Source organism: Chelon labrosus (genome assembly GCF_963514085.1).
Source record: "Chelon labrosus genome assembly, chromosome: 8".
In the NCBI taxonomy this organism is placed as follows: domain Eukaryota; kingdom Metazoa; phylum Chordata; class Actinopteri; order Mugiliformes; family Mugilidae; genus Chelon; species Chelon labrosus.
In genome coordinates, this window is record NC_140358.1 from 6,006,928 (window position 1) to 6,079,016 (window position 72,089).

A 72,089-nucleotide genomic window follows, 5' to 3' on the forward strand; every position below is an offset into this window, starting at 1 on the left:
AGGCAGATGAGGTGTAATTGTTGTTGGTCCTCTGCAGTTTCCTAAACTGTAATTTTGAAGCAGGGTGTCGAGGTGGTTAGCACTGATGCCTCACAGTAAGAAGGTCACCGGTTCGAATCCATGGGCCTTTCTGTGTTCTCTCTGTGTCTGCGTGGTTCTCCCCGGGTACTCCGGCTTCCTCCCACCATCAAAAGACATGCTCATTAGGTTAATTGGTGATTCTAAATTGACTAAAGCAGACCCCCACGACCCTTAACAGGAATAACCGGGTATAGAAAATGAATGAATGAATGAATTTTGAAGCATGCACAACAGTGCAATTGAATTGAAGTTGAGCAACCCTTGGAAAATAGAGAAACTTGTTTGTTGTTTTGTTTTGTTTTGTTTTGTTTGTTTTGGGGGGTTTTGTGTTTTTCTTTTATTTGATTAAGTTACTATTTACAGGTCATATATTTTGTACTTCCACTTAAATGTTGCTCTATCATCTTATAAATGTCTGATTTGCAAGGAAGGGCAATTGACTGTTATACAATAATTTAGCTGCCCTGGATGTTTCCTTTGATGTGGAAGCACTCTAATTTCTGTATATCATTTTGAAAACTCCATAAAGATATTGTTGGGGAAAAAAAAAAAGAATGTGAGAATCTGTAAAACCTAATAAAACCTGTCTGATCAGGTTTAATAAGATCGGGAAGATAAACCTCCAGTCTCCTAGCAAGGAGTATGGATAGCAAATTACAGTCAACCCCAACCCCAGGTTTATTGGCCGATATGATGAGCAGCAGTCTGAGGGTTTCTGAGGGCCCTTCTTTAAAATAAGCGATATATTGACCAATGAAGTGTTGCCGGTAATGTGCCATGTTCAAAAGACTCTGTATACATCCTGGTGAGTGGCTCCACCACCAGCCTGGACATTTTCTTATAAAATTCTGGGCAGAATCCATCAGGACCTTTAATCATTTCATTTTGATGAGGAGGATGTCTGAGTCCAAGAAATAAAAAAAAGAAAAAAGAAAAAAGAAAAAAAAAAGATGTTATTTAGAAATCATCGTGTCATGCAATTTCTTCCTCCATGATGAGATATAAAATCCAGGAAATAAAATAACCTGTCAATCAGAGCAATGTTTGTCTTAAACAGCAAGACTACTGTAGACTATTTAGTTTTCAGCTTAAAAGTTCACACCTTAAGAAATAGAAAAGAAACATTTTAGGTTTTTATTGCCATTCACTTCTTGTTTTTTCTAATTTGCTTTGTTTTAGAAAACCACTGTGAACATGAAACAGAAGCTAGGTGTCGTTTCATGTGCTCAGACTGGAAAGATAATTTCCACTGTGGTAGTACAGTGACATACCAGCAGAAAAATAGACCAATCAGATTGACCAATATTTGGTCCCTCCCACTTGATGCGATTACATTAAGGTTGAACCCCCTACAACATCCTCTTATTTTAACGCAGTCAAACAGAGATCAATCAGAAGATGCTGATCATATTGTATTTACTGCTGATGCTCAGAGTGGGCCGTAAGTATAGAAAGTCAGCTTCTTTCCATATTATGTATATTTTACATGTCATTTCTTGCAGATATCTTTCAGACCATGGCATATATACATCTGATTGTCACTGCTCTGTTTAATCTTTAGGATGCACAGATGATCTGACCTTTGTAACACAAACAGTTGATGTTGGAGATGATGTGACTCTGATCTGTCCCCGACAGACATCTATGTATCAAGAAACCTTACATTGGATCAGGCTTGTTTCAGGAAACTGGCCTGAATTCTTGGGAGGAACATACAACTTTGATCATGATGATGTTAATAAGACTCCTCACATTACAGCAAAACAAGAGCCTGGAACCTTTATTCTGCATATTAGTCAAACTAAGCTCAGTGATACTGGAGTTTACTACTGTATAAAAGTAGATTCTCTTCACATGACATTTCTGAATGGAACCTTTCTGAGAATTAAAGGTATGTGAATTTGTGTTCTCGTGTATATAATTCACATTTAAATTTATGTTATTTTCACTACTGTCAGTAAGACATTATTTATTCTTTATATTTTGTAGGACCAGAACCAGATATCACTGCCGTCATTCAAGTGTCTCCATCTGATCCAGTTCATCCAGGAGACTCAGTGACTCTGCAGTGTTCAGTCCTCTCTGACTCTGAGAACAAAACATGTCCAGAAGATCACAGTGTGTACTGGTTCAGAGCCAAATCAGATGAATCTCATCCCAGTTTAATTTACGCTCATCAAAACAGTGGTGATGAATGTGAGAGGAGTCCTGAGACTCACTCACAGAAATGTGTCTACAGCTTCTCTAAGGACATCAGCTCCTCTGATGCTGGGACTTACTACTGTGCTGTGGCCACGTGTGGACAGGTCATTTTTGGAAATGGAAAAAAAATGGACAACAAAGGTAACTGTAACTGAATATTTTAGTGTCTGATACAGTCTGTTAATATAACGTAAAAACACATGTGTTCCTAATGTATAGACTTACATAATGTAATTAATTATCACTACTTGGTGCTTTTATTTTTTCAGTACTCAACACGTGGGATGTACAGAAGGCCAATATACTTATCTTTCTGTTATGTGCTGCTTTGGCTACAAGTCTGATTGTTATAGCCTTCCTCATTTATACCATCAAGAAGAAAAATTGTGACGGTAATCAATCTGATCAATCTATCAAACAGTATTTTATAAAAGCCTAAAATAGATTTTCACTTAAATGTCTCTGTTGTTTTGCAAACAGATGCTCCGGTGAAAAGTCAGAAGGTAAGGTGTACAAATGAGAAAAGATAGAAAATATCATTGGAATTTTTTTAATAGTTCTCCCTCCATAAATATAAATATTACCTGAAATCTCATAACATTGTTACATTATTTTCTTATCTATCGTCAGAGAGATGAAGATACATTAGTTTATTCTGCACCAAACATCAAAACGAGGAAAGCTGGCAAAGAAGAGAGAAAGAACGCACAAAGAACAGAGGAAGGGATCATCTACTCTGATGTCAGAGCTTAAACAGTCTTTTTTTATTTTTGTATGCATGTAGAAAATATAAAACTTAAGCAGTACCCATGTGTGATTAGAATCACTAATGTAGCAGTTGAATGTGTATTCTGTTCAGTCTTTTCAGAGTTGTTGAATGACAAGGAAGTTTGTCGTTCTGATGCAAAAGTACCAGCATATTTTAAATTCTTACTTCATTTTTGTTGTTTTTTCATTTTTAACTTTTTCACAGAAATGTCCTACATGTATCAGCACAGTGTAACATTACTCCGCAAAATGCATTGTGTATGTGTTGCTTCTTAAAAATACAAAGTAAAACTATGTACAAAACCTATAATAACATTTCATATAAAAATAAAACACATTCAATATTTCTGATGCATCATTTCCTTTTCTTTGTTTTTAAAGCTGCACAAATATTGATTCATGTTTCCCACATTCATTTTGATAATATAGTAAAATAGTTCAGTCAGTGCTGAAGTTCACAGTAGAAACAACCACATACTCATTGTATGCTTGCAATTCAATAATTTCTCCCACATTTGATTAAATGTGATTAAAAAATACAACAGCAAAGTGAATTTGTTTGAAAGAAAATCAACAGCTTACAATTATTGACAAAATAAAAGTGCAAATCTGATCAGTAACTCGTGGACTTGATAGTTTCACAGTGACTGCAAATGTCTCGAAATTAACTTGTTGTTTAAATATTTGATTTAATAATTGAACATGTCTGTAATCAATAATCCAGGCGGAACTAGTGTACCACCAACCACAGAGCACACGTCAGTACAAAATAGGACTACATTTGCTATAGATAAACTGTGTGCTTATTTGCATCATATAAAGTGATTTTATTATTGTGGTAGATCTTATAAAACAGATGCCATAAAACCTTGAAGATTAATGTGAATTATAATAGAATAGAATAGAATAGAATAGAAGAGAATGCCTTTATTGTCATTGTACAAGTACAACAAAATTAAGGTGTATATAGTAAATAACAGACACATTACAGACAGTGGGTTAATGAGAATATTTGTATGGTTTTTCAGAGAGTGGCATGGGGTAGTGGGGTACTCCAGTGACAGAACCTTCAACTGAAAAGAAAAGCTTGTCATGTTTCAAAAATAAAAGAGGGTTTGTAAAACAGCAGCACACCCAGTGAGAGAGAAGAACTGAAAGTGTGTGGGGGTAGGTGGATTGCACTGTTGCTGTGCATCTTGGTGCCACAGGAGCAGCCACGACCTCCCAACTAGTAAGTGCACAATGAACAGTTTGTATTTTCCATTGCCATCACAATTTCTCTCTCTCTGTATGCACGCTATGAGATGAGGAACCAGGCAAACTGAGTAAATGTATAAAGGAGAGCTCTAGGCCAGCGTCAGTGGACCGTCTGCCTAGATTTGCCCCACACAATCTGAACAAGTTCAGACTCAGTTTCCAGTGACAGTTGATGTACACTGTTGCCATCCTATTGTAATGCAATACATCTATTCATCAGCTGCAAAGCAAAGTGTTTCACAGCACATTCAGTACCATGGACAGCTCCAGGCAGCTGTTGAGAAGAACACTGTTACGTGTGCCAAACTCTCCAAAAAGGAAGAAGTGGGTTCTTCCAATCAGCCAGATTCTCCAAATGTCCTTGTATGAAAGAGTCACAGGGAGATGACCACACAACATTAAGACATCATGTCCAGCAACTGCATCACAGTAAGTAGTTCACCCTGCCACACACCACAGAACAGCAGAGTTTAGTGCCTCCAGCCTGGGTGAGGACAGCTTTGCTCTCATAGCAGTGGAGTACATGTCCACTTGTACACTCAAACTGATAATCTCCCAAGAGTCCATGATGATCAGGTCATGAGCTAAAACAGCTTCTTGTTCCACTACTTATGTAATGGCTCTAATTCCATTTACACATGTTTTGATGAAGGACTTGAGATGGAAATCTAAATAGCCCTACTAGGAATGTTTAGCACCTTGTCTCTTTATTGTTTCCTACTGCATCACGCTTTCAGAACTATTGACATTTGGATTTGTCATAGCATGAAACAAAGCCAGAGTCTGAAGTATGTTCTCCTGATCTCACCGCACACTGTAGAGGCCTTTTGCATGTCTGTCATAAGAACAACAAGCTAAACCACATTCACCAGCTACACAGACAAGAGCTGTGGTGACCTGTTTCTCTGCCCTTTGACTGAAGCTGTTTACTCAGAACAGACCTAACTATGAGCTTAGGCTGGATTTAAAGAGAGAGCTCATTTTATTTATTGATTTATTCACCCTTAATTTGGAAAGACTGTCAGTCAGCCACTGGACTAAATGATAACTGTTCACATATTACTACTACTACTACTACGACCACTACTACTACTACTACTAATAATAATAATAATAATAATAATAATAATATAGTGCTGTATACTTGCCTTTTTAAAACAGATAAAACCGTGGTGCATGACCAGCTTTCTGAGCTTAAAGCAGAGACTGAGACAGGAAGTACAGGCCCTTTGTATTCATGCCCCTGTTTGAAAGGCCAACCACAGCAATGTCAACCAGTTGTATTTATGTATGTCTTTCTATGTTTAACACAAAGAAAACCTGTACATACAAAGAAGGACACACAGTAGAAGAAACTATTTTTTGTCAGTGTCTTGGTTTAAATAACATTTTATCATTGCTCATACTCTTCTGTGTGTTTAATTATGTGTGTGTGTGTGTATCAGTGCAAGACCAGGGACACTACAGACCTATATCCCTTTGCTCATGATCAATAATGATCAAATAAATTGAACCTAACGAAAATCACAAACAAAGATGCTCCAGTCTGACAAATACTGTTGCCATTTTAATCCTTTGAGTTGTTTTTTCTTAGTTTAACCAGAAGGTTAGCGGTTCAGTCCCTGGTACATGAATTAAATGAATGAAGTCATTTACACTGCAGACCCTCATGTCTTTGCTCATGCTTAATAATAAAGTGACCCTGATGAAAACCACAAACCAAATTGTTCCAGTCTCACAACTACTGATACAGTTTTGACCCTTAGGGTTATTGTCTCTTTGTTTTTCCATTGATCTACTCTCTACCTGTCAGACTTTGTGGTGCCTCCTCATAACCAGTTCCAGCGTTCAACTCTCAGCTGCATTATTTTGCCCTTTTTCCACATTCACAGGACTTAATTATCTCACAACGGTTCATGTGAAGCAGTTGAACCTTTGATCAGGTCGAGGTCAGGGTGTGTTTTTGTGATACTGTGACACTGGTTCTCTGTGGAGAGTGTAGAGGATGAGCTCATAACCACAGCCACCTCCCAGACTCTATATGCTGTGCTCTTCCTGCTGATGTGAGTGATGTTCAGAGTGGGTGGGTCATCACTGATGATGTGGAGCTTCTGAATTGGTTGATTCACACAACACTAAAATGGCTCCGTTCTTTTAACATTGTGGTAAATGGTTGGATACATCAAACACAGTACTTAAATTCACATGTTACTGAGTGACACATTGTTGTGGTATTTGTTGTTACAAATATATTAACACCTATTTCATATGATGCATTTAAATGTAATGCTTAATGGTATGAGGCAAAGCCTTTAAAGCTGGACAAGAAAATAATATAGCGAGCTGTGTTTTGATTCAAAATGAAGCTCTATATCTGTGAGAAATTCACTTTAAGTTTTGATATTCATGGTAATCTCTGAGTTTGTAAATATATGTTTACACATACACAGAATAAGTTATAAAGCTTGGCAGTAGATTGACTCTGGACCTTTCTGCAGTGTGTTGTCTATATCTGTCTGTGGGCTTGGACTTAGAAAATGAATAACTGGAACGTCATTATGCTCAGAGTGGGACGTAAGTATAAGTAGAAAGCTCAGACTTATTCCACATGCTGTATGTAGTGTTAACTAGATGAGTGTTGTCTTGGAGTTTACAATATGTCACATACAAATCTGTTCCTCTTTATATACATCACATCTGGATAGTCTATAGGAAGTCTAGCCTCACTGCCAACATACAGTTGCCATATACATTGCAATATACAATTGCCAGTGAGGGGCAAATACAACTGCATCCTGTGAGGATCCTTAGGCAAGATAATAATGGATCAGGCTTACCTCAGGAACATGAGAGCTACACTGGCTCGGATGTCACCTGGGTCAACAAGGTCCGTGTCAGGTGCTAGGGAACCAGGGCAACCTGATGAGAAATGAGCAACCCCAGAGAGAAGGGATACATGCAGCGAATGTGGGACAAATGGTTACTTCGAAAACCCACAATTAAGGCTAACAACGAAACAGCTGTTAGCCCAGAGTTCTAACAACAGCAATCGAAAAGGTACAAAAACAACACTATGGCAAGGGGGAGCCAGGACGACAGGTCAGCGGGGGAATGCCACCATCACCACCACAATCAGAGATTGGGTACCAAGCCCCTACAAATACCAACAGCCTCAATACAAGAGCTGCTGACCTGAGAAGGAAGATCATTCTATAATAAATTCTATAATTAGAGAAAACCTGTGATGAGACATTAACTACACATTTCTTTTCTCCATGTTTAAGTCATGCAAATGATAAATTCAAGTGGAATCTGGGTATCTGCTGCAATTTAACTTTTACAATGATTTGTGCAAAAGAGAAAGAGGTATGCAGTGGTTAAAACTCCAGCAACACCTGTAATATATGGAGAACCGTTACAGCTTGTGGCCTTTATCAAAAAATGCTTTTTAAATAGGCGTATAGTAAGGAGTCAAATAAAGAGAAAGAAAGAAATAAGTCAAATTAATTACTAATCTTACATGGCCACATGTACATATGAGTCAATGGGGCTACAGCAAAGGTGGGTTGAGCATATGGTCATGAAGCTAGAGTCAGCTATTGTGCAAAGTTGACCAAGAAAATAAAATGTTAAACACAGAAGAGTAGCACCCCATCTGACCTATCATTACAATGAGATATGTCCTAAAACTATATAAGTAGCAGTTAACTTATTGCATTTTAAAACATATAAAACAGGAGTGAAAGACCAGCTTCATGAGATTAAAGTAGAGACTGAGACAGGAAGTACAGCCCCTTTGTATTCACTCCCCTGTATGAAAGGCCAACCACAGCTTAAGTTTCCATGAAAAAGTTTTGTTTTTCTGAGTCTTTCTGTGTTTCAGGTGTAATTGTTCTGTACACACAAAACAAGGCATAAGATACAAAGGCATCACTAACATCTCTTTATGTGTCAACACACCAGTATCAGCTGAAGTATTTATTCATTAAGATAATGTTTGTGAATGAAGTGACACACAAGGTCAGCTCAGAAATCAGATGAGCTTTATTTGCCATGTCTACACATGTACACACAAATACTCTCTGCCTTTACCAACGAGGAGCAGTGGGGCTCCATCCAAGGTGCTCAGGGAGCAGTTTGGGGTTTTTATATGAGCAACATGCTCAGCCATGGGCATAGACAGTGTTGTCCAAGTTCACACTAAACAAGAAGTACAGATTAAAGTGAACTAGTTCAAGCTGACAGCTGATATTTCTTTTTCTTTGTTAAATGAGCAGCTTCGAGTTATTCCTGTTCAACAGAATCTCTGACTGACCTGCCCATCTATCCCTTGCCTGTGATATTTTTTTCCACCAGGATCTGTACTCCTTTTTTGAATAACTATTGACTGTATATACTAGGAAATGAGTCAAATGTTTGTGTGAATCAGCTGCTTATGCGGGGCTGGAGGCAGCTTCTCTTCTAGCTGCACCAGCCATGCTATATGCTGGAAATCGCGTATCAGCTGACAGCTGTTGTAAAGCTTTTTTTTTCTTTTTTTTGGGTGGTGAACGTCGTTATTTCCCTCCAGATTGAGGGAAACTCATGTCTATGCTCACAGTTAAAAAAAAAATTGCGTTTAGATCACAGTTCACAAAAATATGAACGTCGTTCATACACAACACTGGGCATAGAGAGGGTCAAACCAGTGACCTCATAGTCGGATGCTTCTTTAACCACCACTGAAGGTAACTGTGTTATTGTTCCTTTAGTTTTATAGTAAACATCACCATGACCAAGTTTTGTTTTAAGTTATTAAAAACAATGTTTTTGACCAATTTTTATCTTTGTTTCTTCTTGTTATCATTACAGAAACCAACATGTGGTCACAGACGGTCATTTCAGCTATTTTTCCTCTGTGTGCTGTCCTGGTTATAAGTCTGATTGTTGCAGCTTTCTTCATCTTCAACAAATATAATTTTTGCAGCGGTAATAGTAGTTACATATTGTATTCTAGTCTTAACATAATAACAAATGAAGCCTTCTATTACTGATATCTGTGTATTTTCTGCTTCATAGGTCCTACTGCAGTTGTTGTACAAAGAAATAGTGGTGCAAAGAAAACTCTGCAGGTAAGGATTTTATCTGTAGATTAACCTACAAGTTATGAACCTTGTTTAACTTGTAATTTATGTAATGTGTTTCCTAAGAGAGGTGAAGACACATTGGTTTATTCTGCTGTCGTCTTCACCATGATGAACGGGGACCAAGGTGGAAGAAGGAACGCAAAAGCAGCAGAAGGAGAGAGAGGATGTACATGGCTCTGCAGGCTTTTAGTCTGGATTAGTGAGGTCTGTTTATTTTAGCATCCAGTTGATATTTGTTTGGAGCGTATGTGTTTGTCACATTGAACCACTGGTAATACTGTCTATTATCATTTTATTTATGTCATTCTTCTTCTTCGGAGAAATACTAAAATGAAGTTTCACTTATAATCTGTAGTTCTTACAAATATATTATTGTGAGTTGCAACTGTTTCTGTTTTATTACTTTGTTCTATCAACCAATGTAAATAAATAAAACACACTTTCTCTCAACATGTGGAATAAATGAATCACAATTAATATTTAAAACACTGAGTTCATCAAGTTAAAATCCTCAGTTTCACAGATGTGTTGAAATAGTTCATCTTGCAGAAATACAATTTGTCAACAAACTGAAAAGCTGATGCTCTCCATCAGGACAGAAAACACTGTATTTTCAGTCACAACTATGGGATGGCAGCTGGCTATAAGAAGCTCTGTGTGAACATCCAAGCTGAAAGATGGCGGGCCGGCTCTGCTCTGACTATAAAGAGAGGTGTTACCCAGTGTGGGAATCTGCTCTGACAATAGAGTACACACACTCTGAGCTCTCTCTCCTCCTCTTCACTCTTGTCACTCGTTTTGTGGAGACGCCCAGTGCTTCATCTTTGCTTCACCATCCTGCAGTAATACAGAATAAAAAAATGTCAGTGTTATTGAACATTTAGACCTTATATCTACAGCATCTTCAAATGACTGAATCATGGTGATTGCTGTATCTGTGCAACAATAACATTTGCCTTAGTCTGAATATGACACTTGTAAGTCATCAGTGGTATAAAAATACACTTGTGATATCATTTAAAAACAGCATCAGCAGTATGCAGGAAAGACCAATAACAAGTATATAATAAAATCTGGTCTTGTTCATTTCATTTATTATTTTAGGCCCTGTGTAATACTCCTATAGTGGCATACTGTATAGGCCTTGATTGCTTAGCAGTGACTTTACAATGAGCTACAACATCCATTTATTTCATTTCTAAGATATTTACCAGAACCATGATTGATCGATCCACAGTTGACTGGTCATGTTGAAGATCATTGGAGGTTCTCACTTCTCCTTACAAATGAATAAAACACGTTCTCAGTGTGTGAATGTACAGGGAATATGGTAACAGCTTTCATAGCAGTGAGATCTTATCGTCCTCTCTTTTAGGATTAAAGTGGTGCACTGCTGTGGTGAGCTTAATGTAGCCCCACTGCTGTAATGAGACCCACTGATTTGCTCTGCTATAGCACTGAGATGTCAGGAGTGACATGATTTGTTCAGGGACATCTTTGGAGTTTGCAGTGAAATACAATATGATTTAATTAGACATTAAGTATACATCAGAACATTTAATGCAGAACATTTAGTCTGCAGCTATAGTTTAACTGCATTAGAGTATTTTGTCAAGTTTAGTTGAAGCAAGTATATAATCTTAGTAAATAGAAACAAATGGGCTTTTGACGACCACATATCCAACCATCTAATGAAAAATATCAAGTTGAATATGATATCATTGGTATACAGCAAATATGTTGCACAATAAAAAAGATGGTCTTCAGTAAATTAAGAAATCAAAAAAAAAAAAAAAAAAAAACAATGAACTAGTCCAATCCTCAAGTAAACTAAATGGCAAGTCATCACATAAGTGTCTGAGAATTTTCAAGAGGATGGAGAACAGACTTAGTGGGTTACAAAATGGTTTTAAATGTTTTACCAGTGAAAGTAGACTTGGCTAGATAGATAGATAGATAGATAGATAGATAGATAGATAGATAGATAGATAGATAGATAGATAGGAAATTCACTTCGTAGCTGCTCCATATCACACACATTCATTCATTCATTCATTCATTCATTCATCTTCTGCAACCCCTTATTCCTGTGAAGCGGTCCAGCTGTCATCGGGCGAAAGGCGGGGTACACCCTGGACAGGACCTTCTTGCTATGAGACATCAGTGCTAACCACCTCTCCACTGTGCCTCCCCCATATCACACACATTCAAATAAAATAATACTTAAAATATAAGATCAAAGATAAAAATACAAGAATAAAATGAATGAATTGGCTATCTTTTCCCTTCTCAGAAGGGTGGTGCCACGAGGTGATCCAATTATTTAATGATAAATAATTAATTTTCATTCGTTCAACTTCTGTAACCGCTTGTTCCTGTTACCTTAACAGGAATGAATGAATAATTAATTTTGATAATTCGGGATGACGAATTGAACAACTTTTTTTGCGGGAAACCGACTGCCCGCTGCGCTCCCAGCCAGAGGGGAGGACACACTCGTTGTGACGGAGCGTGACGTGTGGTTGGTGTTTAAGCAGCTGGACCAGATGGGATTATTGGACGAGTCCTCAAAACCTGCACTGATCAGTTGGCGCCTCTATTTACAGTGATATTCAACCTCTCACTCAGACAGTGTGTGATCCCAACCTGCTTTAAGAAATCCATAATAGTCCCTGTACCAAAGAAACCACACCCCAGCAGTTCCAACAACTTCAGGCCCATAGCCCTCACATCTGTGGTGATGAAATGGTTTGAGAGATCAAGACGTTCATCACTTCCACACTGCCAAACCACCCTGGATCCACTACAGTTCAGATACCGGCCGGAGAGGTCCACAGATGACACCATAACCTTCCTCCTCCACAAGACCCTCTCCCATGTGAACACTGAGAGAAACTATTTGAGAGTGCTGTATGTTGACTACAGCCAGGCACGGAGTGGCTAATCGGGAGGACCGGGACAATTCTTGGTGGGCCGGTCTGACTTTCGGGCCGGTGTTCAATTATTATTTTTATTTATTTATTAATATTTTGGGCCGGTGTTCAGTCATGGCACTGAGTAGGTATCACGTGTATGCTGTTACCGCTGTCGCTGGGCCGTCTCCACTTGCAGCTCTTTTCTTTTTGTTTTTTTGCAGACGCAGCCTGACGTAACACGTCCGTGCACAGCGCACACTGTCAGTGGTGTTTGGAGCCTGGCTCCAGCCCCAGAAGTGCAAGGGTGTTTGCAAAATGGAAAATAAGAGAAAAGCACTGGAGACAGATGCAGCCAAATGTGCAAAAATCGGCAGCTTTTTCAATAAAACGTGCTTGTGGTCTGAAACGGGTACAAGATGTTGAACAAAATGCAACTTTACCTGCACCCTTCAAGTTAAGTAATTAATTAGCCTATCAAGTCAATGGATTGCGGGGCGTTGTAACATATAGCCAGTCTAACCTAACGTTAATTAAATAGTATGATGCGACGCCACATAACTGGCCACAAACTTTGTCTTGTAGAACCTCAGATGCAAGATGCATCACCAAGCACCTGCCATGAGCCCACAGGTCCAGAGTGTGCAGGTAGGATTGCTCATTAAGTGAATATTATTAGAATTAATATAATGAAGAGTATGGTGTAGACCAGCTCTATATGATAAATGCCCTGAGATAATTGATGATGATAGATGATTCAGCACTACAATAATGAAACTAACTTGAATTTTTGACTTGAAAAAGGGGAGATTTGTGTTGAGATTTATGACCATTTTTATGATTTAGTGTCAGAGGCAGAGCCAGGAGCCAGTGGTGAGGAAGAAACACATAACAAAACTGGTGTGACCCACCTCGGCCCACATGCCTGAAAGAATTCCGGCCCTTATGTGGCCCACATCCGGCAGCCAACATGTGTGCCGCATAAGGCCCACATCTCAGCCAAACTGCAACCAGAGCTGGCCCTAATCTGGCCCTAATGTGGGCCAAGCCATTTTCAGAAGTGGTTCCTGATGTCAGCCTTAACTCAGCCACTATATTAATGTGCCATATTTATTCATATATAAACAAGTACAGTATTATAAGCAAATGTTTATTCATGTCAACACAGTACACACACCTGCACATTTAACAAACAAATTTAAAAACTGTACATTTATGATTCTAAACATGTCCATAAAGGTTTAAGATTGTATTTGTCACATGCACAGTTATATATAGTACAATGCACAGTGAAATGTATTCTTGTACCTGCAGCCAGTAGTAAAAAATAATGAGTACTACAGTAAAACAGTAATAATTGCAAATTCCTTAACACACAAGGTAAACAATATAAGTGTAAATGTGCACCGATAAAAATAGAATAAAATATAGACTGTAATATAGAATAAAATATAGATGGTAAAACTCAAGTGTAAACTTGGGGGAGGGGGGTAGTTTGTATATATACACACATTTAGTAGGTAGTAGGGAGAAAACTGGATTCTCCCCACTCTCAGCACGAGTTTAAGACATGGTACTGTCCATTTCCTGCTTTCTCTTCATCCTCTTCAGTCTGCCACCATCTCTATCTGGAGAGAGATGGAACCATCTTTTGATGGTCCAGTCTATTTCCTGGTCTGTGGCCCCAGATGTTAGTCAGTTACGCCAACAGCAGCTGAAACATACACACACAAATGATTGGAAATTAACATTTTTGTATCATTAGGTAATATGGCTACTGTAATTCTATTAAAACTGATAGTGATGACAATATTCTGGTGACAGATAAATGTTTTCCCTACATCTGCTTGGTTTAATTTATGTACAAAACATGGACTTACTGTTACACAAACTGTGAGTAGTGTGTGAACAAGCAAGCATCAATTCCAATAAAACCACTTTCTATGCCCAAATGATACTAGTGGCCCGTTACACTTTTTATCACTAGTAATAGTAAAGTAATATGGAATAAGCCTGCCTATTTTGCCATTGAACAAAATCTTAATTGGTTCAGTCAAAAGTTTTGACTGAACCAATTACATTATTTTAATATAATAGGTTGTGATCTAAAGTGGGCCGGTCTAAGGCATGAAACCCCAGGGCTGAAAATGAGTCCCACTCCGGCCCTGACTACAGCTCAGCATTTAATACTATAGTCCCCTCCAGACTGGCCTCTAAGCTGCATGACCTGGGCCTGGACTCCTCCCTGTGCAGGTGGATCTACAGCTTCCTGACCAGCAGACCACAGGTGGTTTGAGTGGGTCACCGCACTTCAGCCCCCCTGACTCTCAACACTCTCACACAGCCCTGGGCCCCCCCAGGGCTGTGTGAGAGCCCTCTGAGAGAGCCCTCTGCTGTACTCGCTGTACACACATGACTGCGAGGCCACATCAGACTCCAACATCATCATCAAGTTTGCTGACGACACCACTGTTGTAAGACTAATCTCCCACGACGACGAGACAGCCTACAGGAGGGAGGTGTCCCAACTGGAGGACTGGTGCCGGGAGAACCACCTCCTGCTGAACGTCAGCAAAACAAAGGAGCTGATTGTGGACATCAGCAGGAAACAGTAGAGAGACTTGCACCCAGTTATTATTAGTGGCTCTGAGGTAGAAAGAGTGGACACTTTCAGATACCTGGGAGTGACCATCTCACAGGACCTGTCATGGACTCATCACCTGAACGCCATGGTGAAGAAGGCCAGACAGCGTCTCTACCTCCTCAGAGACTTTAAGCTCCCTCTCAAGGTGCACAGGAACTTTCACACCTGCACCATCGAGAGCATCTTGTGTGGGAGCACCACCACCTGGATGGGAAATTGTACCAGGCAAGACTTCATGGCCCTCAAAAGGGTGGTCCGTTCAGCGGAGCAGACCATCAGAACCGCCCTTCCCAACCTGCAGGACATTTTCAAAAAACGTTGCAGGTTAAGGGCCAAGAAGATCCTGAAACAGTACAGTCACCCCAGACACTCTGTCTTCTCCCTACTGCCATCAGGCCAGCATTTCCACTGCCTGAGGACAAAACTGAGAGGCTGAAGAAGACTTTCTATCCACATGCCATCTGTCTGCTCAACTCTGAGCCTTAAACTGGACCTAAATACCACTGCACCACTATCTTATCTTATCTTATCTTATCTTATCTTATCTTATCTTGTTAATTATTTATGATAGCCAAACCCAAATATTTAACGCCCTTAGTACACAGGCCCAACAACAGCATAGTAGTAAGCCCCAGCATCAGACAACTTTTAACTTTTACAATTATTTGTGCAAAAGAGAAAGAAGTATGCAGTGGTTAAAACTCCAGCAACACCTGAAATATATGGAGAAGTGTTACAGCTTGTGGCCTTTATCAGTGTCATCAAAAAATGCTTTAAATAGGTGTATAGTAAGGAGTCAAATAAGGAAATAAGTTAAATTAACTGCTAATCTTACATGGCCACATGTACATATGAGTCAATGGGGCTACAGTAAAGGTGGGTTGAGCATATGGTCATGAAGCTAGAGTCAGCTATTTTGCAAAGCTGACCAAGAAAATAAAATGTCAACACATCAGAAGAGTAGCACCCCATCTGAGCTATCATTAACAAACTGTAAGAATGATATATGTCCTAAAAATATATAAGTAGCAGTTAACTTGTTTTATGAGTCTGAATGTCTGCTATGAACATTTATTTTCAGCTGTGGTTTCAGTATCATTCTCTCAGGTGAATATAATCATCTTTCTCTCTGGTCTCAGAGCACTAAGTAAAGGCCTTGTGCATGTTCGACAAGAGAACAAGCTAAACCACATTCACAAGCTACACTGACAGAAGCTGTGGTGAGCTGTTTCTCCGCCCTCTGACCAACCGCTGAAGCTGTTTACTCAGAACAGGCCTCCCGATTAGCTTCTACTAGATATGAAGAGAAAGAAGAGCTACAAGTGGTTTCAGCAGGCTACATTTAGAAGAGCAACTTGCTACTTCGATAAAGTTATTAAAAATGGAACGTGTCTTTGATTTGTACCTTCAATCTGAGAATATACAGTTGTCATAATAGTTTATGTTTTGTTTCCCTTTGAATCCAGCTGTACTGATTCATTCACCTTTCATTTGAGCAAAGTTACAGTTGATCATTTTGACAAATGATGCAAAAGTATAACAAGGGGGTACAACGTATTTGACAACAGCCTCAAAGTCCTGCTCTCGATAAAAGGCCTTTCTGTCATCGTTCAGCAGCTACCAATGAGTCAACCAGAGAAAAGTGATAACACACAGCTACAGTATATAACAATAATGTTTAACTGATTAACCTGCAATGTGTTCTGATAACAATCTGAATATACATACTTTGGTACGTGCATTTTACATATAACATATAAAACAGAAGTGAAAGACCAGCTTCATGAGATTAAAGTAGAGACTGAGACAGGAAGTACAGCCCCTTTGTATTCATTCCCCTGTGTGAAAGGCCAACCACAGCTTAAGTTTCCATCAACCAGTTTTGTTTATCTGAGTCTTTCTGTGTTTCAGGTGTAATTGTTCTGTACACACAACACAAGGGATAAGATACAAAGGCATCACTAACATCTCTTTATGTGTCAACACACCAGTATCAGCTATAGTATTTATTCATTAAGATAATGTTTGTGAATGAAGTGACACACAAGGTCAACTCAGAAATCAGAATGTCGCTATTTCTCTCCAGACCTAGCGAAACTCACGTCTGCACTCACAGTTGGAAAAATGATGCGTTCAGATCACAGTTCACAAAATATGAACGTCGTTCATTGAATGCCATCATGCACAACACTGGGCATAGAGGGGGTCAAACCAGTGACCTCATGGTCAGATGCTTCTTTAACCACCAGTTCACAGCTCCCCTAAGTTTGTTATGGGCAACATAGATCCCTGGCTGGAATCAAACTAGGGACGCTGCAGTCATGTGCTACTGCTTCAACGTCTTTCTGGGACACTGTGACTGTGACACTCTGAAGGGAGTGTAGAGGATGGAAGGTGTGACCACAACCACCTCTACAGCTCTGTGTGATGAGCTCTTCCTGCTGAAGTGACTGATATTCAGATTGGGTAGTATTGTAATATTTATATATAAAAAATAAAATGTTAGATATCTGGATTATTAGGAGTCTTATCTGGATATGAATGCAGTAGCCTATATTAAATCAGACACTAGCTGACGGGTTCTGAGATTGTTGCTAATATTAGGAACTACACAATATTAGGAAGGTGGTCATAATGTTATGCCTGATTGGTGTATGTTTTCATGAAATTCAGCCTTTACTGAATGCAGGAAAGGAAAGCAAAACATGTCTCTCTTACCAAGACAGAATTCAGAAAACTAAGGAAAGTTTGTCTTCTGTGTCTTATACTTGGAAACAAATACAATAAATTGGAGTAACTGAGAGTAGCCAGTCTTTGTCTTTCCATTTGATTTTGATGAGGAGGATGTTTGAGTCCAAAAATTTTTAAAAAAGATGTAATTTAGAAATCAACGTGCCATGCAATTTCTTCCTCCATGACCACATATAATAATCAGGAAATAAAATAACCTGTCAATCAGAGCAATGTTTGTCTTAAACAGCAAGACTACTGTAGACTATTTAGTTTTCAGCTTAAAAGTTCACACCTTAAGAAAATAGAAAAGAAACATTTTAGGTTTTTATTGCCATTCACCTCTTGTTTTTTTCTAATTTGCTTTGTTATAGAAAACCACCGTGAACATGAAGCAGAAGCTAGGTGTTGTTTCATGTGCTCAGACTGGAAAGATAATTTCCTCTGTGGTAGTACAGTGACATACCAGCGGAAAAATAGACCAATCAGATTGACAAATATTTGGTCCCTCCCACTTGATGCGATTACATTAAGGTTGAACCATCTTACAACATGCTCTTATTTTAACGCAGTCACACAGAGATCAATCAGGAGATGCTGATCATATTGTATTTACTGCTGATGCTCAGAGTGGGCCGTAAGTATAGAAAGTCAGCTTCTTTCCATATTATGTATATTTTACATGTCATTTCTTGCAGATATCTTTCAGACCATGGCATATATACATCTGATTGTCTCTGCTCTGTTTAATCTTTAGGATGCACAGATGATCTGACCTTTGCAACAAAAACAGTTAATGTTGGAGATAATGTGACTCTGATCTGTCCCCGACAGACATCAAGAATGTATCAAGAAACCTTACATTGGATCAGGGTTGTTTCTGGAAACTGGCCTGAATTCTTGGGAGGAACATACAACTTTGATCATGATGATGTTAATAAGACTCCTCACATTACAGCAAAACAAGAGCCTGGGACCTTTATTCTGCATATTAGTCAAACTAAGCTCAGTGATTCTGGGTTTTATTACTGTTTAAAAATCAAAGAGCTCAAAATGACATTTCTGAATGGAACGTTTCTGAGAATTAAAGGTAAACAAAAGTGAATTTGTGTTCTCATGTACATAATTCACATTTTAATTGATGTTATTTTCAATACTGTCAGTAAAACATTATTTATTTCTTTATATTTTCTAGGACCAGAACCAGATATCACTGCCTTCATTCAAGTGTCTCCATCTGATCCAGTTCATCCAGGAGACTCAGTGACTCTGCAATGTTCAGTCCTCTCTGACTCTGAGAACAAAACATGTCCAGAAGATCACAGTGTGCACTGGTTCAGAGCCAAATCAGATGAATCTCATCCCAGTTTAATTTACGCTCATCAAAACAGTGGTGATGAATGTGAGAGGAGTCCTGAGACTCACTCACAGAAATGTGTCTACAGCTTCTCTAAGGACATCAGCTCCTCTGATGCTGGGACTTACTACTGTGCTGTGGCCATGTGTGGACAGATCATTTTTGGAAATGGAGCTAAACTGGACACTGAAGGTAACTGTGTTATTGTTCCTTTAGTTTTATAGTAAACATCACCATGACCAAGTTTTGTTTGAAGTTATTAAAAACAATATTTTCCAACCAATTTTTAACTTAGTTTCTTCTTGTTATCATTACAGAAACCAACATGTGGTCACAGACGCTCATCTCAGTTATTTTTCCTCTGTGTGCTGTCCTGGTTATAAGTCTGATTGTTACAGCTTTCTTCATTTACGACAAATGTGATCGTTGCAGCGGTAATAGTAGTTACATATTGTATTCTAGTCTTAACGTAATAACAAATGAAGCCTTCTATTACTGATATCTGTGTATTTTCTGCTTCATAGGTCCTACTGCAGTAGTTGTGCAAAGAAATAGGGGTGCAAAGAAAACTCTGCAGGTAAGGATTTTATCAACTGGATTAACCTACAAGTTATGAACCTTGTTTAACTTGTAATTTATGTAATGCGTTTCCTAAGAGAGATGAAGACACATTGGTTTATTCTGCTGTCGTCTTCACCATGATGAACGGGGACCAAGGTGGAAGAAGGAACGCAAAAGCAGCGGAGAGAGAGAGGATGTACATGGCTCTGCAGGCTTTTAGTCTGGATTAGTGAGGTCTGTTTATTTTAGCATCCAGTTGATATTTGTTTCGAGCGTAAGTGTTTGTCACATTGAACCACTGGTAATACTGTCTATTATCATTTTATTTCTGTCATTCTTCTACCAATGATAAAATAAATAAATAAATAAATGAATCAAATGATTTCCAATTTTCGGAGAAATACTAAAATTAAGTTTCAGTTATAATCTGTAGTTCTTACAAATATATTATTGTGAGTTGCAACTGTTTCTGTTTTATTAGTTTGTTCTATCAACCAATGTAAATAAATAAAACACACTTTCTCTCAACATGTGGAATTAATGAATCACAATTAATATTAAAAACACTGAGTTCATCAAGTTACAACCCTCAGTTTCACAGATGTATTGAAATAGTTCATCTTGCAGAATTGCAGAAATACAGTTTATCAACAAACTGAAAGGCTGATGCTCTCCATCAGGACAGAAAACACTGTATTTTCAGTCACATTCTGACTGCTTTCTCTAACTATGGGATGGCAGCTGGCTATAAGAAGTTCTGAGTGAACGTCCAAGCTGAGAGACTTAAGGAGAGGTGGGCCGGCTCTGCTCTGACTATAAAGAGAGGTGTTACCCAGTGTGGGAATCTGCTCTGACAACAGAGTACACACACTCTGAGCTCTCTCTCCTCTTCTTCACTCTTGTCACTCATTTTGTGGAGACACCCAGTGCTTCATAGTTCTTTGCTTCACCATTCTGCAATAATACAGAATTTAAAAAATGGCAGTGTTATTGAATCAGAATCAGAATCAGAAAAGACTTTATTGCCATGCATGTTTGTACATACAAGGAATTTGCTTTGGTGTTGTTACACATAAAATAAAATAAAATATAAAAACTATAGAACTTGCTCTCAGATATATAAAAATACTAAAAATATATACACAGTATATATATACATATTCCACCAGAACATTTACTGTGGGATAGTAGTGGGTTTGGTGTGTTCATGGGGGTGGCTTGGCATTGTTCAGCAGCCGTCTGCCAGAGGGGAGTCTGTTAAATAGTCCGTGTCCAGTGTGAGAGGGATCGGCCACAATCTTAGCTGCACGCTTCAGAGTCTTGGAAGCGTACAGCTCGTCGAGAGACTTCAGACCGCAGCCAATCACCTTCTCTGCAGAGCGAATGACACGCTGCAGTCTGCTCTTGTCCTTAGCAGAGGCTGCAGCATACCAGGTGGTGATGGAGTTGGTGAGGATGGACTCAATGATGGCAGTGTAGAAGTGAACCATCATTGTCTTTGGCAAGTTGAATTTCTTCAACTGCCGCAGGAAGTACATCCTCTGCATTTAGACCTTATATCTACAGCATCTTCAGATAATTTAATCGTGGTGATTGCTGTATCTGTGCAACAGTAACATTTGCCTGAGTCTGAATATGACACTTGTAAGTCATTCATTCATTCATTCATCTTCTGTACCCGCTTATTCCTGCGGGGGTCTGCTGGAGCCTATCCCAGGAAAGATCGCAGGAAAGACTGGACAGGTCGCAGGGCCAACACAGAGAGACAGACAACCATTCACACTCACACCTACGGCCAATTTAGAATCACTAATTAACCTAACCAGCATGTCTTTGGATGGTAGGAGGAAGCCGGAGAGAACCCACGCAGACACAGTGAGAACATGCAAACTCCACACAGAAAGGCCCAGTCTGCCCATGGATTCGAACCCCGGACCTTCTCACTGTGAGGCATCAGTGCTAACCACCTCACCACTGCCCCCCTTGTAAGTCATAAAAGGTATAAAACTACATAACAAAATACACTTGTGATATAATTTAAAAAAAGGATCAACAGTATGCAGGAAAGACCAGTAACAAGTATATAATAAAATCTGGTCTTGTTCATTCAATTTATTATTTTAGTGACTGTAGACTGTGTAATACTCCTATAGTGGCATACTGTGTAGGCCTTGATTGCTTAGCAGTGACTTTACAATGAGCTACAACATCCCTTTATTTCATTTCTAAGATATTTACCAGAACCATGATTGATCGATCCACAGTTGACTGGTCATGTTGAAGATCATGGGAGGTTCTCACTTCTCCTTACAAATGAATAAAACACATTCTCAGCGTGTGAATGTACAGGGAATATGGTTACAGCTTTCATAGCAGTGAGATCTTATCATCCTCTCTTTTAGGATTAAAGGCGTGCACTGCTGTGGTGAGCTTAATGTAGCTCCACTGCTCTAATGAGACCCACTGATTTGCTCTGCTATGGCCCTGAGATGTCAGGAGTGACATGCTTTGTTCAGGGACATCTTTGGAGTTTGTAGTGAAATACAATATGATTTAATTAGACATTGAGTCAGAACATTTAATGCAGAAAATGTAGTCTGTAGTGATAGTTTAACTGCATTAAGGTATTTTTTGTCGAATTTAGTTGAAGAAAATATATAATCTTAGCAAAATTCCAACCATCTAACGAAAAATGACACAGTGTTGCTGACCTTTGACCTCTTGGATCTAAAATGTCATCTTTTAATCACTGTATTGTTTTAGACAGTTCAATTATATTTTGTCATTATTAGAAAATGGGTTGTTAAGCTTTGGCAAACATGTGTTTTATGAGATCACAATGACCTTTGACCTCTGACAAAGTGAAGTCACTTCATCCTTGAGTCTAAGTGAACATTTGTGCTGTTTTAAAGTAACAATTGACTCATTTCTCTTTACTTAGTTGAACAAGTTTTACCACAATATGGATTACTACTGTATGCGAATATTATCTTATTGGTATACAGCAAATATTTCTATGTTGCACAATAGAAACAATGGTCTTCAGTAAATTAAGAAATAAAAAAAAAATCAATTTCAAGCGTCTGTCATTAAATGGCCTTTGTTTAAAGTGAGCCTGACATATTTCTATTATTAACTAGAAGAGCTACATCAAGCTGTAGAGCTTCCAGCTAAGTTTCGCTCAGACCAACCTGACTCTGGCCAAAATAATGGGATCCTCTCTGTTTCATGCTCTGTCCACCATCCAGCAGGCGGTTAACTGAGACGTTTTAGTTTTTAACTATTTCTATCCACACCGATCAGCCACAACATTAAAACCACTGACAGGTAAATAACATTGACCATCTTGTGACAATTCCATGTTCTGCTGGGAATTTTTTGGACCTGGCATTCATGTGGATGTTACTTAAACATAGACATGTACTGAATCATTCACCTTTCATTTGAGCAAAGTTACAGTTGATCATTTTGACAAATGATGCAAAAGTATAACAAGGGGGTACAACGTATTTGACGACAGCCTCAAAGTCCTGCTCTCCATAAAAGGCCGTTCTGTCATCGTTCAGCAGCTACCAATGAGTCAACCAGAGAAAAGTGATAACACACAGCTACAGTACATAACAGTAATGTTTAACTTAACCTGCAATGTGTTCTGGTAACAATCTGAATATACATAGTTTGGTACTTCTTCCATTTTAAAACATATAAAACAGAAGTGAAAGACCAGCTTCATGAGATTAAAGTAGAGACTGAGACAGGAAGTACAGCCCCTTTGTATTCACTCCCCTGTGTGAAAGGCCAACCACAGCTTAAGTTTCCATCAACCAGTTTTGTTTTTCTGAGTCTTTCTGTGTTTCAGGTGTAATTGTTCTGTACACACAAAACAAGGGATAGGATACAAAGGCATCACTAACATCTCTTTATGTGTCAACACACCAGCATCAGCTGTAGTATTTATTCATTAGGATAATGTTTGTGTATGAAGTGACACACAAGGTCAACTCAAAAATCAGATGAGCTTTATTTGCCATGTCTATACATGTACACACAAATATTCTCTGCCTTTACCAGCTAGGAGCAGTGGGGACCCATGTTCAATGGATTGCATCCATTGCACCATCCTTGTTATTCCTGTTCAATAGAATCTCTGACTGACCTGCCCATGCATCCCCAGCCTGTGATATTTTTTTCCACCAGCATCTGTACTCGTTTTTTTGAATAACCATTAACTGTATATACTAGGAAATAACTCAAAAGTGGATCAGCTGCTTCTGCAGGGCCGGAGGTTCAGATCACAGTTCACAAAAATACGAGCGCCGTTCATTGAACACGATCATGCACAACACTGGGCATAGAGAGGGTCAAACCAGTGACCTCATGGTCAGATGCTTCTTTAACCACCAGTTCACAGCTCCCCTAAGTTTGTTATGGGCAACATAGATCCCTGGGTGAAATCAAACTAGGGACGTTGCAGTCATGTGCTACTAAGATGATCTGCATCAACGTCTTTCTGGGACACTGTGACTCTGAAAGGAGTGTAGTGGACGGAGGGTGTGACCACAGCCACCTCTACAGCTCTGTATGATGTGCTCTTCCTGCTGAAGTGACTGATATTCAGAGTGGGTAGTATTGTAATATTTATATATAAAATAAAATGTTAGATATCTGGATTATTAGGAGTCTTATCTGGATATGAATGCAGTATATTAAATCAGACACTAGCTGACGGGTTCTGAGATTGTTGCTAATATTAGGAACGACACAATATGAGGAAGGTGGTCATGATGTTATGCCTGATAGTTGTATGTTTTCATGAAATTCAGTCTTTATTGAATGCAGGAAGCATCGTAAAACATGTCTCTCTTACCAAGACAGAAGTGTAAAAGTTCACACCTTAAGAAAATTAAAAAAAGAGAAACATTTTAGGTTTTTATTGCCATTCACCTCTTGTTTTTTCTAATTTGCTTTGTTATAGAAAACCACCGTGAACATGAAGCAGAAGCTAGGCGTCGTTTCATGTGCTCAGACTGGAAAAATAATTTCCACTGTGGTAGTACAGTGACATACCAGCAGAAAAATAGACCAATCAGATAGACAAATATTTGGTCCCTCCCACTTGATGCGATTACATTAAGGTTGAACCCCCTACAACATCCTCTTATTTTAACGCAGTCACACAGAGATCAATCAGAAGATGCTGATCATATTGTATTTACTGCTGATGCTCAGAGTGGGCCGTAAGTATAGAAAGTCAGCTTCTTTCCATATTATGTATATTTTACATGTCATTTCTTGCAGATATCTTTCAGACCATGGCATATATACATCTGATTGTCACTGCTCTGTTTAATCTTTAGGATGCACAGATGATCTGACCTTTGTAACACAAACAGTTGATGTTGGAGATGATGTGACTCTGATCTGTCCCCGCCAGAAATCTATGTATCAAGAAACCTTACATTGGATCAGGCTTGTTTCTGGAAACTGGCCTGAATTCTTGGGAGGAACATACAACTTTGATCATGATGATGTTAATAAGACTCCTCACATTACAGCAAAACAAGAGCCTGGAACCTTTATTCTGCATATTAGTCAAACTAAGCTCAGTGATTCTGGGTTTTATTACTGTTTAAAAATCAAACAGCTCAAAATGACATTTCTGAATGGAACGTTTCTGAGAATTAAAGGTAAACAAAAGTGAATTTGTGTTCTCATGTACATAATTCACATTTTAACTGATGTTATTTTCAATACTGTCAGTAAAACATTATTTATTCCTTTATATTTTCTAGGACCAGAACCAGATATCACTGCCGTCATTCAAGTGTCTCCATCTGATCCAGTTCATCCAGGAGACTCAGTGACTCTGCAGTGTTCAGTCCTCTCTGACTCTGACAACAAAACATGTCCAGAAGATCACAGTGTGTACTGGTTTAGAGCCAAATCAGATGAATCTCATCCCAGTTTAATTTACGCTCATCAAAACAGTGGTGATGAATGTGAGAGGAGTCCTGAGACTCACTCACAGAAATGTGTCTACAGCTTCTCTAAGGACATCAGCTCCTCTGATGCTGGGACTTACTACTGTGCTGTGGCCATGTGTGGACAGATCATTTTTGGAAATGGAACTAAACTGGAGACTGAAGGTAACTGTAACTGTTTAATGAGAATATTTTAGTATCTGATATAATCTGTTAATATAATGTAAAAACACATGTGTTCCTAATGTACAGACTTACATAATGTAATTAATTATCACTACTTGGTGCTTTTATTTTTTCAGCACTCAACACGTGGGATGTACAGCAGAATATCATTGTCTTTCTGTTATGTGCTGCTTTGGCTACAAGTCTGATTGTTATAGCCTTCCTCATTTATACCATCAAGAAGAGAAATCGTGACGGTAATCAATCTGATCAATCCATTAAACAGTATTTTATAAAAGCCTAAAATTGATTTTCACTATTGATTTGTGGTAATTAACATTATCTGTCATTTTAAATTTCTCTGTTGTTTTGCAAACAGATGCTCCAGTGAAAAGTCAGAAGGTAACGTGTACAAATGAGAAAAGATAGAAAATGTTATTTGAATATTTTTTATATTTTTCCCTCCATAAATATAAATATTACCTGCCATCTCATAACATTGTTACATTATTTTCTTATCTTTTTTTTTGAACAGTCTGTTTATTGAGTTTTACATGTTACAAAACCAATAGAGTTCTGATTACAGTTTCTTATCTATTCTCAGAGAGATGAACATACATTAGTTTATTCTGCACCAAACATCAAAACGAGGAAAGCTGGCAAAGCAGAGAGAAAGAACGCACAAAGAACAGAGGAAGAGATCATCTACTCTGATGTCAGGGCTTAAAACAGTCTTTTTTAATTTTTTTATTTTTTATGTATGTAGAAAATATAAAACTTAAGCAGTACCCATGCTTCATTAGAATCACTAATGTAACAGTTGAATGTGTATTCTGTTCAGTCTTTTCAGAGTTGTTGAATGACAAGGTAGTTTGTCATTCTGAAGCAAAAGTACCAGCATATTTTAAATTCTTACTTCATTTTTGTTGTTATTTTATTTTTAATTTTTTCACAGAAATGTCCTATATGCATCAGCACAGTGTAACATTACCCTGCAAAATGGATTGTGTATGTGTTGCTTCTTTATAAAATACAAAGTAAAACTATGTACAAAACCTATAATAACATTTCATATAAAAATAAAACACATTCAATATTTCTGATGCATCAGTTCCTTTTATTTGATTTTAAAGCTGCACAAATATTGATTCATGTTTCCCACATTCATTTTGATAATATAGTAAAATAGTTCAGTCAGTGCTGAAGTTCACAGTAGATCTTATTAAAATAGATGCCATAAAACCTTAAAGGTTGATGTGAATTATAGTGAATAACAGACATGTTAGAGACGGTGGGTTAGTGAGATTATTTGTATGGTTTTTGAGAGAGTGTCATGGGGTACTCCAGTGACACAACCTTCAACTGAAAAAAAAAAACTCGTCATGTCTCCCAGTGAGAGAGAGGAACTGAAAGTGTGTGGGGAGTAGGTGGATTGCAGTGTTGCTGTGCATCTTGGTGCCACAGGAGCAGCCACGACCTCCCAAATAGTAAGTGCACAATAAACAGGAAACACAACATGCTTGTATTTTCCATTGCCATCACAATTTCTCTCTCTGTGTATGCACACTAAGAGATGAGGAACCATGTAAACTGAGTAAATGTATAAAGGAGAGCTCTAGGCCAGCGTCAGTGGACCGTCTGCCTAGATTTGCCCCACACAATCTGAAAACTCAGTTTCCAGTGGGAGGGACCCATGCAAGACATAAGATCTGGTGCATCAACTTGCTCTGATGGAGAACAGATGTCCGTGAGACCACAACAAAAGCAGGAATTGTACAGGGTACATGCCGCCCTGACACTTGATGTACACTGTTGCCATCCTATTGTAATGCAACACATCTGTTCATCAGCTGCAAAGCAAAGTGTTTCACAGCACATTCAGGACCATGGACAGCTCCAGGCAGTTGTTGAGAAGAACACTGTTACGTGTGCCAAACTCTGCAAAAAGGAAGAAGTGGGTTCTTCCAATCAGCCAGATTCTCCAAATGTCCTCGTATGAAAGAGTCACAGGGAGATGACCACACAACATTAAGACATCATGTCCAGGAACTGCATCACAGAAAGTAGTTCACCCTGCCACACACCACAGAACAGCAGAGTTTAGTGCCTCCAGCCTGGGTGAGGACAGCTTTGCTCTCATAGCAGTGGAGTACATGTCCACTTGTACACTCAAACTGATAATCTCCCAAGAGTCCATGATGATCAGGTCATGAGCTAAAACAGCTTCTTGTTCCACTACTTATGTAATGGCTCTAATTCCATTTACACATGTTTTGATGAAGGACTTGAGATGGAAATCTAAATAGCCCTACTAGGAATGTTTAGCACCTTGTCTCTTTATTGCTTCCTACTGCATCACGCTTTCAGAACTATTGACATTTGGATTTGTCATAGCATGAAACGAACTGGTAAAACGTTTATGATGGGCAATTCTGGCAATGCATTGCATCGGTGCAGTTACTGAAGTTACTGGTTACACTTAGGTGTGCTGTAAAATGCTCTCATCGTGTTTGGTTTTAACTTTTTTGCCAGAGTCTGAAGGATGTTCTGTTACATCATGCATATTATATCATGTCATCATGACATATTATTATTGAGGAGGGCTAAACCCTCTCCTGATCTCACCACACACTGCAGAGGCCTTTTGCATGTCTGTCATAAGAACAACAAGCTAAACCACATTCACCAGTTACACAGACAGGAGCTGTGGTGACCTGTTTCTCCGCCCTTTGACTGAAGCTGTTTACTCAGAACTGACCTGGCTATGAGCTTGGGCTGGATTTAAAGAGAGAGAAATTTAGATGACACAATTGTATATGCCTGTAAAAAATTTTACAAATAAGATTTAAAAAACAACTGTATCCCTTGGGATAAATCTATCTATCTATCTATTTATCTATTTGCAATCTTAAAATATGCAATAATATTCATACCAGATCATTTTGTTTATGGATTCATTCACCTTTAATTTGGAAAAACTGCAAATACTAATGGCAGAATATATTATTATGAACAATGTCCACCATCCTCTACGTGACATCATAGTCAAACAGAGAAGCTCAACGCAACGCCTCCCTGTAAGGAAACTACTGGACTTTGGTCATTGCTGCCAATACTGTATATTTTTTACACAGCATTATATAGTTATATTATTATATAACTTAAATATCTTTATATTTGTTTCTAAGCGATGAACCTGCTGGACACTGAATTTTCCACAGGAAAAATAAAGTATCTATCTAATCAATAATGTAATAATAATTATAATAATAATAATAATACTATATAGTGTTGTTCTAGTTGCATTCTTAAAACAGATAAAACAGTGGTGCAAGACCAGCTTCCTGAGCTTAAAGCAGAGACTGAGACAGGAAGTACAGGCCCTTTGTATTCACGCCACTGTTTGAAAGGCCAACCACAGCAATGTTTCCATCAACAGTTGAATTTATGTGTGTCTTTCTATGTTTAAAAAAAAAACAACAAACAACAAACAAAACCTGTACATACAAAAAAAAGGACACAAAGTGGAAGAAACTATTTTGTGTCAGTGTTTTGGTTTAAATCACTTTTTATAATTGCTCATACTCTTCTGTGTGTGTATCAGTGCAAGACCAGGGACACTACAGACCTATATCCCTTTGCTCATGCTCAATAATGATCAAATTGAACCTAATGAAGACCACAAACAAAGATGCTCCAGTCTGAAAAATACTGATGCCTTTTTAATCCTTTGGTTTGCTTTTTCTTCGTTCCAGAAATAACAGAGGGGGTGTAACGTCCATCACTGGTCCCTGGCTGAGATTGGACCAGGGTGGCTGTGGCTCAGTAGGTAGAGCCAGTTATCCACAAACCAGAAGGTTAGCGGTTCAGTCCCCAGTACATCGACCGCATGCTGAAATCTCCTTGACCTTATATATGCTATGTAACACTAAATGAATGAAGTCATTTACACTGCAGACCCTCATGTCTTTGCTCATGGTTAACAATACAGTGATGCTGATGAAAACCACAAACCAAATTGTTCCAGTCTCACAACTACTAATACAGTTTTGACCCTTTGGGTAGTTTTCTCTTTGTTTTTCCAGAGATCTAGTCTCTACTTGTCAGAGTTTGTGGTGCTTCCTCATAACCAGTTCCAGTTCTCAGCTGCTTTATTTTGCCCCTTTTCCACTTTAACAGGACTTTCCCAGGAATTCTCTCACATCAGTTCATGTGAAGCAGTTGAAACTTTGATCAGCTCCAGGTCAGGGTGTTTTTTGTGATACTATGACATTGCTGTTCTGTAGAGAGCGTAGAGGCCATAACCACTGCCACCTCCCAGACTCTGTATGCTGTGCTCTTCCTGCTGATGTGACTGGTGTTCAGAGTGGGTGGGTCATCACTGATGACGTGGAGCTTCTGAACTGGTTGATTCACACAACACTAAAATTGCTCCTTTCTTTTAACTTTGTGGCAATTATAAACAATGTCCACCACCCTCTACATGACATCATAGCCAAACAGAGATGTGGCATTGTTGTGGTATTTGTTGTTATAAATATATTAACACATATTTTACATGATGCATTTGAATGTAATGCTTAATGGTATGAGGTAGGAAACCATTGCAAAGCATTTAAAGCTGGAGAAGAAAATATTATAGCAAGCTGTGTTTTGATTCAAAATGAAGCTCCATGATCTGAGAAAAAATCACTTAAGCTTTGATATTCATGGTAATGTCATAGTTTGTAAATATATATTTACACATACACAGAATAAGTTATAGAGCTTGGCACTAGATTGACTCTGGACCTTTCTACAATGTGTTCTCTATATCTGTCTGTTGGCTTGGACTTAGAAAATGAATAACCGGAACGTCATTACTAGCCAGTTGGTTGCCATTTAGTTTAAAGGGCATAGCTCTGTAATAAAATGCTTCTGAGTTGTATTGGGAGGAATATAGGATCCAATGCTTTTAAAATCTGATTCATAACCACATTTTAAAATACTACATCTTAATTTGTAGAAAATGTAATCTCTGTTGCTTAAAAACCTAAAAGCATTTCCCCAGACTTAGGAGGAATGTAATAATATAATCCTGGCATATCACTTTAAATAAAACTTTTATCATTAACCACAAATCTTGTGGAAACAAAACAAACATCAAACAAAGTTTATTCTTGGTGTTGTTTCATGTGCTCAAGTGTGAGAAATAGTAATTTCCCCTGGTGTAGTACAGTGAATATCCTGTATAACAGTAAACCAATCAGATTGCTCTTAAATTGTTCCCTCCCACTTGATTTTTTTTACTTTAAAGTGAACCATTTTACAACATGCTGTTATTTTAATGCAGACACACTGGGATTAGTCAGAAAATGCTGGTCATATTTTATTTATTGCTGATGCTCAGAGTGGGACGTAAGTATAAGTAGAAAGCTCAGACTTATTCCACATGCTGTATATAGTGTTAACTAGATGAGTGTTGTCTTGTAGTTTACAATATGTCACATACAAATCTGTTCCTCTTGTATGTACGTAAATGATTCTGTCTCTGTTGTTATTTATCAATGTATTTCTCTTTTTTGTTTCAGGGTGCTCAGATGATCATAAGTTTATAACAAAGACTGTTGGTGTTGGACAAAATGTGGCTCTTACATGTGCTCGTCAGGAATCTCTGAACCAAGAATCCTTGTTTTGGATCAGGATTATTTCTGGGAACTGGCCTGAATTCTTGGGAGGAACGTTCACATTTGATATCACTGGTGTTGATAAGACTCCTCAGATTACAACAAATACTCACATTACAGCAAGACACGAGCCAGGAACGTTTGTTCTCCATATTAGTCAGACTAAGCTGAGTGATACTGGAGTTTACTACTGTTTGAAAATCACAAAGCTCAAAATGGCATTTATGGAAGGAATATTTCTGATAGTTAAAGGTAAATAATTATGAATATGTGTTCTTGTGTTTCTAATTCACATTATAAGTGATGTTATTATCAATGAGATGGATAGCACATGTTCATTATTCTTTATATTTTCTAGGAGCAGAACCAGATATCACTGCCTTCACTGAAGTGTCTCCATCTGATCCAGTTCATCCAGGAGACTCAGTGACTCTGCAGTGTTCAGTCCTCTCTGACCCTGAGAACAAAACATGTCCAGAAGATCACAGTGTGTACTGGTTCAGAGCCAAATCAGATGAATCTCATCCCAGTTTAATTTACGCTCATCAAAACAGTGGTGATGAATGTGAGAGGAGTCCTGAGACTCACTCACAGAGATGTGTCTACAGCTTCTCTAAGGACATCAGCTCCTCTGATGCTGGGACTTACTACTGTGCTGTGGCCACATGTGGACAGATATTATTTGGAAATGGAACTAAACTGGACATTAATGGTAACTGTGTTATTTTTTATTTAAGATGTGAACATACATTCATCCAGAAATACAATGAGCACCACCCTTCTGTGACAAGTTATTAAAAACAATATCTTCTGACCAATTTTTAACTTTGTTTCTTTTTCTTGTTATCATTACAGAAACCAACATGTGGTCACAGACGGTCATCTCAGTTATTTTTCCTCTGTGTGCTGTCCTGGTTATAAGTCTGATTGTTGCAGCTTTCTTCATTTACGACAAATGTGATCGTTGCAGCGGTAATAGTAGTTACATATTGAATTCTAGTCTTAACGTAATAACAAATGAAGCCTTCTATTACTGATATCTGTGTATTTTCTGCTTCATAGGTCCTACTGCAGTTGTTGTGCAAAGAAATAGTGGTGCAAAGAAAACTCTGCAGGTAAGGGTTTTATCTACTGGATTAACCTAAACACAAGTTATGAATTTTTTTTCATGTAATATATTTCCTAAGAGAGGTGAAGACACACTGGTTTATTCTGCTGCCATCTTCACCATGATGAACGGGGACCATGGTGCAGGAAGGAACGGAAAAGAACCAGAAAAAGAGAGGATGTACATGGCTCTGCAGGCTTTTAGTCTGGATTAGTGAGGTCTGTTTATTTTAGCATCCAGTTGATATTTCTTTGGAGCGTAAGTGTTTGAACCACTGGTAATACCGTCTATTATCATTTTATTTATGTAATTCTTCCACCAATGATAAATAAATAAATAAAGCAATCAAATGATTTTTGAGTTTTGGAGAAATACTGAAATTAAGTTTCAGTTATAATCTGTAGTTCTTAGAAATATATTATTGTGAGTTGCAACTGTTTCTGTCTCATTACTTTGTTCTATCAACCAATGTAAATAAATAAAACACACTTTCTCTCAACATGTGGAATTAATGAATCATGACTAATATTAAAAAACACTGAGTTCATCAAGTTACAATCCTCAGTTTCACAGATGTATTGAAATAGTTCATCTTGCAAATTGCAGAAATACAGTTTATCAACAAACTGAAAAGCTGATGATCTCCATCGGGACAGAAAACACTGTATTTTCAGTCACATTCTGAAAGCTTTCTCTAACTAGCAGTGATATCTTAGTGAGTATACCTCTGAACATTTAATGCAGAACATTTAGTCTGCAGTGACAGTTTAACTGCATTAGAGTATTTTGTCAAATTTAGTCGAAGCAAGTATATATATAATCTGTGTCCTTTTGAAGACCTAAATTCCAACCATCTAACAAAAAATGACACAGTGTAGCTGACCTTTGACCCCTTGGATCTAAAATGTCATCTCTTAATGACTGTATTGTCTGTAAAGCAGTTCAGTCACCACAATCTGCTACTGAACATGCACCTTTGGGAGCTGATGGCAGTGTGCAGGATGGCCAGCAGTTTGTCCATAGTTCTCTTCTCTGCCACTGCCACCACTGACTCTTGTTCCATGAGCACTACAGCGCTAGCATGCCTAAAGAGTCTCAGGCTGAGCAAAGTGACAGTTTACTGCTGTACCTTGACACTTTAAGCAGGAAGTTGACTCGTCGCCGATCGTGACAATAACAACACGGACACCTCCGAGAAGGCAGGTGAGGAGCAAACCAGCACCATTATGTGTGTAGAAATACTTCACTAAAGATGAAGCCCAATATGTAAGTCAGCAATTTTATTTTCAGCAATGTTAATATTTTTCTATTTGATAATGAATGTACACTTTCATAGTTGTTGTTTGTCTGTTTCTTTCAGCAGTGTCTTTAGAGTGACCTCTTAATAATGGCTGAAAATCTTCGTTTTGTATTTTATGCCTATTGTGTCACAAGCTCTGGAAGCCTTAGTACCAGAAGCTGTTGCACTGACACATTGTAACTGAGTATTTAAATGATTTAATTTGTTATATTCTTTACCAGCACAGCTGCAAGGACGCACATGCACACAGGTGACACAAAATACATGAAACCGTTTCACAGTCTGTCTGGGCAGTTCAGTTCAACTTAGTCACTGAAAAAAGGGGTGAAAAAAAGTGAGAGGAAACGTGACCAAAAACCACAGAGTACGTCAAGAGATGTGACAAATACAAAGTTAAGACAGTTTGTGAGAGAATTCACTCACAAACTGAGCTTTCCGTTTTTATCAACCAATAAACATTATAATTTGAGAAAACCTGTGACAAGACATTAACTACAAATTTCTTTTCTCCATGTTTAAGTCATGCAAATGATAAATGCAAGTGGAATCTGGATATCTGCTGCAATTTAACTTTCACAATGATTTGTTTAAAAGGGAAAGAGGTATGCAGTGATTAAAACTCCAGCAACACCTGTAATATATAGAGAACTGTTACAGCTTGTGGCCTTTATCAACGTCATCAAAACCACTTTAAAATGCTAGAGTATGAGGTCAAATAAGGAAACAAGTCAAATTAACCGCTAAGCTTACATGGCCACATGTACATATGAGCCAATGGGGCTACAGCAAAGATGGGTTGAGCATATGGTCATGAAGCTAGAGTCAGCTATTGTGCAAAGTTGACAAAGAAGATGAAATGTTTAACACATTAGAAGAGTAGCACCACATATGAGCTATCATTACAATGAGATATGTCCAAAAAATATATAAGTAGCCGTTAACTTGTTTTATGAGTCTGAATGTCTGCTATGAACATTTATTTTCAGCTGTGGTTTCAGTATCATTTTCTCAGGTGCATATAATCCTCCTCCTCTCTGGTCTCAGAACACTAAGTAAAGGCCTTGTGCATGTTCGACAAGAGAACAAGCTAAACCACATTCACAAGCTACACTGACAGAAGCTGTGGTGAGCTGTTTCTCCGCCCTCTGACCAACCACTGAAGCTGTTTACTCAGAACAGGCCTGCAGATTAGCTTCTACTAGATATGAAGAGAAAGAAGAGCTACAAGGGGTTTCAGCAGGCTACATTTAGAAGAGCAACTTGCTACTTATATAAAGTTATTAAAAATGGAACGTGTCTTTGATTTGTACCTTCAATCTGAGAATATACAGTTGTCATATTAGTTCATGTTTTGTTTCCCTTTGAATCCAGCTGTATTGATTCATTCACCTTTCATTTGAGCAAAGTGACAGTGACAGACAAATGATGCAAAAGTATAACAAGGGGGTACAACATATTTGACGACAGCCTCAAAGTCCTGCTCTCGATAAAAGGCCGTTCTGTCATCGTTCAGCAGCTACCAATGAGTCAACCAGAGAAAAGTCATAACTGTTCTGATAACAATCTAAATATACGTAGTTTGGTACTTCTTGCATTTTAAAACATATGAAACAGAAGTGAAAGACCAGCTTCCTGAGATTAAAGTAGAGACTGAGACAGGAAGTACAGCCCCTTTGTATTCACTCCCCTGTGTGAAAGGCCAACCACAGCTTAAGTTTCCATGAAACAGTTTTGTTTATCTGAGTCTTTCCGTGTTTCAGGTGTAATTGTTCTGTACACACAAAAGAAGGCATCACTAACATCTCTTTATGTGTCAACACACCAGCATCAGCTGTAGTATTTATTCATTAAGATAATGTTTGTGCATGAGGTGACACACAAGGTCAACTCAAAAATCAGATGAGCTTTATTTGGCATGTCTATACATGTACATACAAATATGCTCTGCCTTTACCAACTAGGAGCAGTGGGGATCCATGCAAGGTGCTCAGTGAGCAGTTTGGGGTTTTTAGGTGCTTGTGCAAGTCACCTCAGCACTGGGCATAGAGAGAGTCAAAACAGTGACCTCATGGTCAGATGCTTCTCTAACCACCAGTTCACAGCTCCCCTAAGTTTGTTATGGGCAACATAGATCCCTGGCTGGAATCAAACTAGGGACGTCGCAGTCATGTGCTACTGAGATGATCTGCATCAACGTCTTTCTGGGACACTGTGACTGTGACACTCTGAAGGGACTGTAGAGGATGGAGGGTGTGACCACAACCACCTCTACAGCTCTGTGTGATGAGATCTTCCTGTGACTGATAATTCAGAGTGGGTGGGTCATCACTGATGATGTGAGGCTTTGCTGTTGACTGGTTCAAAAAAATATGTAAAGTGGTAATCTCAAAGATTGCCCCAGTGATGAAAGTATTGTAATATTTATATATAAAATAAAATGTAAGCTATTTATATTATTATGAACTAAGTGTCATATCTGGATATGAATGCAGTATATTAAATCAGACACTAGCTGATGGATTCAGAGATTGTTGCTAATACAAACTGAACCTTTTCTACTGCTACAGCTTCACGTTAATATCACTTTACTGTAAAAGCATGCGTTGACCTTTGCAATGAAGCAGTCACAGCAAATGCCTTGTGTTTGACAGCGAGCTTAGCGCTCAATGCTATCCCAAAGGCCCCCACTAACAACATTCTGTTGCCAGACACCACAGGACACCCTCAGAAGGACCATGTCCATTCTCTGATGAGTCACAACTGTTTTGGAGGCACAAGGGAGGCCTACACAATATTAGCAAGGTGGTCATAATGTTATGCCTGTTATATGGTGTATATCCCATGTGATGCACTTAAATGTAAATGTAAACTGTATCCTTGTTGAATCATTTGATTTTTCCTAAATGGATAAATTAATATTCAGAGGGAGCAAATGAATATGTTTTCATGAAATCTAGTCTTTGTCTAATGCAGAAAAGCCCTGAAAAGCATTTCACAATGTCTCTCTTATTTAGACAAAATTCTGAATATCAATGCAAACTATATTTTGATTCAAGTTTGTCTTCAAGGTTTTATTCTGGGAATCAAACACAACTAATATAAGAAATGACAGACGTCCTCTTATTTCCATAAACTTATAACCATGTCTGAATCACAGTGTTAAACAGTGAAATCAGCTTAACTGAAAATACTATTGTTTTGCAAGGGTTTTGTTTGGTGATGTCTGTTGAAGTAAAATGTCAAGATGTGTCCTAAACAGTTAGACTACTGTATATTATATTGTTTACGTAGTAGTATGTTATTATCAGCTGAAAAGTTCACATCTTAAGAAAATGTAAAAGGAACATTGGTGAGTATTTAGATTGTTACTGTCGTTCATCTCTGATGTTTTCTGTGTGTGAAGTAGTTACCCACCATGAACGTGAAACAAAAGCTTGGTGTCGCTCAGGCTGGAAAATGGTTGATATAATTTCCACTGTGGTAGTACAGCGACACGCTACCTTAAAAACAGACCAATCAGATTGGCAAAAAATGAGTTCCCTCCCACTTGATGCGATTACATTAAGGTGAACCCTCTTACAACATACTCTTACGTTGATGCAGTCGCACAGAGATTAATGAGAAAATGCTGATCATATTGTATTTACTGCTGATGCTCAGAGTGGGGCGTAAGTATAGAAAGTCAGCTTCTTTCCATATTATGTATATTTTACATGTCATGTCTTGCAGACATATTTAAAACAATGGCATATATACAGTAAGTCTGTTTCTCACTGCTCTGTTTAATCTTTAATCTAGGATGCACAGATGATCTGACTTTTCCAACAGAGACTGTTGATGTTGGAGATGATGTGACTCTGATCTGTCCCCGACCAGCAACTTTGTATGACTATGGTTCAACCTTACATTGGATCAGGCTTGTTTCTGGAAAATGGCCTGAAGTCTTGGGAGTAACGTTTGCCTTTGATCATAAGGGTGTTAATAAGACTCCTCACATTACAACAAGACAAGAGCCTGGAACCTTTATTCTGCATATTAGACAAACTAAGCTCAGTGATACTGGAGTTTACTACTGTATAAAAGTAGATGCTGTTCACATGACATTTCTGAATGGAACATTTCTGAGAATTAAAGGTAAACAAAAGTTAATTTGTGTCCTTGTGTATATAGTTCACATATTAATTTATGTCATTTTGAATACTGTCAATAAAACTTTTTAATTGTTTATTCCTTTATATTTTCTAGGACCAGAACCAGATATCACTGCCGTCATTCAAGTGTCTCCATCTGATCCAGTTCATCCAGGAGACTCAGTGACTCTGCAGTGTTCAGTCCTCTCTGACTCTGACAACAAAACATGTCCAGAAGATCACAGTGTGTACTGGTTTAGAGCCAAATCAGATGAATCTCATCCCAGTTTTATTTACGTTCATCCAAACAGTGGTGATGAATGTGAGAGGAGTCCTGAGACTCACTCACAGAAATGTGTCTACAGCTTCTCTAAGAACATCAGCTCCTCTGATGCTGGGACTTACTACTGTGCTGTGGCCACGTGTGGAGAGATATTATTTGGAAATGGAAAAAAACTGGACACTGAAGGTAACTGTGTTATTGTTCATTTGGTTATTCAGTAAACATTGCCATTATTATTTTTGACCAATTTCTAACTTTGTTTCTTCTTCTTGTTATCATTACAGAAACCAACATGTGGTCACAGACGGTCATCTCAGTTATTTTTCCTCTGTGTGCTGTCCTGGTTATAAGTCTGATTGTTGCAGCTTTTTTCATCTTCGACAAATGTGATCGTTGCAGTGGTAATAGTAGTTACATATTGTATTCTAGTCTTAACATAATAACAAATGAAGCCTTATGTTACTGATATCTGTGTATTTTCTGCTTCATAGGTCCTACTGCAGTTGTTGTACAAAGAAACAGTGGTGCAAAGAAAACTCTGCAGGTAAGGATTTTATCTGTAGATTAACCTACAAGTTATGAACCTTGTTTAACTTGTAATTTATATAATGTGTTTCCTAAGAGAGGTGAAGACACATTGATTTATTCTGCTGTCGTCTTCACCATGATGAACGGGGACCACGGTGGAAGAAGGAACGCAAAAGCAGCAGAGAGAGAGAGGATGTACATGGCTCTGCAGGCTTTTAGTCTGGATTAGTGAGGTCTGTCATATATCATCCAGTTATTTGTTTGCAGCATAGGTGTTTGTCATTTTGGACCATTTGTAATACAGTATATTTTATCATTTTTATATTAAAGATAAAAAAAAACATTCAAAAATAACAGAATCAGGTCATTCACAGATAGTAATTGCAATCATTTCTGTTGCAACTGTTTCTGTTTTATTAGTTGGTTTTGGTTTGCTGTTTTCTGTAATCTATTTTCTATTTGTCGTTTTTATTGTTCTATCAACCAATGTAAATAAATAAAACACACTTTCTCTCAATGTGTGGAATCAGTGAATCACAATTAATATTAAAAACACAAATTGTGGTAATTTGTCAACAAACTGAAAGGCTGATGCTCTCCATCAGGACAGAAAACACTGTATTTTCAGTCACATTCTGACTGCTTTGTCTAACTATGGGATGGCAGCTGGCTATAAGAAGCTCTGTGTGAACATCAAAGCTGAAAGACTTAGGGAGAGGTGGGCCGGCTCTGCTCTGACTATAAAGAGAGGTGTTACCCAGTGTGGGAATCTGCTCTGACAACAGACTACACACACTGTGAGCTCTCTCTCCTCTTCTTCACTCTTGTCACTCATTTTGTGGAGACACCCAGTGCTTCAGGGTTCTTTGCTTCAATAATACTGCAATAATATAACATTTGTGTTATTGAACATTTAGACCAAATATCTACAGCATCTTAAAATAATTTAATTGTGGTGTGTCTGAACACTTGTCAATTATTACTGATTTGTCTGTCTGTGTGCAGGTAAGAATAACAAATTACATTAAACAAAAATCCAGTGCTATTGTTGATTTAATTTATTGTTTGTAATGTGTAATACTTGGAGAAGCTGTGGGGCCAAAGGGTCCCAGTGTTGCTTCCCCCTGTGTCCATAGCTGCAGTGCCTTGAGCAAGCACCGAACCCCCAAATTTCTCCCTAGGTGCGGCCTGCTTAGAGGCTGCAGCCCACTGCTCCAACTGTACACACTACTGTGTGAACGAGTGGATGGGTCAAACAGCAGGAACATAATTTCCCCTCTGGATCAATACAGTATAAATTATTATTATTACTCCTACAGTGACATAGTGTATAGACTTTGATTGCTTTGTAGTGACTTTACAATGAGCTCAACACATTCCCATCCCTCTATTTAATTTCTTTTTGCAACATTTACCAGAAGCATATTTCTCAGATCATTTAATTGATCCATGATTTGATTGAGCAAATTTTATTTGCAGCCTCCTTCTCTCTGTCACCGCAGGACGTTTGGTGAAGTTGTTAACTGACTACTGTCCAGAGGATTTGGACCATTCCTCTGCTAGCGTTAGCAGATGCCTTTTCAGATGAGTGCGCATTGCAGTACATTTTCTGTATTTCAAGGCTGACATATATAGGTAGAATTTAAATCTTTAGTAAAGTATTTCCACACACTTGATAAAGTGCTGCCAGCTTGTTGCAACAACTTAGCATGACTTGAAAAAGGTACCAGTCAAACATTGTGACACACCAGCATATTCAATGATTTATTCTTTTCTTATTTTCTGCATCACTGAACAATAGTACAGACATGTCTGTTAACACATATTGATTAATTAATCACTCCACCAGCTAGTCAGGTTGCAGTTTACATCATGTCTTTCCAGACCCATATGACATATTAGTGAGGACATGTAATGTCACAGTGTAGCTGACCTTTGACCCCTTGGATTTAAACTATCATCTCTTAATCACTGTATTGTTTTAGACAGTTACATTACATTTTGTCATTATTAGAAAAAGGGTTGTTAAGCTTGGGCGAACATGTGTTTTATGAGATGACAATGACCTTTGACCTTTGACAAAGTCTAATCACTTCATCCTTGAGTCTAAGTAAACATTTGTGCCGTCTTAAAATAATAATTGACTAATTTATCTTTACTTATGTAGCCAAGTGAACAGGGATTACTGTATTTTTTTGTGTTAACTGTGCCCTAATAGAAGGTGTACTGACACTTTAAGGCCAGTTAGGTTGAGAATCCCGTGAGAACTGGGAGATCACGCGAGAATTGAAAAATAAGCGCAAACTGCTGTCTCCCTAACGCACTTAATGGCGCACAGGTGTATTTTCTGGGTGTATTTCTTGTCTGTGAGAGTGTGGAAATAGTTTTGAACTGTTTGAACCGTGTAACACCGAGGGAATACGTGACCGAAGTGAAAAGTTAGACCGGACTTGTAACTGAGTCGTTTGACGAAGATTTATGACTGAAGACTGTGTTTATTTCTCGCCGGTCGAGGGTTTGTTTATTGTCTCCGGTGTGTCGGGAGCCACCCTAGACGACCGCGGGTCAGCATAAGTGGTATATAGAGTACTGAAATTTTAGTTAACTACATTTTCAGTGTTAAATGTTTATGAAACTGTGTGTTGTCACCCATGTAGAGGGGAGACAGAGAGCCGTATGTACATGTGCTGCCTCCAGGGGAAGGGTGAGATTCTCAAGCTACAGGCTAGCGTAAGTGCACATGATTTTTTTTGTATCTGTGTGACACTGTAGAAATAAGTTTTTCCAAAAGGATATAAATATATACATTAGAGTTAATTCATGAAGTGTAAAGCTAATTCATGAAGTTTACAGAGTTAAAACCTGATGTATGTTGTAGAATGTGTCTGTTAAAAATGTGAAGAGTGGCTTAGAAATGTATTAATGTATTGTTATTTCCTGTTTACATAGGAATAAGGCCACTACTGTTGTTTTGTTTGTGGTTACGCTAGTGTTTTGCTTTTGGTTTGCTCTGTACGAAGACAGACAGAAAATATTAAGAAAAGAAAGGAAAGAAATCAATTGAATTTATTTTTTATTTTGTTTGCCTGTAACCAACATATCTCTCAAAATTAGAGAATTAATGCTGTGCTCGCTCGAGTGCAGTCGGGGTATTAAAGATCCTACTAAAATATATTTTCTGTGTCCGGTCCCCTCCTTCATTGACCTGGCCACACTTAGTTGAGCAGGGGCCTCATGTATAAAGACTTGCGTGGATTACTGAAACATGGCGTAAGCTCAAATTCAGGAAACGTCATAAGCCCAAAAATATCAACATGTATGAATCTGCGCGTACTAACGAATCCAAGCACATTTCCTTTGTACATCCCAGTCAGCGTGGAATTGAGCGCACATGTTGGAGTACCCGACCCCACCCTGTCCACGCCTCCATTTAAATACACAAATCATATTTAAATGGGACCTGCTCCTGAGATTCCCCTCTCTGTACGATCAGAAAATTAAAACAAAAAAATGAGTAAGACAGGAAAAAAGAAGAGCTTCACAGAACGTGAATTGGAGACCCTACTCACTGAACTGGAGGCACACAAAAATGTACTCCTTGGCATGCTGTCTTCTGGCATGAATAATAAACTCAAGAGGAGTGAGTGGGAGAGTGTGTCCATGAAATGGGGTTAGAAAAGCACACACACAGCATCCCCAGTGTCTCTGGCGCCAGTGCGCCGCAACTACTGGCTGGTGCTGCTGCCGTCTGCCCGACTGGCCATGTCCTCACTCATGCTGTTCTGGAGTCACAACAAGAAATAGCCAGAGCAATAGGTGACATAAATGATCGCCTAGATCAATTGATAGTCACCCCCACAAATATCAGTGAATCAGTAAATACATTGGTGAATAAGTGAATTTGGTGCCCTTGCCTCTTTTATATGGTTGAAGTCAAAAGTTGCCGGGCCCGAATGGCCTCCCTGGTAGGATGTCCATTCATGGGTCCAGCTTCTGGTTCATCTGGTGGGGGGACATGCTGCCTTGGGAACCTAAAGCAATTGATGAGCCAGTTGTCATCACATGCCAATAAATCCTCTCTGTCTCTGAACACACTCTCTCTTCATATTGCACCATTAACAATGTCTTCTAAAGTATTTTCAGTACAGTATTTCCTGTACCACTCATGTATTTGCAGACATGTGGGTGTGCTATTCATCAGTGTTAATCGTTCATGTGTCTCTGAAGTGAACATCACTCAGTCTGAGGACTAATTGTTTTGGCGAACAGCTGTAGAAACCAGCATACGTCAGCTATGAGGTTGCGTGAAGCACTGCACATGTCCTTTTAATACACACAGGAGGTGGAATCTTTCACACAGCACATCAATGCAGTGGACAACATCAAGTTCACTCAGAAGGACATCAGCGGAGATAGTTTGGCCTTCTTGGACTGTCTGGTGCACATGGAAGAAGACTGAAGTCTCAACATTGGAGTGTGTACAAAACCCACTCACACTGATCAGCATTTATTATTCGATTCCTACCACCCCCTGGAACACAAACTAGGGGTCATCAGAACTCTTCAGCACCGAGCACAGACTCTACCCACAAGACTGGATGGCAAGGAGAAGGAGCAGAAACACATAAAAAAAAAAAAAAAAAAAACACTCAAGACATGTGGATATCCTAACTGGGTCTTTGTCAAAGGCTCAAAAAGATATCCCTGAAATTACAGAGAGGAGGAGCACAACAATGGGAAGCACATCGTCATTCCCTACGTGGCTGGGGTGTTGGAGAAACTCAGGAGAATTTTCAGAAAACACCACATTCCAGTTTATTTCAAACCAGGGAATACACTTGGGCAAAAACTGGTCCACCCTAAAGACAAAACAGCCAGGCAGAAACAGAGTAATGTGGTGTATGCTGTTCAGTCCAGTGAGGATTGTACAGACTTGTACACTGGGGAAACCAAACAACGTTTGCTATTTAAACCTCAAACTTACCACCAGTCCCCTAGAACTGATGAGTAGATGAGTGGTGAAACGTCTTCTCAAAAAACTCTACAGTGCAGTTGCCTTTTTTATTGTTGTTGTTTGGATACAACACACGTGAAAACCATTCTTCCATGGGGAGGACATAGTGGAGCCACTGGGAGACTTTGATTCGGTTTACCAACCACCAGACATTCATGACATGCCTGGCAATATGCCACTACGTCTTGGTGCATTTTTGGCCAATAGAAATGTCATATTATCCTCTCCTGCGTTTTACGTATGCCCAAATGTGATGCCCAAGGTATTTCATGGGCTATACGCATGACCTCCTTCCTAAAACTACTACGATCTGTGCAACCACAGACCAGTACTCATCAGCAGGCAGACTCTCTTCCAGAGACATAGCCGTTTCTCTCAACATGGCCACAGAAGGGTCCTGACACTGCTCTGCAGTCAGAGCCTCCCTTGAAAACTGGCTGCACTCTCCTACTCCAGTTAGCTTCGTAAAAAAAAAGTGTCAACTAATTCAACTGATGGTTCCTCTTTCTCATTTACAGAGGAATTCAGTAACTGGGACATAGAATGTGTCACCACACAAGCCGCAAGCCACATCTCGCAAGGCACTTATTGTATTATTGGAGTCACACCATTACTTATTACAGCATCCACACCTTTAACCAAAGCAGACGCATCCAAAAATGATGTAGGTGGCAAGTCTAACACTCCCTTCAATAACAATGACTGATGAGCCCCAGTATCCCTAAGAATGGTTACTGTCACACCTACATGTAGCACCCAAACCTCTGCTTGTTCTTTCTTCTGAACACTAATATGGGCAACAGATTTATTTTCTTTTTTTCTTTTCAGTGCCAGACAAGCCGACTTAAAGGGGAACTCCGGCGCAAAATGAACCTGGGGTTAATAACACATATGTACCGAGTTCAGCCGTTCTCTGGTATTTGTTTTCATGCATTTGTTTTGTTAGTCAAATGTGACCAGTTTTCTTGCAAACCGCTATTTAGCGTATAACGCTAGCCTTCGGGGCACACCTACACATAAAAAGAAATCGCTATTTCTATACCACTAACAAGGCTCACAATATCACCACACTTACACGGTAGCATAACTAGGGTCTCTACATGTAAACCGAAGCATTGAGAACTTTGCAAGTATACAGGCAGTTTATTAAAAAAGGAACACAGTACCGTTCGCGTCTGTCTCGCATATCCAGGCGGGCGCCATCTTGGGGAAACTGAACTGTCTGTTGCCGGAAGAAAGCACTGAGACCACTGAACGAAGAGAGTTTGACTAACAAAACAAATGCATGAAAACAAATACCACAGAACAGTCGAACTCGGTACACATGTGTTATTAACCCCAGGTTCATTTTGCGCCGGAGTTCCCCTTTAATATGGCCAGACAAGCTGACTTAATATTCTTCGACTCAACCTTCTTTGACTCAGTCTGAGGCCAATTTGGAAAACCTCTGGAAATAGAGACAGGCGTCATGGGACTGCTATCCTCTCCTGTCTTCCTGTTTAACTGACCTCCCTCTCCCACAGAAGTCACAGTGAGTTAGTTCACAAGTGTCTGCCATCATGGCCGCTTGTCTAAGGTCTTTCACCTCCAGGTCATTAAGGTGGGTTTCAATATACTGTGGTATACTTTTTTAAAATTGCTCCATCAATATTAACTCACGGAGTTCCTGAAAAGAGAAAACTTCAGTTGACGACAACCACCTATCTAAAACCACTTCTGGTCTCCTTGCCAAATCAGGACATCTTAGCATTTGCTGCTTCAGTTTTGAATATTAATTCTAAAATCTGTCTATTCCCCAAACATGTGGGCAATTCAGTCCATAACTGCTGAAATAGGCCTTATACTACTTGTATTCTCATTAGTTGTAAAAATTATTCTCCATCTTTAAAAAAGCAGTTTTATTACAACTGTATCTGGCTCATAATGGTAAACACAGAAATAAGGATCACTGAGCATGCTGGAAATATTTGTAAAGGTATCTTTGGGTGATGTGCTTTATCATCTTGTCATTAGATTTTTATGAGTGAAATAAAACAATAAATACATAAATCTTGAAATCAGCCATCGGCCACATGAATATTGGAGAAAAAAAAACAGATAATGCACAACACAAAAATGTAAGTGTATTGTGTCGTGGTTTCTTCTTGTTCCTCCATCTTGTGTGGGGGTAAGAAGAAGAAAAAAAGACTAAACCAGGAAATTATTTTATGATGACGAGACATGACTTGTCTGTCAGAGCAATGTATGTAATAATACAGGATGACCATATTAGTTATTGTCTTCTGAAAGGATCAAATGTTATGAAAATATGAAAGAAATGTTTCTACTTTTACTTTTTTTGTTCATCTCTTACATTGACTCTGTGTGAGTTACAGTAACCCACCATGAACATGAAACAAAAGCTGGGTGTCGCTCAGGTTGGAAAGATGGTCGATATAATTTCCACTGTGGTAGTACAGTGATGTTCAAGTATAACAGTAGACCAATCAGATTGCTCTAAATTAGGTCCCTCCCACTTGATGTGATTACATTAAGGTGAATCCTCTTACAAAATACTCATATTGAAATGTAGTCACACAGGGATCGATCAGAAGATGCTGATCATATTGTATTTACTGCTGATGATCAAAGTGGGGCGTAAGTATAGAAAGTCAGCTTCTTTCCATATTATGTATATGTTACATGTTTGTTTTCTTGCAGAAATATTATATTTAAAACAATGGCATATATACAGTAAGTCTGTTTCTCACTGCTTTGTTTAATCTTTAGGATGCACAGATGATCAGACCTTTGCAACACAAATAGTTGATGTTGGAGATGATGTGACTCTGATCTGTCCCCGACCAGCAACTTTGTATGACTATGGTTCAACCTTACATTGGATCAGGCTTGTTTCTGGAAACTGGCCTGAATTATTGGGAGTAACGTTTGCCTTTGATCATAAGGGTGTTAATAAGACTCCTCACATTACAACAAGACAAGAGCCTGGAACCTTTATTCTCCATATTAGACAAACTAAGCTCAGTGATACTGGAGTTTACTACTGTATAAAAGTAGATGCTCTTCACATGACATTTCTGAATGGAACATTTCTGAGAATTAAAGGTAAACAAAAGTTGATTTGTGTTTTCATGTATATAATTCATATTTTAACTTGTGTTATTTTCAATACTGCTAGTAAACATGTTAATTGTTTGTTTCTTTATATTTTCTAGGACCAGAACCAGATATCTGTGCTGTCATTCAAGTATCTCCATCTGATCCAGTTCATCCAGGAGACTCAGTGACTTTGCAGTGTTCAGTCCTCTCTGACTCTGACAACAAAACATGTCCAGAAGATCACAGTGTGTACTGGTTCAGAGCCAAATCAGATGAATCTCATCCCAGTTTAATTTACGCTCATCAAAACAGTGGTGATGAATGTGAGAGGAGTTCTGAGACTCACTCACAGAAATGTGTCTACAACTTCTCTAAGGACATCAGCTCCTCTGATGCTGGGACTTACTACTGTGCTGTGGCCACGTGTGGACAGATCATTTTTGGAAAAGGAAAAAAACTGGACACTGAAGGTAAGTGTAAATGTTTAATAATATTTTTAAATCTCATGGAATCAGATTAATATCTGTATCATTAAAACAAAAACAAAAAATACAATTGTGTTCCTAGTTGCATAAAGTATTAAGTATAATTATTGGGTGCTTTTATTTTTTCAGCACTCAACACGTGGGATGTACAGAAGGCCAATATAGTTGTCTTTCTGTTATGTGCTGCTTTGGCTACAAGTCTGATTGTTATAGCCTTCCTCATTTATACCATCAAGAAGAAAAGTTGTGACGGTAATCAATCTGATCAGTCCATCAAACAGTATTTTATAAAAGCCTGCTACCGAATTTAAACTATTGATTACATTATCTTTCATCTTAAACTTTTTTGTTGTTTTGCAAACAGATGCCCCAACTCAAAGTCAACAGGTAAGGTGTCTAAATGAGAAAAGATAGGAAATCTTGTCTGCAAATTTAAGTATTACCTGCCACCTCATAGCATGTTCTTATCTATCCTCAGAAAGATGAAGGTACACTGGTTTATTCTGCACCAAACATCTTAACGAGGAAAGCTGGCAAAGCAGAGAGAAAGAACGCACAAAGAACAGAGGAAGGGATCATCTACTCTGATGTCAGAGCTTAAAATTCATAAAATCAGTTGCAGATCATTGTTTTAGTTTAGTTTCTCTGGTTTGATTTTCACTATTGGAATCACTTATGTAACAGTTGAACGTGCATTCTGTTCAGTCTTTTCAGAGTTGTTGCATGACAAGGAAGTTTGTCATTTTGATGAAAAAGTACCGTCATATTTTGAAAATATCTTTTAGCATTGTTGTGTGTCATGGATACAATTAATTATGTTATGTTAATAATTAATAATTAAATCTTACTTTATTTTGGTTATTTTTCACTTTTGTAACAAGTAAGAAGTTGAAAAAAAGAAATGTTTCAGATCTCTCCTATGTCTGATATGTGGTTTTAATAGCACAATATAAAGGTTCTCTACTAAATTGTGTACAGGCGTTGCTTCTTGACAAAACACACAAGACAAAATATAGATAGAAGAAAGAGCATATCGATGTACCACATCTGTAATAAAAGTTCACATAAAACATGAATAATTTTGCTCCGTCATATTCCTATCCTTTGTTTGAATACTGGCACAAGTTTTGTTTCATGTTCAGTCATTTGTTTCTATTTATTCCTATTAATTTTGACAATTAAAAGTTCAGTCAATATTGAAATTTAATGTTCACGGTAGAAAGACCCACAATACATCTGAAACGCTCATACACAGCATGCTGCTATTTTCCAATTATTGACAGAATAGATTAAAAAAAACATGAAAATCTGATCAGTACCTCGTGGATTTGAATTCATAGTGACTGCAAATGTCTTAACTCTTATTTAACTTCTCATTTTGATTTGATAATTGAACATGTCTATAATCAGTAATCCAAAAAGTAGTGCGTGACCAAGCACAGTGCATGATGAAGTCCACAAAAAATAAAACTACATTTGATTTAGATAAACAGTGTGCTCATATGTATCATATAAAATGATTTTGTGGTTGTGGTAGAACTTATTTGAGATTATTTGTAGTTGGATTTTGTGAGTTTATTTAAAAGCTTGTCATGCTTTCACAAATAAAAGACAGGTTTGATTGTAAAATAGCAGCTCTCCCAGTGAGACAGAGAAACTGAAAGTGTGTGTGGGTGGGTGGATTACACTGTTCAGCTCTCACCGTGCATCTTTGCGCCACAGAAGCAGCCACAATGCCCCAACTTGAATTTAGGATGTGTACTATGATCAGGAAACACAATGTGCTTGTATGTTCCATTGCTGCCACTATTTCTCAGCCTATGTGTGCTAAGAGGTGAGAAATCAGGGTAACTGGGGTAAAGCTATAAAGGAGATCTCTGGGCAATGGCCAGTGGAGGGTTGTTTAAGGCGATCATGAAGAACCGAAGTGTGCACTGTTCTGCTTCTGTCTTCCCAAATCTGTCCTACACCATTTCAACAAGTTCAGACTCCATGTCCATTGGCACTCTTGCCAGACATCAGATCTGGTGGATGGTTCTGTAAGACCAGAAAGCACACAGCTCTGATAGAGAACAGGAAGGCAGGAACTGCACAGGGTCCAAGTCACAGTGTATATCGCTGCCATCCAGCAGTACTACAAGACATCTGTTCATCAGATGCAAAGCAAAATATTTCAGCACCTTCAGGACCGTGGAGAGCTCCAGTCAGCTGTTATGAAGAACACAGTCAGAAGATGCTAGGTCTTCCAATAAGCCTGTGAGTCAACCACAAAACATTCAGACATCATACCCAGCAACAGCATCACAGATAGTAGCATCTCCCTATGGGATGTGATGGGTAGCAGCAGAGTTTAGTGTCTCCAGCCACTAAAGCCACTCCAGTACTCAATGCAATGGAGTACATGTACACAAAAATTAATAAGCTCCAGAGAGTCCAAAAATAGGGCAAAAAATAGCCCCTTGATGCCTGTTATGCTGTTCACACGCGTTTGAGTGGAGGACTTGAAATAGAAATGTCACACTTCGGATAAAAATGCGGCAAACTGACCAAGCTCTGAGTGGGATGGTGAATTTGTTGGAGGGAAAAGTAGACTGACCGCGGGGAAAATTCTGTGTTGAAGAATTTGTTGACTTCAGTGAAACAGAACAGAAAACAGTGCGTCGTTCTGACATCATGATACATCTCAGATCTGCTGCCGTTCCCAACATTAGCCCTGAAAAATTGTTTTAGCAAAGGGCCTATGAATAGCAGAGAGCAGCAGAAAGGGAGACGATTCCCCCATATTCTTATTTCCAATCCCTTGACATAAAGCAGACAAGCACGGAGCTGGCAAGCACTAGCCCTGTGTGAACAGTGAAGTAAAGGCTCACAGCACGGATGAAGGATGTAGCCAGTACAGCAGCAGGTAGACAATGCTGCGCCAAATGCTGCTAGGCTTTCAGATGGCGACATCTTAAATGCTGATGAAAAGTGGGACAGGAATTAAGGTGTAGATGTTATTTACTGTAGATACTCATGTTGGTTCCTGTATGGCACAGAATGAGAAAGAAAATCTTTAGGACCGCACATGTGCAAAATGATCAACCCAATAATGAGATTTAAGAGAATTTTGCATCCAAATCCTCACCTAAAGGAGAAAAAGGAGGAAAATGGGAGTTTTCAATTGCTGTGTTAACCTGTAACTTTAAGGGTCCATTGCATAAAAAAGTCCAGAGTTAATTTGGCCAATACGACATAGACTGTCAAAAAATGTGGAGAACTCAAAAGTTAGTGAGGCAGAGCACCCATTTGTCAAGACATAGCTTCATAATTCTTTCAAGGTCAACATAAAGAGACTGAACTGCATCTTCTATTTGTCTCACACAAAAAGACCCAAGTATCTCCTGCTGTAGCAGCAGTGAACCTAATGAGTCATCACCAGTTTTTATTTTCCTAACGAAAGTCTGTCAGAAATCATATAGTTTTCTTATGCAAAGTAAGAATGTCCACTGGTTTACATTTGTATACCACAATGTCCCACAACTGTATACTTAAGCGTGTTGTGTTGTGTTGTTATTATATTGTTGCATGTCTTCATGGGAACAAACCAAGTCACATTCACCAGCTACTGTGAAAAAAAGTTGTGGTGAGCTGTTTCTCCGCCCTCTGACCAACCACTGAAGTTGTTTACTCAGAACAGACCTGACTGTGAGCTTCCACTGGGTATGAAAAGAAAGACATGGTGTATGCAGGCTCATTTTAGATGAGTAGGTTGGTTGTTATTTGACATAAGAAAGTGTAGTGTTTCTCTGACATTTCCCCTACAATCTTAGATCTGATATACAGTTGCCATGACAGTTCATGTGTTTTTTTTTTTTCATCTGAATCATCCAGCTGTATTGATTCATTCAGTATTAATTTGAACGGACTGTTAGTCTATCATCTTGCCAAATGATGTAAAAGTATAACAAGGCGGCAAAACACATTTGACTGTGGCTTCGAAGTCCTGCTCTTGACTATAACTGATGTTGATAAAAAAAATAAAAAAAATAAAAAAAGTGGAGAAAGACCAGCTTCCTGAGATTAAAGAAGAGACTGAGACAGGAAGTACAGCCCCTTTGTATTCACACCCCTGTGTGAAAGGCCAACCACAGCAATGCTTAAGTTTCCATGAACCAGTTGTGTTTATCTGAGTCTTTCTGTGTTTCAGGTGCACTGCAGCTCTAACATCTCTCTATGCGTCAACACACCAGCAACAGCTGTAGTACTTTTTTTACTTAAGAATAGTTTTTATTTTCTTACAAGTGAGGGTGAAAAATCAAATCAGCTTCATGTGTCATGTGCTTATGTACACACATAAAAGGAATCTGTTCTCTGCATTTAACCCATCCAAGTTGAGCACACTTGAAGCAGTGTTTAGCCATACAAGGCTGTCAAACTAGGGACGTTGCAGTCACGTGCTACTGAGATGATCTGCTTCAACGTCTTTCGGGGACACTGTGACTGTGACACTCTGAAGGGAGTGTAGAGGACGGAGGGTGTGACCACAACCACCTCTACAGCTCTGTATGATGAGCTCTTCCTGCTGAAGTGACTGATATTCAGAGTGGGTGGGTCCTCACTGATGATGTGAGGCTTGACAATTGGCTGGTTCACAAAATATTTAAATTGACTGTATCTCAAAAACTGCCCCAGTGATGAAAGTGTTATATTTATATATAAAATAGATTATTAGATATCTGGATTATTATGGACTAGGTACCATGACTGGATATGAATGCAGTATATTAAATCAGACACTAGCTGATGGGTTCAGAGATTGTTGCTAATACAAACTGAACATTGTCTACTGCTACAGCTTCACATGAGAAGAATTTAACTGTAAAAACAAGCGCTGACCTTTGCTATGAAGCAGTCACAGCAAATGCCTTGTCTTTCACATGGTTCTCAGTGCTTAATGCTATCATTCATCAAAGATGTGTCCATGAAACAAGGCCTTTCTTTGCATTTTTTGAAAATGGGATCAGCTTGAAATATTGCAGGGAGTAATGGAAGGAGTAGTCACTGTGAGCTGTTAGCAGACGAGCTGCAGATCACAGGCCACGCTCTTCCAACTTCTCTGCAAGGTAACTTTTATTGTGCCGTGCTGTTCTCAGACCTGTGCCATATGAAGCATAAAATCAGGTCATGGTTCCTCACTGAAACCGGAAATGGTTTGTTTTGCTGCCTCAGAATTCTGTGACTTGTTGCAATGAACTGCATTTTCTACCAGTAACTACAGTGAAGGTTCTCAATCATCCAGGTCATGAGGTCATGTTTGAGTGACATTAGAGAAAAGGGTCAGACACATCTTTTTGCATAAATCACACACATTGAAAAGTGAGATACTTGTAATCCCTGCATATCTAATGTGATGCATTTAAACTGTTAATGGTATCAGTGCCCTTTGAAAAATAATGACATTTAGTCTGTTCATTGTAAATGATATCTTGTTTGAATCATTAGACTTTTACTAAATAGTGAAGTCAATATTAAGAAGGTGCAAATAAAAATGATTTCATCAAATCTAGTCTTAAATGCAGGGAAGCACTAAGAAGCAAGATGAATCTCCTACTTAGAATTCAGAAAATCAAGGCAACTATTTTTTTGATCCAAAAGTATTTTTCATGTGCCTGGAATCAAACCTAGTCTAGTCTCAATCTTGCACAGTGGGTAGCGCTGGTTCCTCACAGCAAGAAGGTCCTCGGTTCAAATCCCCAGGGCGGAGAGGGTTCAATTCTCAGGGCCAAAGTGTGGAGTTCGCATGTTCTCCCCATGTTTGCGTGGGTTTTCTCTGGGCACTCCGGTTTCCTCCCATCATCAAAACATGGGTGCTAGGTGGCGGGTCAGGTTGGCCCACAGTAGTGGTGCGGCTCAGAACTAACCCTCCATCCAACCGTGTAATTTCGTTGTACGTTGTGTAATAAAGCACTTTACTTTAACTTTACTTTACTTAGTAAATAAGTAGCTGTAATTGAATGTGGTCAACCATGAAAGTTCATTCACATTAAACTTTTCAGCAGTGTCAGTCACTCTAGAGCCATGCGGCATGTTTGGTCAGTACATTTGACATGTAGATGGTTACAACAGTGTGTTTCTCCTGGTCAAATCGGTGACAATATTCTGTGTTCAAAGGAAAATTACAATCGTGCACTGCAAGTTGGAGTTTTAAAAGACACATGCATATACTGTACCAGTATGGAAAGCTCTATTTCACAATCAGTTCATCTTGGCGTTTGCTGCTTCAGTTTTGAATATTCATTTTAAAATCTGTCTATTCAACAAACATGTGGGCAAGTCAAACCATAACTGCTGAACTAGGCCTTATACTACTTCTATTCTCATTAGTTGTAAAAAAATTATTCTCCATCTTCAAAAAAGCAGTTTTATAACAACTGTATCTGGATCATAATGGTAAACACAGAAATAAGGATCACTAGGCATGCCGGAAAGTTTTGCAAACGTATCATTAGGTGATGTGCTGTATCATCTTGTCATTAGATTTTTATGAGTCCAAGAAATAAAACAATAAATAAATAAACATTTACTATTTTCGTTCATCTCTGTGTGAGTTACAGTAACCCACCATGAACATGAAACTAAAGCTTGGTGTCGCTCAGGTTGGAAAGATGGTCGTTTAATTTCCTCTGTGGTAGTATTTGTTGGGCCTGGTACTAAGGCACTCAGTATTGGGGTTTGGCTATCATGAATAATTAATAATTATCAAAAATAATTATTTATTATTAAATAATTGGATCTGAATTACTAGATCACCTCGGGGCACCACCCTTCTAGGAAGGGAAAAGATAGCCAATTAATCAAAACAGTCTCATAAATTATACTAAATTGTCAATTTGGAGTTCGGATTAATAATTAACTTAATAACTATAACCAAAATTACCATGTTAACAACTAGTTACAGTTGAAGGAATTTGGAGTTCTTGACAGTGTAGAGGTTGGCAACATTCACTCTTGTGCAATATTAAACAGACAGGTATGTTTAAAAGACATTTATTAACAAGAATAAAAGTAAACATACAAGCTAACTACAGTGTACTCAATACAGGTGTGTGTGTGTGTGTGTGTGTGTGTGTGTGAGCCAAAATGGCCGCTGGTTGTGTGTGAGCCAAAATGGCCGCCGGTTGTGGGCGTGTCAAGATGGCCGCCGGTTGTGGGCGTGTCAAGATGGCCGCCGGTTGTGGGCGTGCCAAGATGGCCGCCGGTTGTGGGCGTGTCAAGATGGCCGCTGGGCCTTGAGGTCTTGAACACAAAGGAAACAATGGCTGCTGAGTGGGGACACTCATGTGCCGTGCGCTGGCCAAATGCCTTGGTGGAATGTGATAAGAGAATGTGATAAGAAGTGCCAGGTTAGAGAAAGGATGGTTAGTTTAGCATGCAAGAGACCCTGAGTCTATGTGTTGCATAATCTAAACTAACATCAAATCACTATACTAAACACTCAATAAAACAAATATCACATCAAATCAAAGTTTAAGTTCTATGCTTTGCTTAGCTTAACTAGGCCCAGGTCATACTACCAGATTTGGTGGAAAAGTCAATTTCTGGTGTGTTGCTCCTTTAGCTGGCAGTTCCTGATGGAAGGCCAAACTGGGAAAAGCTGTAGTCCTTGCTGTGTTTTCCTGATGGCAGACGTTGGAGGGGAAACTGGCCGCTCCTTGAAGTCCTTTGAAGTGGCTTGTTAGCAGCTCGGTGCTAACTAGCCGTGTGGCTCCTGTTGTTTGGGAGTTTAGCCTGCAAACCTTCTGTTTGTTGGCTAAAAAGCTGGTGTAGATTCCTCAGCAGGAACTCGCTTCGCTGCTGTATGGAGAACAGGCCTGCAAGTAGTTGCTCTTTGTTAGCAGACTACCTGGCGCCCAGCTGCAGCTTAGCAGCTGGGGGTCTCCACGTGGAGGTGTGGAGTTGTAGAGGGTAGGAGGATAAGAGAATAAGAGAGTAAGAGAGAGAACACTGGCAAAACAGCGCATTTTATATGACTTGATGACCTCAGAGGTCACATGCCACTGTCAGCCAGTGAACTGCTTGGTCAGTTTCACACCTGGAGGATTGTGGGAATCTGGTGCTTCCAGGGCTTCCCTTTGTCTCCAAGACAAAGGCAGCCATGTGGTTAACTTGATTATGCGTGGTGAGCATCCATAGCTCAACACCAGGTTCAGATCCCAACATTCCCCCCTTTGGTCTCACGATCTCACTCGATGTGTGGTCGTGAGAGCACAAGTGTCCGTGTATAATCCAAGTTGGAAAAGTTCATTTATAGTAATGACGTCTGGGCAGTCTGTTAACCAACTGGGCTGTGGTAAATGCTAACTATCTTAGCTAAGCAAAACAAAATCATCAGGTGACAAAACTGAAATACACATAAGCACATTGACAGTTACTAACAGTGTTAGTGAGGAAAAGAAGAATGTCAGTGATGTAAATTGTTAGGGTAAGATGCAGAAAGAGAGTGGCACCTACAATGATAAAACCATTTCCAAATGTCCAAGAGTTTTGTGGTTTACTCATTGGATCCTATTAGAATAATCATTATTCAATGCAGTACTCGGTCTGATCTTAACAGAAATAACAATTTTGTCCTTCATGCAGATGTTGCTGCGGAAGGATGTCATCACATTTTAAAATCTTGGTTGTCAATGGCTGTATCATTGTCTAAATGTGTCCTAAAATTTGTGTTGAATAAGGACATGTATAAATTGCAAAATACTACCAAGGAGTTGGTTCAGGTGTAATTGCAAAGTTAGACAGCGGGTCTGGGTCCAATCAGAATTTAGGCTTTTCTCAGCTAATAGTGGCAGGTGTGACTATTACTGAGTTGAAAACTATGGAGTTTGCTGCTGTTGCTAACAAATCAACAAGTTTGCCTACTTAACTGCAAAGAAAGTAAAGTACTTCCTACATACTGGCAGTACAGGGATGGACTGTGTTATTATTTCCTTGAGGAAGGAACTCTGAATTTGTGTTGCCTTAAGTTTTTATGAACTAGTGGCTCAGGGCTGTAACGCTCCGTGTAGCCGGAGGCAAAGAGGTATTCGGAGGCATCACTGTCTGCTGAATTATGATCATCTAAACTGCACTCAGAGATGCTGCGATCATCATCTGAGCAGTCTATTGGTTGATCATACTGCTGGGCCATAATTTCGGAGTAAGGCTTTCTACAGCTTCGACTGTGTGAATGCCTATCTCGGGGAAGCTGGCGGACATGGCGGCTACGCTCAGTGTCCCTGTGTGGCCCTTTATCACCCCCCTTTGGTCTGTTGTGAGGGTGATGTTTAAAGGTGGTAGAGCGGGATGATGCCTTGGTGGTTGAGCTGGAGGGCTCAACTGTCTTCCCTCTTATTTTGGAAGTGACAACAGTTTCCCAAGCCACCTGTGTCATCTTCCTGATGTCCTGCATCGAGGGGTCACCTTGGCGTGTCATGAGTACAACGTGAGTGCGCACACATGGGTGAAGGTTCTGCAAGAATAAAGACTTGAAGGTGGAGTTCTCTTCTAAGCCTGGTGCATTGTTGCCCTGAAAGTACACATGTCTCAAACGTTTGTAATAATCTCTAGGATGCTCATGACGGGTATGTTTAATTTGGAGGGCTGCAACCATTGAGTCAATCTCATCAGCAGTAGAAGAGAATTCTTCTAGTAGTGCTTGACGGAGCTCTGAGTAGTCATCTCTGACAGTGGGAGGTTGTGACTGGATAAACTTATGGACAGCTTTAGAGCTTGTTTTCCATACAAGTTTAACCTTCTCCCTTTGGGTTGCATGGGGCAAATCAATTAGGGCGTGGTCTAAATCCCTAACGTAATTGTCAACGTTATGATCACAACTGTCTGGATCAAAATGTTCAATGTCCTTAGCAAGGAACTCAAGCACTTTAAAGCGGGGACACTGTGGTGTCCGGGCAGGTGCATCACGTGCAACAGTTATCTCTGGTGGAAAGGCGGGGGCTGGGCAAACCTGTGGTGTTGTAGTCCCCCCTTTGGAGAGATGGGCACGGATGGAAGTCTCATGCATCACAGACTGAAAAGAAGATTGGGCAGAATATCTTCTGGAGGATAAACTACACATCTCTTCACGGTCTATATCAGAGAGATGGGATGTCAGGTAATTGTTACCTCGGTCTCTCAGAGGAGGTTGAGGACCTGACTCCAATCCCAGGAACTTAGGGTCAGCTGGAAATTGTTCCCATTTTCTAACTGTAGGGGAAGTTAACCTTTCACTACAGGAGGAGTGTGAATCGGAATAACCAGAATCACATTGGCTTAATGACTGTGGTGGGGAAAGACAACCCGATTTAAGCCTTAGCAGTTCTTCTTTGTGTGCACAAAGATCGGACTCTGCTGAGTGCAGGTCTGCTAAGTAGCGCATAGCTTTCTTATTGGCCATTTGTACCTCATGGAGGAGACAAGCAGTTTGCGCTTTAAGGGACTCTACCTCCTTTTCTAAGGCTGCTTTGCTCTGAGAGGCAAGGCTGGATTGCCTGTGGAAGTTCAGAAGCAAACATCTTAACAATGGGCCTTTGGATGCAGTCTGTGCATCACACCTGTCCTTCAGTAGAGAATCTATCTCATCCCTGCACTCACTGAAATTCAACTTGTTAATGAATTCAGGGTAGCCTGGGTTTAGGCTCTGTGCAAGGGAGGAAATGAATTGCTCTACACAGGGGTTCTCCATTGTTATATGGGATAGAGGTGAGGTGTCAAAAACAACAACAAAGCAATGGGGTTAGCAATGCTATGCTAAGTAGCTATGTAGCTTCTAAGAGAGAGGCTAGAACGGTAGCTATGGCACCATCTAGTGGCTCTAGTGGGCACAACAAATTTGGTAACAGTAAATGCAAATTTACTCACCAAAACTCAACATGCAGTAACTGAAATGCAGGGCAGTGACAGTTAGAGGCGTGATTCTTAAAGTTAACTTGGGCTGGAATGCATGGCAGTAACAGCTAAGTATATAACTTATATTTCACAGGGCTGGTAGCACACTGTGGCTCTATCTCAGACTCCTTATCTTACTTAGGCTGAAATGCATGGCAGTAACAGCCGGCACAAGTTCTTTCACACAGGGCCGGTGGCACGCTGTGGTTTAATTCAACAGGGGAGCACTTAAATTAACAGGAAACAGCTTGACTGGATTGCATTGAATACGTGGTATTCGAATGCAGAAATTCTTACAACTACGAAAAGTAGGTTCAACTTGAATTAGCTAGCAGCAAAAGCAACTCTTAATGTACCACAATGGGACTGAAAACGGTAGTTATTAATAACGCATTATTAATAATTTATCAATTTGTGAATTTCATAAATTATCACCACACTGCACCTGTTCGTAAGTACAACTGGACATCTACTCCTGTGGTAGACTAGTGGGATTGAACGTTAAGACTTCTGGCAAGTCTAAAAGTTGTTCAAAAATATTTTTGGCTTTGGCCAAAATTATGCTGAAATTAATATTGCACAATTATGAATAATTGCCAACAGTACTCTGCCTCACACGGGGCACCATTTGTTGGGCCTGGTACTAAGGCACTCAGTATTGGGGTTTGGCTATCATGAATAATTAATAATTATCAAAAATAATTATTTATTATTAAATAATTGGATCTGAATTACTAGATCACCTCGGGGCACCACCCTTCTAGGAAGGGAAAAGATAGCCAATTAATCAAAACAGTCTCATAAATTATACTAAATTGTCAATTTGGAGTTCGGATTAATAATTAACTTAATAACTATAACCAAAATTACCATGTTAACAACTAGTTACAGTTGAAGGAATTTGGAGTTCTTGACAGTGTAGAGGTTGGCAACATTCACTCTTGTGCAATATTAAACAGACAGGTATGTTTAAAAGACATTTATTAACAAGAATAAAAGTAAACATACAAGCTAACTACAGTGTACTCAATACAGGTGTGTGTGTGTGTGTGTGTGTGTGTGTGTGAGCCAAAATGGCCGCTGGTTGTGTGTGAGCCAAAATGGCCGCCGGTTGTGGGCGTGTCAAGATGGCCGCCGGTTGTGGGCGTGTCAAGATGGCCGCCGGTTGTGGGCGTGCCAAGATGGCCGCCGGTTGTGGGCGTGTCAAGATGGCCGCTGGGCCTTGAGGTCTTGAACACAAAGGAAACAATGGCTGCTGAGTGGGGACACTCATGTGCCGTGCGCTGGCCAAATGCCTTGGTGGAATGTGATAAGAGAATGTGATAAGAAGTGCCAGGTTAGAGAAAGGATGGTTAGTTTAGCATGCAAGAGACCCTGAGTCTATGTGTTGCATAATCTAAACTAACATCAAATCACTATACTAAACACTCAATAAAACAAATATCACATCAAATCAAAGTTTAAGTTCTATGCTTTGCTTAGCTTAACTAGGCCCAGGTCATACTACCAGATTTGGTGGAAAAGTCAATTTCTGGTGTGTTGCTCCTTTAGCTGGCAGTTCCTGATGGAAGGCCAAACTGGGAAAAGCTGTAGTCCTTGCTGTGTTTTCCTGATGGCAGACGTTGGAGGGGAAACTGGCCGCTCCTTGAAGTCCTTTGAAGTGGCTTGTTAGCAGCTCGGTGCTAACTAGCCGTGTGGCTCCTGTTGTTTGGGAGTTTAGCCTGCAAACCTTCTGTTTGTTGGCTAAAAAGCTGGTGTAGATTCCTCAGCAGGAACTCGCTTCGCTGCTGTATGGAGAACAGGCCTGCAAGTAGTTGCTCTTTGTTAGCAGACTACCTGGCGCCCAGCTGCAGCTTAGCAGCTGGGGGTCTCCACGTGGAGGTGTGGAGTTGTAGAGGGTAGGAGGATAAGAGAATAAGAGAGTAAGAGAGAGAACACTGGCAAAACAGCGCATTTTATATGACTTGATGACCTCAGAGGTCACATGCCACTGTCAGCCAGTGAACTGCTTGGTCAGTTTCACACCTGGAGGATTGTGGGAATCTGGTGCTTCCAGGGCTTCCCTTTGTCTCCAAGACAAAGGCAGCCATGTGGTTAACTTGATTATGCGTGGTGAGCATCCATAGCTCAACACCAGGTTCAGATCCCAACAACAGTGACGTTCAAGTATAACAGTAGACCAATCAGATTGCTCTAAATTAGGTCCCTCCCACTCGATGAGATTACATTAAGGTGAATCCTCTTACAACATACTCACACTGAAATGTAGTCACACAGAGATTAATCAAAGGATGCTAATCATATTGTATTTACTGCTGATGCTCAGAGTGGGGCGTAAGTATATAAAGTCAGCTTCTTTCCATATTATGTATATGTTACATCTTTTTTTCTTGCAGACATATTTAAAACAATGGCAAATATACAGTAAGTCTATTTCTCACTTATCTGTTTAATCTTTAGGATGCACAGATGATCCGACCTTTGCAACACAAACAGTTGAAGTTGGAGATAATGTGACTCTGATCTGTCCCCGACCAGCATCTTTGTATGACTATGATTCAACCTTACATTGGATCAAGCTTGTTTCTGGAAACTGGCCTGAATTTTTGGGAGGAACGTATGGCTTTAAATATGATGATGGGGTTAATAAGACTCCTCACATTACAACAAGACAAGGGAATGAAACCTTTATTCTGCATATTAGACACGCTAAGCTAAGTGATACTGGAGTTTACTACTGTTTAAAAATCAAACAGCTCAAAATGACATTTCTGAATGGAACGTTTCTGAGAATTAAAGGTTTGTGTTTTTGTGTATATAATTCATATTTTAACTTGTGTTATTTTTGAATACTGCTAGTAAGACATGTTAATTATTTATTTCTTTGTATTTTATAGGATCAGAACCAGATATCACGGCCGTCATTCAAGTATCTCCATCTGATCCAGTTCATCCAGGAGACTCAGTGACTCTGCAGTGTTCAGTCCTCTCTGACTCTGAGAACAAAACATGTCCAGAAGATCACAGAGTGTACTGGTTCAGAGCCAAACCTGATGAATCTCATCGCAGTTTAATTTACGCTCATCAAAACAACACTGATAAATGTGAGAGGAGTCCTGAGACTCACTCACAGAAATGTGTCTACAGCTTCTCTAAGAACATCAGCTCCTCTGATGCTGGGACTTACTACTGTGCTGTGGCCACGTGTGGAGAGATATTGTTTGGAAATGGAACTAAACTGAACATTAAAGGTAATCTTGTGTAACCCATTAATATCACCAGAAAACATTTGTCATGAATGTATAGTAAAAATAGTTGTCATAATTGGGTGCTTTTATTTTTTCAGCAATGTGGGACTTGGAGAAGGCCAATATAGTTGTCTTTCTGTTATGTGCTGCTTTGGCTACAAGTCTGATTGTTATAGCCTTCCTCATTTATACCATCAAGAAGAAACGCTATGACGGTAACAGATTTTGTGTAATTTATGTAAAATAATTTGCATAAAATAACATATAGGATCTTTCATCTTAAATGCATCTGTTGCTTTGCACACAGATTCTGCCAGTGGTTTTCAGCAGAATCAGCAGGTGAGGTGCAATGTATATATAAGAACCTAGAAAGTGTTATTGGCATATTTTTCTTTCCACATAACATGTAACATGTAACTCAAATCTTCAATTATTTTCATTTTTTTTTTCTCAGAGAGATGAGATTCCATTAGTCTATTCTGCACCAACCATCATGTCGATGAAAGCCGGCAAAGCAAAGAAGAATGCACGAACAACAGGGACAGAGGTCGTCTACTCTGGCGCCAGTGCTTCTGCAATAAATGAATAAATTATGAAATTAATTTACTTTTGAATCTATCTATCTATATATATATATATATATATATAGATAGATAGATAGATAGATAGATAGATAGATACATACATACTACCATCTATTTCTAAAAATGTAGTGCTTAAGTCAGAGCTTGTAAAACTATTTTATGCATTTGTTAACATTGTGTTCCATCTTTGAATATATATATATATATATATATATATATATATATATAAATCTTATATTTGGAATCATTTTGGATTTTTGTTGCTCTTTCAAAGCATCAGAGGTTTAATGAAGGATGAAAAATGTTTCCCCCGTCTTTCTTTTGTCTGATATGTAAAAATTACGAGTCATCCTGTATGTATCAAAAAACTAAAAACCTCCTCATTTCATTTTTAAGTAAACCATTTTCATTTCATTCATTTATAAGTGTCATCATTTTTAGATTGGTGTTTAATTTGTAACTCATGAACTTTTTTTGCATTTAAGTTGCATTTAAGTAAACAGAACAGGCGTTAAAAACATATACAGCATTAAAGGTATTAGACACACCGGAAGTGTAGCATCTTAAATTAATTATAATAACACTTATTATGTCACAATGTTAGATATGATCATTGAAAATATGTAATTAAAAAATCAGGGGGAAAAGCATGCTGAGAGTTAGACTGTACGTTAGAAGGCCAAAGTTCGTTCATTTATTTAGTTAAAGTATCTTAAGATTGTGATATGTCAGCTGATGTTGGAAAAAATATACTGAATTATAACTAATACCAGAAATGAATGAATAAATGAATGATGAGGGTTAGTCACATTTACAGCTGGTTTTTGTCTCTATTACACACTAATTGAAGAAGTCATCATGAAGCAGGTTAAGACAATTGGCTGGTTCACAAAATATTTAAATTGACTGCATCTCAAAAACTGCCCCAGTGATGAAAGTGTTATATTTATATATAAAATGGATTATTAGATGGAAGCCTGGGGAAAAGAACAAAAAGACTGAGGGACATTTAGCAATATCTCACTGATTTGTGGAGTTTCACCTTGTGTCTGCGTGGGTTCTCTCCGGGTACTCCGGCTTCCTCCCACCGTCCAAAGACATGCTCATTAGGTTCATGGGTGATTCTAAATTGGCCAGAGGTGTATGTGTGAATGGTTGTCTGTCTCTCTGTGTTAGCCCTCTCACCCGATGACAGCTGGGATAGGCTCCAGCAGACCCCACAACCGTAACTTAACAGGAATAAGTGGTTACAGAAGATGAATGAATGAATGAATAAATCAACACTTAAGTGTCTGATGTTGTTCATAAGAGTGGACCCAAACCATCAAATAGACTTCCTCATGTTTTACATTGAGTGAAGGCTTTAATTATCATCATTAGATTCTGTTTCCCTCAAAGGAACTGATACTTTAAAAGTCATACTGTATTTTTTTTATTATTTATTTATTTTAATTTTTTTTACAAATCTTGGCAACCTCAACGGCCTTACTTAAAGTTTTGAGCACCATCATTTTCTTTATCCACTGCGTCAAGTTATTGGGCCTACTTGATATGTTGGGGTGTCCTAGCCTTGATTAGTTGAAGTTAGCCTGTGAGGGACGGTGAACGGCAATCAAGGTGCCATCTTGCATGTCCAGTAAACACATTAAAAGTCATTTTGCTTTTTTAAAAAAGGGTTGCTTGAGTGCCAGTGTTTCTTTATTGTTCACTCATGCTTTAGACTCTAAGGCCTTTTTGATTTGTCATAGCATGAAAAGCAAAAAAAATTTCAGAATGAGTAATTCTAACAATGCAGAGCAACAATGCTATTCTTAACAAGTCTAAGTGTCTGCTGTGGAATGGCCGTGTTGTGTGTGGTTTCTCTTCATTTTTTTTTATCATGTGCGCTCAGAGAAAAAAAAATGTGAGAGAGATAGAGACTGAGAGTTGGTGGTTTTGACGACTTGAATATTTGTCAGCTAAAGCTTTCGACAATCGACCGGCTATAGTTGTGTTATGACAGAATTAACTCCATCTTTATGGTGTCGCAGTGCACTGTTAAGACCTTTTGCCTGTCTGTTATGAGAACAACAAGCTAAACCACATTTACCCGCTAAGCTGAAAAAAAAAAGTTGTGGTGAGCTGTTTCTCTGCCTTTTGACCAACCGCTGAAGATGTTTACTAAGAACAGACCTGACTATGAGCTTCAGTGTGATATGAGGTGAAAGGAGAGGCTTTAGCAAGTAAATTGATATAACTTTTACTTGTTTGTTATTTAATGTACACATAATATATTGTGTTTTTCAAGCATTTGATTGCCCTTCGCTGTGCCATGTGACGCACAGGAACAGCAAGACTGTCAAAGATATTTTTCAATAAGTCAGTATGATGAGGGTGGGAGAAGTGAATGATCAGCATCACCCCTCACCTGTTAGCTCATACCAATGAAAACCCCGACACTATAGAAAAGTGTGATGAGAACTATCCGGATAGATGACTGATCAGGTTGTGTCCCCAAGCAAGTGTCCCTGTAACTGCGTCTGTGTTGCTTTGATACAAAGATTTGTCATAGCAATAATATACATGCTATGTGTTTCTATGTGACACTTTCTGACACTTTCTGACACGGATAAAAAAAAAAGTGGTGCAAGACCAGCTTTCTGAGAATTAAGCAGCAACTGAGGCAGGAAGTGAAGCCCCTTTGCTTTCACACCCTTGGCTGAAAGCCAAACCACAGCAATGCTTAAGTTTCCATGCATCATTTGTTTGTCGGTAAATGTGTGTTTTCCTGTGTCTGTACAAGCATTGCAAAGAAAAGGGAGGACACACAATGGAAAATAAAATTACTGTTTGTGTTTTGTTTTGTTTTTTGTTTGTTTTTAGTCACATTTTATGGATGATTTTGCTGTTACTTTTTCTGTCTCTGTGTTTAACTGTGTGTTTTATGCGTGAAACAGCTGGACGCAGCATAGTGTCAAGAAATTATTATTTAATGTGTGGTAATTGTTTGTATGTTTGTATGTTCTGAGTCGTAGTATAGCAGGAACAACGTTTGAAAAATTCCTTTGTGTTTTTATTGGATAGTGGTGAACAGGAACAGGAAATAAAAAGTGAGACAGAGGAGGTGGGGCATGGAACATCGGCCTCTGAGGGCATTGCGGTTTTGTGACACCGTGGTGCTTCATATTAAGAACCACTTTAATGTCAGACCCAAAGGTTTTGGCTTGTGGTCAGCAGTATGTTGACCCCGATAAAGGCCACAAACCAAACAAGGGTTGAGGCAGTTTGAACATTTTAGCCGGTTTTCAGTTTGTTTTTAGTCTCTGTACGAGTAAAACTGGCCAGAAATCCCCTTCATGCTATATACAGTAAGTCTTGTAGTGGAGTGCTTTAAAGAGTTTCCAGAGGAAAACTCATAGAAAATACAAACAATGTTGGTGAATGTTATGGTGCTTCACCATGAAGCCTGGGATTTTTAAATGTATTGTTATTTTATTTGTGCGTTCACTCTCCTTTCTCTCATCGGAGTTGTTTCCAGATGCAGCAGGCTGATTTTAGGCGAAGTGAGCGATGATGTTCTAAATGTAGTGCTAAAATGTATTTACTGAACTTGTAGTTGGTGTAAAAAGATTATTTTTTATTTAAAGTGAACAAAAAATTAATAATCAAACCATAATCAAACATGAGGCCATATTTACAAGTGTTCAGCGAATTAACCAAACAGGCCTGCTTTATGGTACAGTCTAAATTATCATTAAAATTTATATATTCACAGTTTATATATTCAGCTATAAACATTTTTTTTATATAACTGATTTAAAATTGAGTAATTTTGAGGCTTATGGAAATAATTGGTCACAAAGCCCAATATAATATTGCCACAGCAATAGCAAAACTTGTTTTTTCTCATACTTTCTCTTGAGGGAGAACATTTAGCGAATTTTTGTGAATTGAATCATATTTCATTTGAAACTATGCGGAACACACTGCGTGAGTAATTGATTTTGCTCTATTTTTTCCCCCCCGCAGACACGGTGTAAAACGATCTGCCGTGTTTACTGTGAGTTTCAGTTACAGAAACCCACAACAAGTATCAAAAATGAGACAGGGGCTTACAGCTGGTGTTTCATGTGCTCAGGTTGGAAAGATGGTTCATATTATTTCCACAGGGGTAGTACACTGACACGCCAACATAACGAGAAGCCAATCAAATTGCTCGAAAAACTGTTTCCTCCCACTTTGATGATGTGATTACATTTAGGAGTGTCTTTTTTAATCAGTTTCAAATTACAGCAGTCTCAGGTGGAATAACAAGAAAATGCTGATCATACTTTATGCACTGCTGATGCTCAGAGTCGGGTGTAAGTATATGCATAACGATCAGATTTACTCCAGATATGTATTAAAAATATTGTTTTTCAGAATATAATTAAGAAGAGGGCATGCACGATTCTCAATGATGTGTTTGATGACTTTCAGGTTTAACAGAAGGTCAGATGTTTGAGAAGAAAATCGTTCGTGTTGGAGAGGATGTGACACTGACATGTCCCCGTGAGGGTTCGGGGAGCTTGTTTTGGATCGTGTTTTTTTATGAAAAATATCCTAAAATTTTAGGAAGATCATCCAGCCCCCCGAACGATTATCAGCGCATTAGAACCAGTTGGAAGACTGGAGAGTTTGTTCTGTATATTACAAAAGCAGAGCTAACTGATACAGCTTTTTACTTCTGTATAAAAACAGTACAACATGACTTTAAATTTTTGACTGGAAAGCATCTCATAGTTGAAAGTAAGTTCAACAACAACAGCTCAACTTGGTAAATTTACGTTCCTTAAATTCTTATTTTGTGTATATACAAGTTACATAAAACATACACAAAATGTTTTTTTTTTTTTTTTTTTTATTGTTTTCCTGATTCTCAGAACAAGAACCTGCTGTCACCACAGCTGCTCCATCTGTTCCAGTCCTTCCAGGAGACACGGTGACTCTACAGTGCTCAGTCCTCCGTGGCCCTGAGAATAAAACCTGTCCAGCTGATGACAGCGTATTCTGCTTCAGCCCTGAAGCACCTCAGTCTCTTTCAAGATTTAATCATACTGAAGTGAATGACAGCAATGAATTTGACCTGAACTCTGGAGAAGCCTCAACAAAAAAATGTTTCTACAACTTCAGAAACTTCAGCTCTTCTGGCACCCTCACGTATTACTGTTCCGTGGCCATGTGTGGACAGACATTATCTGGAAATAAATCAGAACTCAACAATGAAGGTAACTGCATCACATATCGATATATTGGGGGGGGGGAAACATATTTGTGTTACAAATTAGGGTCAAGGAAGTATAGCTAATATTCTGTAATATCCTGTAACTAAAGAAATTCATCTAATTTTAACTAATTGTTTCTTTTTATTTTGTGTCAGCTGAAAACACATGGGAGTCAAAGATGGACAATACAGTTCTCTATCTCTTATGTGGTGCTTTGGTTATAAGTCTGATTGTTATAGCCTTTCTCCTTTATTCAATCAAAAAACTCATGAAGAAATCCAGTGGGCTGTGCAATGGTAAGTAAAGTCACTCATCACACATCAGTTTATATATTACTTGACAAAACTGAATTCACGTTGGTAGCCAACTGTGTTATTATTTACGATACAGATTCCGTTCCTCTGCAAACCAATGTGCCGGCCAATGATAATCAAGAAAATCAGCAGGTAATTAAACACAAGTTAAACGGCAAGTTAAACTCTGCGTGTGTGAATATTAACATCTGAGGTTTGAACATGTTTTTGTTTTCTCAGACAGACGAAGACTCGCTGATTTACACGGTAGCATCTTTCACCTCCAGAAAGTCTGGCAAAACTGGCACAAGGGACACAAAACCTACAGAGGAAGAGAGCATTTACACTGATGTCAAGGCTCTCAGGCTGGATCAACATCTTGATGAATGAATTTAATTGATGTTATTATAATTTTTGTCTGCACACTGAAGTAAACTTGTGTACTTTTATTGTAGTTTCTGACGAAGTTGTTCTGAATTTCCTTATATATGTATATATATTTGTATGTGTGTATGTATATATCTTTCCATGACCCGCATATGTATCTCATTGAAAACGTAATGTACTGAAAGGAAATGGTGGCTGTGTAGATGTGTTGGTTCCTATTTAATTGTCAAATACTAATTTATACAATGATTAGACAATATTGTAATATATTGAAATCAAAGCTAAGGTAAGGCCTATAGGTTTTGGCTTCTGCTAATATCTGAGTGAGAAAACGTCATCATGTGAGCCCATTACCCGATGAAGTCATGGTGACTTGTGCTCAGACATCAGAAGTTCTCGTAGCGTTGAAGCACTTTAGTAGCCTCCAGCCTATAGCTGCTGTCAAAAAGGTCAATGTAACTTAAACACTGCTCTGTAAGACGGATACAGACATGAGTGTATGTCCACTGAAACAAGCCTGATACAGCTAGTATTATACTGTTCACTGTACACAATAATGGAGCCATGAGCACTAAGTGTAATCTCTTTTTTGGCAGAACATTATAAAGTCACAGTGAAGTTGACCTTTGACCTTTTGGGGGTAAAATGTCATTATTTCATTGTTTTGGACATTTGTGTGAAATTTTGTCCTAATTAGCATATTGACTATTAACTCATGGCCTACAGTCAATGGTTGTCTCTAAACACATGTTTTGTGAGGTCACAATGACCTTTGACCTTTGACTGTTTTGATGAAAAATAGAAATTTCTTGGAAAATATGGTCAATATTTTTTTACACTAGTCATTATGATGCCATTAGCTAAATACACTTCTTATGATCTCTGTGCTGATAGTCATTTTAGCCTAATTACATAATATGGTGGGCAGCACAGTGGCGTAATGAATAAATGTTTCAGTTGTAATATAATGACTATTATTTTGTCATTATTTGTCAATGGAGAATGCAATACATTAACAAGACACTTTTAGCTTGTTCTTTGGTGTGTCATAGTACACACTCAAGGACCTTCAATATACACCACCTGGCCAAAAAAAAAAAAGTCACCACCAAGATTTAACTAAGAAAATGGGTTCGAGCCTCCTATTGGATAATTACTGCATGGGTGATTATCTTTCAGCTGGCAACAAGTTATTTAACCCCAAATGATGTAATGAGTAGTTTCTCATTTCTTCAACAACAATGTCGAAAGACACATCCCGTGGTCGTGGAAAAGATGTCAGTCTCTTTAAGAAGGGTCAAATCACTGGCATGCATGAAGCAGAGAATGAGAAGCAGAGAATCTCTAAGGAGACTGCAGAAACTACTAACACTGTCGAACGGATTATTAAAAAGGAAGGATAGTAGGCAACCATCGTCTTGAATTTCCTTCGGGATCAATAAAGTGTCTATCTATCTATCTATCTTAGAGGAAGATCCTAGTTGATCGTGATTGGCGATCACTTAAACGTTTGGTGAAATCAAATCAAAGAAAAACAACAGTAGAACTCAGGGTTATGTTTAATAATGAAAGTAAGACATGTCCACATGTACACACATACATACAATGAGAAGGGAACTCAAGGGATTGGGACTGAACAGCTGTGTAGCCTTAAGAAAACCACTAATCAGTGAAGCTAACTGGAAAAAAAAAGGCTTCAATTTGCCAGGGAGCATAAAGATTGGACTCTGTAGAAGGTCATGTGGTCTGGTGAGTCCAGGTTATTCCATCAATGGATGTTTTCCTCTTATTGATGGTACGGGCAAATGCCAAGATGACAATGCAAGGATTCATCAGGCTCAAACTGTGAAAGAGTGGTTCAGGGAGCATGAGACATCATTTTTACACATGGATTGGCCAACACAGAGTCCAGACCTTAACCCCATTGAGAATCTTTGGGATGTGCTTTTTTTTATTAGTGGTGACTTTTTTTTGGCCAGGCAGTGTATCTAGTACATAAATGCTAATTTCTTTAATGCTTTCCCATTTTTAAAGAACTTAAAAATGCTATTTTAACATGTAGAACAATGCACCTTGCCTATTTGTGCACAATACCTGTGTTAGCAATACGTAACTTACACTGATCTACCCCACTTTTTGTATTTGGAAAGTCCTGTAAGATCTTAACTGAATCTAAACCAAATCTAAACCAAAAGAGGTAAATCCAAGAATGATTATCTAACAGAAGAAATAAAAAAACAGTACTGATGCCTCACAGCGAGAAGGTCCCAGATTCGAATCCATGGGCCGGCTGGCCTTTCTGTGTGGAGTTTGCATGTTCTCTCTGTGTCTGCGTGGGTTCTCTCCGGGTACTCCAGCTTCCTCCCACAATCCAAAGATGCTCATTAGCTTAATTGGTGATTCTAAATTGGCCGTAGATGTGAATGTGAGTGTGAATGGTTGTCTGTCTCTCTGTGTTAGCCCTGAGATAGACTGGAGACCTGTCCAGGGTGTACCCCGCCTCTCGCCCGATGACAGCTGGGATAGGCTCCCCCGCGACCCTTGAACAGGAATAAGTGGTTACAGAAGATGAATGAATGAATGAAAGAAAGAAATAAAAAACAGGAAAAAAAAAAAATTAATAAAAAAATAAAAGTGCATAGCAAAAAGAGACACTCTGAGAATACAGTAAGACATGAAGAAGCAGCAACGGGATAAACAAAGGCACAAAGTAAAGCAGGAACTTCAACATCCAAGAACAAAACCAAACCCAAAATTAGTTTTATAAAAGTTTTACAATGTTTTGAAAATACTTAAAAAGTTTTTGTGTAGGACTTCAAAATTCGATCGGGAGTCCTATCCTGTCTGTTATACGCACATACACTACAAACACAGGACAACAATAACAGTCACCCAGAGACAGTCAAACACATTCAAAATAATCAGACTGTTAAAGGTGAACAATCTGGACAAAAGATAAAAAGAGAGATGAAAAGCTTCAAAGCCCAGTACGAGAACAATGTGACAGGAAGTACATTTATTGTGTCAACCAATCAGATGCCGTTTACAATGGGACGTACCCCTATAACACCTCCTTCACTCATTAAAATACCCACAAGTCTGCTTTCAAGTCACAATGTCAAGATGGTCCTGTTATGGATTACATTGCTTTGTCTTCATCCAGTATGTAAGTGTCTTTTATTCTGTCCAAAAGTTTTCTCAGTGGAGAACTTATACACCATTAGATAGTAACATTTCCATCATAAATAATATATAATTAATGCTTTTTCTGTGTTTCCCTTTCATTTAGATACGCTGGTTACAGTGAAAACAGTTCAGCTTGGAGAACCTGCAAACTTTACATGTTCTTTATCCAATCAAGGACTCAGCAAAGAAGAAATCCACTGGTACAAGCAGAGTGTCGGAGATACTCTTAAATTAATTGTGACATTGTATAAATCTACACCACCTAAGCATGGACCTGAATTTTCCCAGTCAAGATTTGACTTAAGTACTGATGAGAGTTTTAGCAACCTGACCATTATGAGGACAGTTGAAGAGGATGAGGGCATGTACCACTGTGGAATCACAGATTGGATTAAGACTAAATGGAGTGGGACATATTTGTTAGTAGAAGGAAAAACTTTGATTTATTTAGTTTTTCAGTCCCTCTTATCATGATGTGAAAAATGACAAAAACGTGTTTGGAAGTCCTCAGTTTTTAACACTGTTTTGTTCTGAGCAGGAAACACTGAGAGGACATCAAACTATACTGTTGTTCAGACAGTATCAGATCCAGTCCGTCCAGGAGACTCAAGGACTCTCCAGTGTTCAGTCCTCTCTGACTCTGAGAACAAGACGTGTCCAGGAGATCTCAGTGTGTTCTGGTTCAGAGCTGGATCAGATAAATCTCCTTCAAACATCCTCTACACTGATGGAGATACAAGTAATAAATGTGAGAAGAGATCTGAGACTCAGAAAAGATGTGTTTATCGCTTCTCTAAGGACATCAGCTCCTCTGATGCTGGGACTTACTACTGTGCTGTGGCCACA

The 72,089-nt window shown here is 38.8% G+C and overlaps 6 protein-coding genes across 7 annotated transcripts in view; all 6 read left to right on the forward strand.

Annotated features, from left to right (window-relative positions):
* Positions 1-1,345: 1,345 nt before the first annotated feature.
* LOC311491274 (signal-regulatory protein beta-2-like) lies at positions 1,346-2,728 on the forward strand. Its single transcript, XM_084549177.1, has 3 exons — positions 1,346-1,972; positions 2,071-2,424; positions 2,553-2,728. The coding sequence occupies exons 1-3, from the start codon at positions 1,726-1,728 to the stop codon at positions 2,720-2,722; spliced, it is 771 nt and encodes a 256-aa protein (XP_084405303.1). The 5' UTR covers positions 1,346-1,725; the 3' UTR covers positions 2,723-2,728.
* Positions 2,729-12,939: 10,211 nt separating this feature from the next.
* LOC311491321 (uncharacterized protein) lies at positions 12,940-19,868 on the forward strand (the record flags this gene model as incomplete). Its single annotated transcript, XM_084549227.1, has 5 exons — positions 12,940-12,994; positions 18,478-18,810; positions 18,916-19,269; positions 19,395-19,546; positions 19,734-19,868. 5 exons carry the CDS (start codon positions 12,940-12,942, stop codon positions 19,866-19,868), a joined length of 1,029 nt encoding a protein of 342 aa, XP_084405353.1.
* A 4,535-nt stretch (positions 19,869-24,403) lies between these two features.
* Positions 24,404-26,088, forward strand: LOC311491322 (uncharacterized protein; the record flags this gene model as incomplete). Its single annotated transcript, XM_084549228.1, has 3 exons — positions 24,404-25,325; positions 25,431-25,784; positions 25,922-26,088. The coding sequence occupies exons 1-3, from the start codon at positions 25,079-25,081 to the stop codon at positions 26,086-26,088; spliced, it is 768 nt and encodes a 255-aa protein (XP_084405354.1). The 5' UTR covers positions 24,404-25,078.
* Positions 26,089-31,090: 5,002 nt separating this feature from the next.
* Positions 31,091-33,514, forward strand: LOC311491389 (uncharacterized protein). 2 transcript variants are annotated; one of them, XM_084549293.1, is made up of 6 exons: positions 31,128-31,181; positions 31,355-31,702; positions 31,809-32,162; positions 32,306-32,422; positions 32,513-32,565; positions 32,638-33,514. In XM_084549293.1, exons 1-6 carry the CDS (start codon positions 31,139-31,141, stop codon positions 32,770-32,772), a joined length of 1,050 nt encoding a protein of 349 aa, XP_084405419.1. In that variant the 5' UTR covers positions 31,128-31,138; the 3' UTR covers positions 32,773-33,514. The 2 variants fall into 2 exon arrangements, with proteins under 2 accessions (XP_084405418.1, XP_084405419.1); XM_084549292.1 differs by having other exon boundaries at positions 31,091-31,702.
* Positions 33,515-33,639: 125 nt separating this feature from the next.
* Positions 33,640-48,311, forward strand: LOC311491323 (uncharacterized protein; the record flags this gene model as incomplete). The annotated part of the gene is made up of 8 exons (XM_084549229.1): positions 33,640-33,667; positions 38,104-38,457; positions 38,556-38,672; positions 38,763-38,815; positions 38,894-39,017; positions 46,583-46,918; positions 47,029-47,382; positions 47,527-48,311. The coding sequence occupies 8 exons, from the start codon at positions 33,640-33,642 to the stop codon at positions 47,706-47,708; spliced, it is 1,548 nt and encodes a 515-aa protein (XP_084405355.1). The 3' UTR covers positions 47,709-48,311.
* Positions 48,312-71,309: 22,998 nt separating this feature from the next.
* Positions 71,310-72,089, forward strand: part of LOC311491324 (signal-regulatory protein beta-2-like) — a gene marked incomplete at its 5' end in the record, with an annotated part of 1,018 nt that continues 238 nt past the window's right edge. Inside the window, 2 exons of the mRNA XM_084549230.1 lie at positions 71,310-71,673; positions 71,782-72,089. The exon at positions 71,782-72,089 is cut by the window's right edge and continues 238 nt beyond it. Coding sequence (XP_084405356.1) covers positions 71,310-71,673; positions 71,782-72,089 — 672 coding nt within the window. The remainder of the gene's footprint in view (positions 71,674-71,781) is intronic.

Coding starts and splice junctions, on each gene's coding strand:
- LOC311491389 (XM_084549292.1), top strand. CDS start 31,303: ATGATTCTGTCTCTGTTGTTATTTATCAATGTATTTCTCTTTTTTGTT. Junction 32,163..32,305: donor AACTAAACTGGACATTAATG/GTAACTGTGTTA, acceptor TTATCATTACAG/AAACCAACATGTGGTCACAG. Junction 32,566..32,637: donor GTGCAAAGAAAACTCTGCAG/GTAAGGGTTTTA, acceptor ATATTTCCTAAG/AGAGGTGAAGACACACTGGT.
- LOC311491274 (XM_084549177.1), top strand. CDS start 1,726: ATGTATCAAGAAACCTTACATTGGATCAGGCTTGTTTCAGGAAACTGG. Junction 1,973..2,070: donor AACCTTTCTGAGAATTAAAG/GTATGTGAATTT, acceptor TATATTTTGTAG/GACCAGAACCAGATATCACT. Junction 2,425..2,552: donor AAAAAAAATGGACAACAAAG/GTAACTGTAACT, acceptor TTATTTTTTCAG/TACTCAACACGTGGGATGTA.